Source organism: Rutidosis leptorrhynchoides, chromosome 5 (assembly GCF_046630445.1).
Source record: "Rutidosis leptorrhynchoides isolate AG116_Rl617_1_P2 chromosome 5, CSIRO_AGI_Rlap_v1, whole genome shotgun sequence".
In the NCBI taxonomy this organism is placed as follows: Eukaryota; Viridiplantae; Streptophyta; class Magnoliopsida; order Asterales; family Asteraceae; genus Rutidosis; species Rutidosis leptorrhynchoides.
Window position 1 is genome coordinate 403340233 of NC_092337.1, and position 72089 is coordinate 403412321.

General features: G+C 32.0%; 2 protein-coding genes across 4 annotated transcripts; one reads left to right on the top strand and one right to left on the bottom strand.

The window, feature by feature from the left end:
* The first annotated feature begins 12655 nt into the window (after positions 1–12655).
* LOC139847726 (uncharacterized) lies at positions 12656–17468 on the top strand. Of its 3 annotated transcripts, none has more exons than XM_071837450.1 (7): positions 12656–13256; positions 14200–14299; positions 15305–15361; positions 15812–16015; positions 16092–16157; positions 16656–16737; positions 17211–17468. In XM_071837450.1, exons 1-6 carry the CDS (start codon positions 12937–12939, stop codon positions 16695–16697), a joined length of 789 nt encoding a protein of 262 aa, XP_071693551.1. In that variant the 5' UTR covers positions 12656–12936; the 3' UTR covers positions 16698–16737; positions 17211–17468. The 3 variants fall into 3 exon arrangements, with proteins under 3 accessions (XP_071693551.1, XP_071693549.1, XP_071693550.1); XM_071837448.1 differs by having other exon boundaries at positions 16092–16153; XM_071837449.1 differs by lacking the exon at positions 15305–15361 and having other exon boundaries at positions 16092–16153.
* A 133-nt stretch (positions 17469–17601) lies between these two features.
* Positions 17602–20559, bottom strand: LOC139847853 (inactive leucine-rich repeat receptor-like serine/threonine-protein kinase At1g60630). Its single transcript, XM_071837582.1, has 2 exons — positions 19245–20559; positions 17602–18430 (listed from the first exon to the last, which is right to left on the bottom strand). The coding sequence occupies exons 1-2, from the start codon at positions 20557–20559 to the stop codon at positions 17766–17768; spliced, it is 1980 nt and encodes a 659-aa protein (XP_071693683.1). The 3' UTR covers positions 17602–17765.
* Positions 20560–72089: the final 51530 nt, after the last annotated feature.

Here is a 72089-nt window from a genome sequence, read left to right on the forward strand (position 1 = left end):
TGAAGTAGACCTGATGGTTTCTGATGCTCAGCTTTGACCTTAGAACACGGCAAACATTCTCCTACGTATTTAGCAACATCGGCTTTCATACCCGGCCACCAAAAATGTTTCTTGAGATCCTTGTACATCTTCCCCGTTCCAGGATGTATTGAGTATCTGGTTTTATGAGCTTCTCTAAGTACCATTTCTCTCATATCTCCAAATTTTGGTACCCAAATCCTTTCAGCCCTATACCGGGTTCCGTCTTCCCGAATATTAAGATGCTTCTCCGATCCTTTGGGTATTTCATCCTTTAAATTTCCCTCTTTTAAAACTCCTTGTTGCGCCTCCTTTATTTGAGTAGTAAGGTTATTATGAATCATTATATTCATAGATTTTACTCGAATGGGTTCTCTGTCCTTCCTGCTCAAGGCATCGGCTACCACATTTGCCTTCCCCGGGTGGTAACGAATCTCAAAGTCGTAATCATTCAACAATTCAATCCACCTACGCTGCCTCATATTCAGTTGTTTCTGATTAAATATGTGCTGAAGACTTTTGTGGTCGGTATATATAATACTTTTGACCCCATATAAGTAGTGCCTCCAAGTCTTTAATGCAAAAACAACTGCGCCTAATTCCAAATCATGCGTCGTATAATTTTGTTCGTGAATCTTCAATTGTCTAGACGCATAAGCAATCACCTTCGTTCATTGCATTATTACACAACCGAGACCTTGCTTTGATGCGTCACAATAAATCACAAAATCATCATTCCCTTCAGGCAATGACAATATAGGTGCCGTAGTTAGCTTTTTCTTCAATAACTGAAATGCTTTCTCTTGTTCATCCTTCCATTCAAATTTCTTCCCTTTATGCGTTAATGCAGTCAAGGGTTTTGCTATTCTGGAAAAGTCTTGGATGAACCTTCTGTAGTAACCAGCTAGTCCTAAAAACTGACGTATGTGTTTCGGAGTTTTCGGGGTTTCCCACTTTTCAACGGTTTCGATCTTTGCCGGGTCCACCTGGATACCTTCTTTGTTCACTATGTGACCGAGGAATTGAACTTCTTCCAACCAAAATGCACACTTTGAAAACTTAGCGTACAGTTTTTTTTTCCTCAATACTTCTAGCACTTTTCTCAAATGTTCTTCGTGCTCTTGATCATTCTTTGAGTAAATAAGTATGTCATCGATGAAAACAATTACAAACTTGTCAAGATATGGCCCACACACTCGGTTCATAAGGTCCATGAACACAGCTGGTGCGTTAGTCAATCCAAACGGCATAACCATAAACTCGTAATGACCATAACGCGTCCTAAAAGCAGTTTTTGGAATATCATCCTCCTTTACTCGCATTTGATGATATCCAGAACGTAAATCGATCTTCGAATAAACCGACGAGCCTTGTAGTTGATCAAATAAGTCGTCAATTCTCGGCAGTGGATAACGGTTTTTGATGGTAAGTTTGTTCAACTCTCTGTAGTCAATACACAACCTAAATGTACCATCCTTCTTCTTGACAAACAAAACAGGAGCTCCCCATGGTGATGTGCTTGGTTGAATGAAACCACGTTCTAATAGTTCTTGCAGTTGGCTTTGCAGTTCTTTCATCTCACTGGGTGCGAGTCTATAAGGAGCACGAGCTATTGGTGCAGCTCCTGGTACAAGATCTATTTGAAATTCAACAGATCGATGTGGAGGTAGTCCCGGTAATTCTTTCGGAAATACATCGGGAAATTCTTTTGCGACGAGAACATCATTGATGCTCTTTTCTTCAGTTTGTACTTTCTCGACGTGTGCTAGAACAGCATAGCAACCTTTTCTTATTAGTTTTTGTGCCTTCAAATTACTAATAATGTGTAGCTTCATGTTGCCCTTTTCTCCGTACACCATTAAGGGTTCTCCTTCTTCTCGTACAATGCGAATTGCATTTTTATAACATACGATCTCTGCTTTCACCTTCTTCAGCCAGTCCATGCCAACTATTACATCAAAACTCCTAACTCTACTGGTATCAAATCAATCTTAAATATTTCGCTACCCAGTTTAATTTCTCGATTCCGGCATATATAATCTGCTGAAATTAATTTACCGTTTGCTAATTCGAGTAAAAATTTACTATCCAACGGCATCAATGGACAACTTAATTTAGCACAAAAATCTCTACTCATATAGCTTCTATCCGCACCCGAATCAAATAAAACGTAAGCAGATTTATTTTCAATAAGAAACGTACCCGTAACAAGCTCCGGGTCTTCCTGTGCCTCTGCCGCATTAATATTGAAAACTCTTTCGCGGCCTTGTCCATTCGTGTTCTCCTGGTTCAGGAAATTTCTAATAATGTGGCCCGGTTTTCCACATTTATAACAAACTACATTAGCATAACTTGCTCCGACACTACTTGCTCCACCATTACTCGTTCCGACACCATTTGTTCCTTTCGTTCTGTTAACCCCTGGTCTGTAGACCTCACACTTCGCCGCGCTATGACCATTTCTTTTACACTTGATGCAAAATTTGGTGCAGAACCCCGAGTGATACTTTTCACACCTTTGGCATAGCTGCTTCTGATTGTTGTTGTTGTTGTTGCGGTTATTATTGTTGTTGGGATGATTGTTGTAGTTGCTGTTGTTGTTGTTGTTGTTGGGTCGTTTGTTGTAGTTGCGATTGATGTTGCGATTGTTGGGATAGTTGTTGCGATTATTGTTGTAATTGCTGTTGTTGTTGTATTGGTGATTCTTATCACCATTTTCCTCCCACTTTCTTTTGACTTGATTCACATTGGTCTCTTCAGAAGTCTGTTCTTTAATTCTTTCTTCAATCTGGTTCACTAGTTTGTGAGCCATTCTACATGCCTATTGTATGGAGGTGGGCTCGTGTGAACTTATATCTTCTTGGATTCTTTCCGGTAATCCTTTCACAAACGCCTCGATCTTCTCTTCGTCATCTTCGAACGCTCCCGGACACAATAGGCATAATTCTGTGAATCGTCTTTCGTATGTGGTAATATCAAATCCTTGGGTTCGTAACCCTCTAAGTTCTGTCTTGAGCTTATTGACCTCGGTTCTGGGACGGTACTTCTCGTTCATCAAGTGCTTGAATGCTGACCACGGTAGTGCGTAAGCATCATCGTGTCCCACTTGCTCTAGATAGGTATTCCACCATGTTAACGCAGAACCTATGAAGGTATGCGTAGCGTACTTCACATTGTCCTCTTCAGTACACTTACTTATGGCAAACACCGATTCGACCTTCTCGGTCCACCGTTTTAATCCGATCGGTCCTTCGGTTCCATCAAATTCCAAAGGTTTGCAGGCAGTGAATTCTTTGTAGGTGCATCCTACACGATTTCCTGTACTGCTAGATCCAAGGTTATTGTTGGTATGTAGCGCAGCCTGTACTGCGGCTATGTTTGCAGCAAGAAAGGTACGAAATTCCTCTTCGCTCATATTCATGGTTTGTTGAGTAGTCGGTGCCATTTCCTTCAAATAGTCAAATGAAACAAATTAATCATACAGAATATTAAGAGTAGTCAATAGTATCTCGTAGCATAATATGAACTCATTTATAAAAGCTTTTTCTTCATATTAGCGTTTTATAAGTTTAAATTCGGGTAGTACCTACCCGTTAAGTTCATACTTAGTAGCTAATATACAATTCAACTACTACAATTCTATATGAAAAATTGATTATAATAATATTTCACGTTCAAACTTTTATACAATATTTTACAAACTTACAATACCGCTTATTTTACATAAAGCATGAAATATAGCACACAATAACTTTGATACAAGATAGCTGTGAAGATAATTCTAGCTAGTACACAAGTCATTCAGCAAAGGCAATAAAGACACGTAATTCATACGTCCAGAAATAAGTCATGCATTCTGGTTTTACTAGGACTACTTCCCATCCTTGGTCTTGTGGAACATAACCGTTATGGCCGTTGATAAGACAGCGTGTTGTAACGTCGTCAAAGGGACGAGGGTTACGTAATGACCAACAGTCTCGTAATAACCTAAAAACCTCATTTCTTACCCCAATTACCGACTCCGTCACTTGTGGGAACGTTTTGTTTAATAGTTGTAGCCCGATGTTCTTTTTCTCACTTTGGTGAGAAGCGAACATTACTAACCCGTAAGCATAACATGCTTCTTTATGTTGCATGTTAGCCGCTTTTTCTAAATCATGAAGTCCTATGTTCGGATACATTGAGTCAAAATAATTTCTTAACCCGTTGCGTAAAATAGCATTTGGGTTCCCCGCAATATATGCGTCAAAGTAAACACATCGTAACTTATGGGTTTCCCAATGTGATATCTCCCATCTTTCAAACGAAAGTCTCTTATAAACCAAGGCATTCTTGGAACGTTCTTCGAATGTCTTACAAACTGATTTCGTCGTAAATAGTTGTGCCGAAGAATTCTGACCGACTCTAGACAAGATTTCATCAATCATGTCTCCGGGTAGGTCTCTTAAAATATTGGGTTGTCTATCCATTTTGTGTTTTTATACTGTAAAATAGACAAGAGTTAGATTCATAAAAAAAAATATTTATTAATACAAGCAATTTTTACATATATCATAAATCATAAGCACACTATATTACATATATTACACCACACGAATACAACTATCTTATTCCTACTCGTTCGTTTCTTCTTCTTCGGTTTTGATTCGTTTTGCCAAGTTTCTAGGGATATATGATGTTCCCCTAATACGAGCTGTCGTTTTCCACAACGGTTTAGAAAAACCTGGTGGTTTAGAGGTTCCCGGGTCATTGTTACAACTTAAGGGCTTCGGGGGTTGACGATACATATAAAGTTCATCGGGGTTGGAATTAGATTTCTCTATTTTTATGCCCTTTCCCTTATTATTTTCTTTTGCCTTTTTAAATTCAGTTGGGGTAATTTCTATAACATCATCGGAATTCTCTTCGGAATCCGATTCATCGGAGAATTGGTAATCCTTCCAATATTTGGCTTCCTTGGCGGAAACACCATTGACCATAATTAACCTTAGTCGGTTGGTTGAGGATTTTTTTTTACTTAACCGTTTTATTATTTCCCCCACCGGTTCTATTTCCTCCTCCGGTTCCTCCTCTTCCGGTTCTGATTCTTCTTCCGGTTCTGATTCTTCTTCCGGTTCTTCTTCGTTAACTTGTGAATCAGTCCAATATATATTCGACTCTTCGTTATTATTAGGTGAGTCAATGGGATTTGTGCTAGAGGTAGACATCTATCACACAATATCAAACATGTTAAGAGATTAATATATCACATAATATATACATGTTAATAATATATAGTTTCCAACAAAAATGTTAAGCAATCATTTTTAAAGAAAACACGGTCGAAGTCCAGACTCACTAATGCATCCTAACAAACTCGATAAGACACACTAATGCAAATTTTCTGGTTCTCTAAGACCAACGCTCTGATACCAACTGAAATGTCCCGTTCATATTGATTATAAACATTCCATATTAATTGATTTCGTTGCGAGGTTTTGACCTCTACATGAGACGTTTTTCAAAGACTGCATTCATTTTTAAAACAACCATAACCTTTATTTTATCAACAAAGGTTTCAAAAGCATTACGTAGATTATCAAATAATGATAATCTAAAATATACTGTTTACACACGACCATTACATAATGGTTTACAATAGAAATATATTACATCGACATATGTTTCTTGAATGCAGTTTTTACATAATATCATACAAACATGGACTCCAAATCTTGTCCTTATTTTAGTATGCAACAGCGGAAGCTCTTAATATTCACCTGAGAATAAACATGCTTTAAACGTCAACAAAAATGTTGGTGAGTTATAGGTTTAACCTATATATATCAAATCGTAACAATAGACCACAAGATTTCATATTTCAATATACATCCCATACATAGAGATAAAAATCATTCATATGGTGAACACCTGGTAACCGACATTAACAAGATGCATATATAAGAATATCCCCATCATTCCGGGACACCCTTCGGATATGATATAAATTTCGAAGTACTAAAGCATCCGGTACTCTGGATGGGGTTTGTTAGGCCCAATAGATCTATCTTTAGGATTCGCGTCAATTAGGGTGTCTGTTCCCTAATTCTTAGATTACCAGACTTAATAAAAAGGGGCATATTCGATTTCGATAATTCAACCATAGAATGTAGTTTCACGTACTTGTGTCTATTTTGTAAATCATTTATAAAACCTGCATGTATTCTCATCCCAAAAATATTAGATTTTAAAAGTGGGACTATAACTCACTTTCACAGATTTTTACTTCGTCGAGAAGTAAGACTTGGCCACTGGTTGATTCACGAACCTATAACAATATATACATATATATCAAAGTATGTTCAAAATATATTTACAATATTTTTAATACATTTTGATGTTTTAAGTTTATTAAGTCAGCTGTCCTCGTTAGTAACCTACAACTAGTTGTCCACAGTTAGATGTACAGAAATAAATCGATAAATATTATCTTGAATCAATCCACGACCCAGTGTATACGTATCTCAGTATTGATCACAACTCAAACTATATATATTTTGGAATCAACCTCAACCCTGTATAGCTAACTCCAACATTCACATATAGAGTGTCTATAGTTGTTCCGAAATATATATAGATGTGTCGACATGATAGGTCAAAACATTGTATACGTGTCTATGGTATCTCAAGATTACATAATATACAATACAAGTTGATTAAGTTATGGTTGGAATAGATTTGTTACCAATTTTCACGTAGCTAAAATGAGAAAAATTATCCAATCTTGTTTTACCCATAACTTCTTCATTTTAAATCCGTTTTGAGTGAATCAAATTGCTATGGTTTCATATTGAACTCTATTTTATGAATCTAAACAGAAAAAATATAGGTTTATAGTCAGAAAAATAAGTTACAAGTCATTTTTGAAAGAGATAGTCATTTCCGTCGAAAGAACGACATTTTGATAACTGTTTTGAAAAACATACTTTCACTTTGAGTTTAACCATGATTTTTGGATATGGTTTCATGTTCATAATAAAAATCATTTTCCCAGAAGTATAGCTTTTAAATCAAAGTTTTTCATAGTTTTTAATTATCCAAACCAAAACAGCCCCCGGTTGTAACTACGACGGCGTAAATCCGGTTTTATGGTGTTTATCGTGTTTCCGGGTTTTAAATCATTAAGTTAGCATATCATATAGATATAGATCATGTGTATAGTTGATTTTAAAAGTGTAGTTAGAAGGATTAATTTTATTTGCGAACAAGTTTAGAATTAACTAAACTATGTTCTAGTGATTACTAGTTTACCACTTCGAATATGATAGCTTTTTATGTATGAATCGAATGATGTTATGAACATCATTACTACCTTAAGTTCCTTGGATAAACCTACTGTAAAAGAGAAAAATGGATCTAGCTTCAACGGATCCTTGGATGGATCAAAGTTCTTGAAGCAGAATCATGACACGAAAACAAGTTCAAGTAAAATCATCACTTGAAATAAGATTGTTATAGTTATAGAAATTGAACCAAAGTTTGAATATGATTATTACCTTGTATTAGAATGATAACCTACTGTAAGAAACAAAGATTTCTTGAGGTTGGATGATCACCTTACAAGATTGGAAGTGAGCTAGCAAACTTGAAAGTATTCTTGATTTTATGTAACTAGAACTTGTAGAATTTATGAAGAACACTTAGAACTTGAAGATAGAACTTGAGAGAGATCAATTAGATGAAGAAAATTGAAGAATGAAAGTGTTTGTAGGTGTTTTTGGTCGTTGGTGTATGGATTAGATATAAAGGATATGTAATTTTGTTTTCATGTAAATAAGTCATGAATGATTACTCATATTTTTGTAATTTTATGAGATATTTCATGCTAGTTGCCAAATGATGGTTCCCACATGTGTTAGGTGACTCACATAGGCTGCTAAGAGCTGATCATTGGAGTGTATATACCAATAGTACATACATCTAAAAGCTGTGTATTGTACGAGTACGAATACAGGTGCATACGAGTAGAATTGTTGATGAAACTGAATGAGGATGTAATTGTAAGCATTTTTGTTAAGTAGAAGTATTTTGATAAGTGTCTTGAAGTCTTTCAAAAGTGTATGAATACATATTAAAACACTACATGTATATACATTTTAACTGAGTCGTTAAGTCATCGTTAGTCGTTACATGTAAGTGTTGTTTTGAAACCTTTAGGTTAACGATCTTGTTAAATGTTGTTAACCCAAAGTTTATAATATCAAATGAGATTTTAAATTATTATATTATCATGATATTATGATATATTAATATATCTTAATATGATATATACATTTAAATGTCGTTACAACGATAATCGTTACATATATGTCTCGTTTCGAAATCCTTAAGTTAGTAGTCTTGTTTTTACTTATGTAGTTCATTGTTAATACACTTAATGATATATTTAATTATTATATTATCATGTTATATATAATATAACAATGTATTAATATGCTTCATATATATTTAGTAAGACGTGGTTATAACGATAATCGTTATATGTATCGTTTCGAGTTTCATACGTCAATAGTCTCCTTTTTAAGTATATAACTTATTGTTACTATTTTTAATGAGATACTTGATGATCATTATATCATGTTAAACATATATATTTATTCATTTATGTATCATCATGTCATATACAACTTATAGTGTTCGTGAATCATTGGTCAAACTGGGTAATCAGACGTTTACAAAATTTCCGTTTCAATTAACCAAGTCTTAACAAGTTTGATTGCTTAACATGTTGGAAACATTTAATCATGTAAATATAGTTTTCATTAAACATATAATCATAGAAAGGTTCGGAAAAGTTCGGGTCACTACAATAATCTCGTTCGAATGATATCTATATAGCTATCTTATTATGAGGTTATAACTTACAACAACTAGAACATAGTTTTGTTAATTCTAGACTTATTCGCAAACAAACTTAATACTTCTAACTTGACTTTTAAAATACTTCAACACATGTATTATGACAGTATGTCAAGATAACATAAGGATATAAAACTTGTAAACACGAAGAACACCTTAAAATCGAATATGCGACGTCTTAGTCGAACGGGGTATGTTTTGTGTTTAATTTTAAAAACCTATCTTAAACTTTGAATTAAAAGATTTCCTTTGGTGAAAAATCTTATTTTATATGGATATGAAATATATCCAAAATCCATGGTTAAACTCTAAGTGGAAGTATGTTTTTCAAAAGGGTCATCAAGATGTCGTTCTTACGACGGATATGACTATCTTCTCTTATTTGACACCTAAGCTGTATTTTCGACTATAAACCTATACTTTTTCTGTTAATATTAATAATGTTGAGTTTGATACGAAACCATGGCAACTCGAATCATTCAAAATGGATTTGTAACGAAGAAATTATGGGTAAAACAAAATTGGATATTTTTCTTAATTTTTAGCTACGGACATGATTTATAAAAATGGATGCTAACCTTATCCTAGCTAACTTACCTTGTATCCTACATGTATTTATACATGTCTTGTTCCCGAACTTATGGAAATACAATTTATAATAGTCGTGATTAAGTTCTACGACAATATATTATAGTCTTAATAAAGATCGTAAGGCATCATATATATATATATATATATATATATATATATATATATATATATATATATATATATATATATGACTTGATCACCGTGGATTCGTATACAAAGTTTTGACATATCATTATGACTTCTTCTATATATATTATTGGAACGAACTATTAGACACCATTGGCAGTAATCTCGAGTTAGCTGTGGGTCGAAGTGGATTCCAAAATATTATATACATTGAGTTGTGATCGAGCCTGAGACATGTATACAATGGGTCGCAGATTGCTTCAGACAATATACATATTATGTGTCTTATTATATTAAGACAATATATTATAGTGTTAGTGAATTCTAACACAATATACGCATTTATATTTATATATATATATATTTATACTGTTGGACTATTGGACTACGAACGTTGGACTACTAACAATGGACAATTAAAATTATCACAAGTATCATAAGTATGGAATATTAATTATATATATATATATATATATATATATATATATATATATATATATATATATATATATATATATATATATATATATATATATATCTTGACACAAGAATATTATTATTAGGTTCGTGAATTTGTCAAAAGGCCAAGTCTTATCACCATCTATTCGGAAATCATCACAAGTGAGTTATAGTCCCATTTTTACTATCTAAATTATTTTGGGATGAGAATACATGCAAAATTTATAAATGTTTTACAAAATAAGCACAAGTTCATGGAACTACATTCTACGATTGTTTTGTTATACCGGATATCTGTACTTATTATTATTATGCTTGGTAACCTAAGAATTAGTGAAAAACACTAATTGACGCGAATCCTAAAGGTAGATCTACGGGCACCAACCACCCCCATTTTCGAATAGTGGAAATGCTTTAGTACTTCGAAGGGTTCTTGTCATACATTTGAATAGTGGAATGTATGATGCCAGATATCTTAAGCGCTCTATGTTAAGGTCGGTTACCAGGTGACTCATCGTATGAATGATTTTTGCAGTTGTAATGATCCTGCACATTTAATTAAATGAAATCTTGTGGCTTATTAAATATTATGATTATGATTATTATATAGAAATTAAACCTATGACTCACCAACATTTTTGTTGACGTTTTAAGCATGTTTATTCTCAGGTGAATATTAAAAACGCTTCCGCTGTCGTATGTCAACCCAAGGTCAAGATTTGGAGTCGGCATAATTGTTTATATTGTTTAAACTTGCATTCGGAGTATTTGTTGTAATATATTTGATCATATTGTAATGAGTTGTGTAAAAACTTATTTATTTGAGGAGATTGTCTTTGATAGACAATCTAAATTATGTCATTAAGACCTTTATTCAATAATAAAGGTTATGGTTGTTTTTAAAAACGAATGCAAGATTTGAAAAACGTCTCATATAGAGGTCAAAACCTCGCAAAGAAACCAATTAATATGAAACGTTTATAATTAATATGAACGGGGCATTTCAATTTAGCTCCAGCTACAAGCTACAGAGTAACTTGTAGTTTAGAGCTAACAACAAACGTCGATTCATTGACGACTTGACTGTCGCTTAGAGCCTAAATTGAACTTCAGACAGATTCAAAACCCATGGAAATTTGATTATACCATTTTCATGGGGTATAACACTTTTTTTTTCTTTTTAAACCTACTTTGGTCGAATGTCCATTCGAAAACAATCTCTCTACCCATAGAACATTGAAAGAGAAGACTTTCTCTACTCTCGGAGTGTTTCATTTTGAGTTGAGAAATGACTTTTCTTTATTCTAAGTTAAGATAATGGAATGATTATCTACATATTACCTCCCTCATACTCCACTTATATAGAATTATGTTTTGTTGTTGTTGTACAAGTTACAAAGTAATTTTATCAAACACACTTCGTTGCTATACTTCATAAATGAGAAATCATATTTCATATTAACCCTTTATTTAAAAGACAACGAGATATGAATAGTACCCACTTCGTGTTTAAGACGTTCGTACATGAAACATCAATTGTAATATACACAAGGACTCCACACTAAAAAATTATAACCATTGAAAAATTCAGGAGGTGAAACGTAAATTACTTTGGGGGAAAATTGAAACTTCATAAGAGTGCAAAGGTAAACTTTAGGGGTCAAACGGTAACTTCTCTAATTTTCATAAAACCCCATTAAACCCACCTAGATTTTTGACGGACTTTATCTCTTTGTTGGACTCGAGCTATGTTTAACCGACATAATCGTTAAACACAAAATAATTTTATAAACTAAATGCAATAAGTTACATTTGAAACGGAGCCCGACGCGAAGCAGGTAGTCTTCTAAGTCTATCTACGTTTGATCTTCTCTAAAACTAACACGTGTATATTTGTTGTTGTTTTTGTAATTCATAAAAATAAAAGATTCTATATCTCTCCCAAACTATGAAAAAATTTCGTTGACAACAAATTAAGTTTGATAGAAACAATTGATTCACTCATTGACATCCATAGCAAACGAGAGTACATCATTTTAGGCTTTTGGCCCATGGGTGGAATTGTGACAAGTGTGGCATCAAATGCTTATTGGGATTCACACTTTTGCTATCACTCAATTCCAACATCTGTGCGACCAAAAAATCTTTAAAAGCTTCATAACCTCTTACTTTAGTCCTCTGTTTTTTCATTGGCCAAACCCCAGTAGTACTATTTTATTACACCCTCCACCACTTAACAGATAACACGCAATTACATGCTATTCCTATATCACCCCAAAAGCACATGAAATGTACATCAGTATACTTGGTGATAGAACCATGACTGAAAGATTAACAAAAGTAACATAAATAACCAATTAAAACCCCCAATCTTGAAAAGTTGAAACCTTTAACAACCCCTTATATCCATCTCTCGAAAAGCATACATTTTTATCAATCTTTTGTGTAAATTATGGGATTTTGATGGTGATGATGAATCATTGATGTGATTTCAAGATTTGGGCTACGAAGGTTACTCGCAGATGGATATGAAAAAAGGTATTATTAGTATTCATATTTGATATTTGATCATTTTTGGATATATTGAAGATGGGTGGTTGTGATTTTGCATAAAGTTTTGATTTTTATCTTGTGTGTGAAGAATCTTGGGTTTTAACTTTTCTGGGTAGTAAAAGTTTCAAGATTCTTTTAATTTGGATGACCAACGCTACTTAATTGCAACTCTTTTTCAAATTTGGAATTGATGCTTTTTATCATTGGATTCATCTATATATGCTTTGTATCTGCACTTACAGACTCAAGAATAGTATAAAGGCTTAAATAATTGGTTACTGGTGTACAATTATGGATTCTGGTTTTCACCATGATCAAACTTTGAGTTATGGTCCAAATCGACATGCTATATCGTTTCAATCGAGTGCTACAGATAGCACAAGTGAGATGATCATGATGGGGGATTATTATAGCATTAATAATAATAATAACAATAATACATCATGGATGATGTTTTCTGGTATGGGAAACAGTAGTTCAGGATATGCACAATTTGGGAACTCATGTGCTTCCGTACTTTCGGATGCGGGTCCGCGGTTGAAGCACGATGCAGGCTTGGCGGTCGAATGGTCTTCTGAAGAGCAGTATAAGCTGGAAGAAGGACTTTCAATGTAGGTATCTTATTACAAGTTTATAAATTATGTTTGGCTAGTGTACTTATTTACTTAAATTTTTCGGCATTAGTTCTTATTATTTGAAGGTCTCTTGCCTAAAACACATGCCCCTGACTATACGATAGGGACACATGTCAAAAATTAAAAGTTGTGTGGATAAAGATGGAGAAAGAGTGTAAGACGCGTGTCGAATGATGTATGGATTAGGCATGTTTAGGCATCGATACAAGTTGTTATTACATTACATGATACATATAATAACAATAACTGAAAGTTGTTATGTGATTAGTGTAACTTGAAATCACAGTAATGAGCTTTTAGTGTCTCTATAAACTGCTTCTGCATATTATGTACACTTACATGGTTATTTAGTTTTAAATTGTTAGCTTTGGATTATAAGTTTATCCAAAGTTAAACAACATTAGCCTTTTGCTTATTACTAAAACAACTCTGCATCTTATAATTTGATTATTACTACATCATCAAGCAGGAAAACACATTACAACTAATAGTCTGAACCTAATAACTAAAAAGGTGTGTTTGGATTGAGGGTGTTGATACATGATAATAGGTATGGGAATGAAAGGAATGATATAAGGGGTTTGTTTAAAGAATTTGGGTTTTGAATTGGACAATGAAACCCTTATATTTGGGTTTTTTTAACCCAAATAACTAGATGGATTTAATCATGATACTCATTTTCGATTCCACCCTACTATCAATCTCATACCCACAGTGATTACCTCAAACAAACCAAACACACCCTATATCACACAGTCACTTTTTTCAAACACATACAAACACCCTTTAAAGTGTAATATGAGACAATTGGTTGACTCTTGGTGTAGCACACTTTTTTTAATGGTTGCTTCAAATTTTGACCCAAATGAATAATAGCATACCAAATTTTCTTGATTTATTGCCTTGTGTTCATATATAGATATGCTGATCAACCCAGCATCATGAGGTATATCAAGATTGCTTCTACATTGCGTGATAAAACTGTACGCGATGTTGCTCTGAGATGTAGGTGGATGACGGTGAGTTTGCTGCTACCCATTTTTTATTTTTAAAAATCTTGGGGCCCTTTTTTTGTTAAGTTAATAAGGTGGTGTGCAAATTAACTAGAATGAGAAACATCTTTTTACTTTATTTTGCTATAAATATAATATATATATATATATATATATATATATATATATATATATATATATATATATATATATATATATATATATATACACACACTTTATATATTCAATCTCAACATAAGTGCAGCAAATTCAATTATGTGTTGTTCCGATGCTGTATTTACCTTTCTAGTTTATAATGAAGTTCAGAGATCTACTTCCTTGGCACATTAGTAATCATCACAAAATATTCATGCAGTATTTAGCATCACCTTTCTCAAAATTAAAAAAGGGTACATTTAATATATAGCTTATATTCTCTTAGTCTTAACAGGTTAACTAACTTATGGTTTAGTCAAAGTTAGGGTCGTCCTATTGATTTTATGGCCGTGTTTAATAAGTAATTTAGGCCTTTTGTATACAAAAGTTTTCCATATAAAAAACAAAAGTTGCAACTTATGAGTGCGTCTATTCTTTTTCTTTTTGATAAATAGTCCAGACATATATTGTTGGGCTATAGTTTTTTGGGCCCTTTTGGATATTGGGCCCTTTATAAATGCACATCTTGCACTCCCCAATATCTGGTCGTCCTGGTCAAATCTATCTGTTGCTCTGTGCATTTGGTCACCTCTTACTTTTATGGTTGTGGCAAACATAGATGTTGAAATCATAATATATTTTCAACAGAATTGTTTCTACTTTTTTTTTTCTGGGAAAATACCACTTACACCCTTTTTTTTTTTTTTTTTTTTTTTTTTTTTTTTTTTTTTTTTTTACGTGAGGTACAATGACGATATAGATAGATATTTTTCTCCAAAATGGGTGGAAATTTGGGTAATTTGAAAAATGGAAAGGAGCAATAGGCAATCATTGCGGTTCGTTCTTTAGATGCTTACAAAATTAAATATTTTACAGAGTAAACGAAGGAAATTGGATGAGCTGAAATTAGGGAGGAAGTTAAGAGATAACAAGGTATTTTGTAACCTCATGGCTATTACAGAAGTTTGCATAAGCCAGTTTATATAAAGTTGTAAACTTTATGCATTTTGCTTTTTAAACCAGGCAGTTTCAACGCACTATTGTTTATTCTATTTGTATGTTTGAAAAGCATATAAATAGAAGTTTGTATAACCAGTTTCTGTTAAGTTGTAAACTTTACACATTTTTCTTATTAAACCAGATTATAAAATGATGTTGCAGTTGCACTATTGTTTATTCTATTTGTATGCTTGACATTATCCTTTATAACAATTTTTTGTATGTTTGGTCACTTGGTTGATTACTTGAATGCGCATAGTGTGAAATGATTCTTAGCTGCTGTAAATGTTATAAAGCTGATTACATATTATATGTAAATACACTTAGCTCAAATTCATTTTGAAGTCTGTATAAATCAGCATTCTAATTGTCATGTTTCAACAGGATAAACTGTTGGAAACGTTGTCAAAGCCAAGTTTATCATCAATTTCAACTTCGAACGTAGCTCCGTTTTCAGTAACTATGAACAATAATCGGATTCATAGTGGTGTTAGTCCTTTTGATGCGTTAAGCGTCTCCACAAGGCGTCTTTTAGAACAAAACAACCGAGTTTTCGGTCAGATATCGGCTAATATTTCTGCACTCAAAGTAAGTGTTTGAAGTCACTATGTTTACATAAACTGTTCTTAAGCTAACATTTTGCTTTGTAAACTTCTCATGACAGCTACAGGACAACGTTGACCTTTTTAACCACGCCAGGAACAATATAACTTCCATCTTAAATGAGTACGTAAGAAATTTATAAATAGAATACTTTATCCATCCAAATAAAAGGCCCATTTTTGGCTTATCAAACTTGAAAATTACACTCTCGTTTTAGTTTCTCGATCACCAAAAGTTTCCATTATAGTATTCAAATTTAGGATTTTACTAACGACATCTTTAAGGGTTGTCGTTAACGTGTATAAATGGGTAGTACATGGCGGTTATTATTGACTTTTGTTTGATGATTATATTATTCTTTTGTACCAACATATTATGCACCATAACGACATCCCTTAAGACAGTTGTTAGCAAAACACATTAACGACAACTTTAAGGGTTGTCGTTAAGGTGCATATATGTTCGTTAGAAAAATCCATTAAATTTATATACTCAAAATGTTCTGATAAGAATTTCTATGCAATGATAATAAGTCAAACACAAGTTCAAAAGTAAAACATGGACTATGTTAGTTCCTGAACATTTCATCTGTTATTCTGCTTGAAGTTTTTTAAAATTTTCGCAGTATGAGATACATGCCAGGACCGCCACTGCCTGTATCACTTAACGAAAGTCTTGCGAATACCATTTTCCCAGCTACAAGTCAGGTAACAAGCTTTACTACCAAAAGTCAACTGCCTGACAGTTGACTCTTGTTTTTCAGTTGTCTTTTGGTTACTCTGATGAGTGAATGTATGTTGCATCAGTACCAAGCTTCAGTCTTAGTCAATATTGTATCACATTTAGATCTTTTCGATCTATTTTTAAATAGTTTCTGTTGTTTGCCAAAAAAAAGTACAACAAGCTTCAATACTGGAAGTCAACTGTCTGCCACAGTTGACTTTTGTTTTTTATTTGTCATTTGGTTATTCTGATGAGTGAATGTTTGTTGCATCAGTAACAAGCTTCGGTTTGAGTCAAGTACACATTTAGATTTTTCCGATCTATTTTAATTTAATTTCTAAATAAAAGTAACAAGCTTCACTACTAGAAGTCAACTGTCTGACAGTTGACTTTGGTTTTTCAACTATCTTTTGGTTATTCTGATGATTGAATGTTTGTTGCTTCTTGCCGATGACAGAACATGACATTCGGCTCATCAAGTAGAATGCATTTGAAGCAGGAACCAGATTATTGAATGTAGAACCTTATGATTGTAAGTATAGTTAATTAAACCTGTTGTAAATTATTGATTGACCCATATGGATGTATTTGAGTATATAAAATACACCTGTATCAGTTGACAATTTATGTCAAAGTCAACTGTACAAAAACTTGTAGAATGATGCCATTTTTGGTTGCTAAAATGATTGATTGGCATACTGCTTGCCTTCACTGTTGCACCATTTTAAGTTCAAAACTAAAAAAATAGTGAATTTGTATATAAAATAAAAGCAACAGGTTTAGAAACAAGATTATACTATAATTGTACTACAATTACACTTAAATTTAAGATATTTTTTTCCATCGACTTCGACACTTATTTATCGAGTTATATCCAACACTACTTAATCATGATTAAATTACCACACCCCTGTAACAGCAAACGATTTCAATTAACAATAAAAATGAAAAAAAAAAACATCCTACACAAATAGATGAATCAAATTCACTAAAAAAATCCACAACCCATGAATCATATGCTCAAATGTTCATCTCTCGGTAAGCTTTGAACAGTATCCGACCATCGTCCCGGTGAATGATCACTACTATTCGACGAAACGTGAGCTGCTTCAGCTCGCGTTTCCCGAATCATCCTCAACACATCTTTCATCACGGGCCGATTCGTGGGGCTCAGTGAAATACAAGCCATGGCAATGTTAAGAAGCGCCGTAAGCTTCTCTTCCGACGCTTCGTTCCCCGAAGACGTCGGCTCGTCCCCGGACTCGGTTTCTTCTTCCCGTACCGACTTGACCCATTTAGGAATATCTGACCCGTGTTCCAAAACGAGATCCTGAAACGGAGTTTTTCCTGTGAGAAGCTCTAATAGAAGGACACCGAAGCTGTAGACATCTGCTTGTTGAGTTAACGGTTTTCTTGGGTCACGACATTCTGGGGCCCGGTAGAAAAGGGACGAAGCACTTGATTCTTCGGGATAATCGGGGTTTCGAAATGACATTAAACCGTAATCAGTTAGGCAAGATTCGAAATCGGAGCCTAACAGAACGTTGGAGGATTTTAAGTTTCCATGGGTCAGGCCCGGGTTTTGGTGAATGTATAGAAGCCCGGTAGCCAAATCCTCAGCGATTTTTAGGCACGACGTCCAATGAAGAGGCTTCCCGCCAGCTGATGTTCTCGATCCTACAAAACCGTTACAACTATATTTTAGACTCATATTAGAACATAAAAGAGCATAACTTAGAAATCATATTATTATCTTCTATTAGAAGTTTAGAACAAAGGCATTGGATGATCCATATCTTTTCTCCTATCATACTTTCAAATTTTGATAGACAATGAAAAATTGTACCACATGTTTCTAGTAACAAACATGGTACATTATTTTTGTTTATATTTGAACAAGTGCACAACCTTTTTTGTAAAATAAAAGGACACGAGATAAAATAATACCAATTATATAAACATTTGGTAGACATGACAATTGAAGGTATATAAAAAAGGAATGTTGTCGGTTGTCTAAAATTATACAATTGACCCAGATCTATTTTTCCTACCAAAATTTCAAAATTTTAGGCTAAATTTATTTTTTTAATCAATTTCAAACTATATTTATACATTTAATCATTTCTTGAACAAACCAAATTAGTCCATTACTCTAGTAGTTACATATAATAATTCGGTTACATATCCCCATTGAAACCAATTAGAATTTTATACATCTCTTTGAACTACATACCTAATACCTAATTCAATATTTACGTACATATTTATAATTCAATATTTATATCTCTTTTAAACATATACGGAGTAGTAACTTACAAAAACTTAAAAGCCTTTTTCATATTCCACATGACACAAGTTATGTTATCACTCTTGATAACTCTCAATACGTAGTATTATATTACATATTAATTAAAATTAAATAAATTATTTTAAAGTGTAAAAAATATTAATAAGCACATTTAGATTTTTTAGATGTAAAATAAAAACGTACCGTGAATGAGAGAAAATAGGCTGCCATTAGGGAAATAATCGTATACTAGCAACCGTTCTTCTTTAGCTTGAAAATAAGCTCTTAGAGGTACTAAATTTTGATGTCTCAACCGTCCGATGACGTCCACGTGTCTTCGAAATTCCTCAACCCTTGGATACCTCGCATCTTTTAATCGTTTCACCGTAACAATAAACCCTGATTCCATCACCGCTTTATACGTACTCCCCACCGTACCTCTGCCCAATGTCTCCGCCGAAGCTTTTAATAAATCTTCCAAACTATAACTCATTTCCGGCGTATCTCCGCCGCCGGAGAAAAATACCAACTTTCCTATCCCACTACCGCCGTCATCACCTTCTGTACCAGACCCATTTTTCCCACTACCACTTGCTCCGGCGGTGGCGGCGGCTGCGCCACCACCTGCCGCAGTTTCTGACTTTTTAGCAACTGTTTCTGGTGACTTCTTTTTCTTGTTTTTAATAAAGATTGCTAATAATGTGATTAAAATAAGTAATAAGATAAACCCACCAACGGAACAAGCTATTATGACTATTTTCTTGATTTTCCGGTGACGGTGGGATTTTCCGGTGGTGGGTGGGTTTGGGGTTTGGTTCGCCGGAGAAATCGACGTGGAAGGGGAAATACTACACGGGATGTTGAATGCATCACCGCATAAACCCACATTGTTGGAAAATGAAGTGATGTTGAATTTGACTAAAACTGGGGTTGCCGGAATCTCGCCGGAGAGTTGGTTTCTTGACAAGTTTAGAAATTTCAGCCCTGTTTGGTTTAAAGGTGGGATTTTTCCGGTGAATCTGTTGTCATCTAAGTAAAGAACATATAATCTTTGTACACTGAGTATTGAATCAGGAATGTGACCGGAAAGATGGTTGCCGGAGAGAACAATGGTTTTGAGGCGGTGAAGGGTGGTTAAAGACGCCGGAAATTCACCGGAAAAGTTGTTGTAAGAAAGATAAAGCGATTTAAGATTTGATAGACCGGAAAAATTTGGGATGTTGCCAGAGATTAAGTTTTGTTTAAGACTCAGAACACGGATTTGATCTAATTGATTAAGGTTTCTTGAATCTATTTCACCTTTTAAATTTAGATTTTCAAGAACAAGTTTTGACACTCTACCATTTAAGCATTCTTTAACCCCATCCCATTTACAAAAATCATTTCCATTCCAATTAAGAGAATTTGTTGGATCAATATCAGATTTTAACCCCAAAAGTGCTTCTTTATCACCACTAATTACACATTGAAAAAATATGGTAACAAAATAAAAAAAGAAAACAAGCCCATTTTGCCTCATTTAAAAGACCTTGAAATCAAATATAACAAAAATGGGGTTCCTTTTTATTTTTGTTAATCAAAGATCCATAGAAAGAAGATACTTACCTTTTAGTTGAATAGGTGATTCGGATAGTAAAGGAGAAAAATGATCACTCAAAATCTAGCTACTTTCTTTTGAGGGTAATGACTATATGAATGATTGGGTAAGAAAGAGAAATACAAAAAAAAAAAAAAAAAAAAAAAAAAAAAAAAAAAAAAAAAGTCATTTAATATAAATAAATTTCCCCTTAATTTAATCTCGTGTAGTCAATGGGTTTTTGATTTTGACTTATAAAGTCAACATCTTTTCATCAAAAACCACCATTGAAACTGGTTCTTGAGTTGCAGAGAGATTGATATGAAATGGATCTGTATTTTTGAATGTGTTTTGTTTTGTGTGTGTATTCTTCAAGTTTTTTTTTTTGTTGCAAAGACTCACGGACACATGGATGAGTGTACGTACACGTGAAGTTAATAAGAGCTTTGCAACTTCAAGAAATACTATTTTCTCTCACACACATTTTGATTAACAAAATGGAATACAAATCTTGGCTATAACTCAGAATGCTAAACATTAATTTAAACTTACGTTTAAATTTATTAAATTTAAGTTTATAAATTATACGGAGGATTGACTAATTATTCAATATAAATAATAAATAATTCTTTTTATTTCAGAATTTTTTTTAATAGTTAAGGTTATATTTGGATTAAACTAGTTGGAGCTGGAACTAGAGCTGGAGGAGTTGAAGTTTATTTTTAAAGCTGGTAGCTGAAGCTTATTATTTTTTATAAGTGTTTGGTAAACTACCTAGAGCTTATTTTCTAGTTCATAAGTTCTATTTTTTTTTCATAAGCTACTAGAAGTAGCTTATTTTTTAAGAGCTTATAATTTTCATAAGCTCCGCTTTTTATGTCTACTAAACAAAGGTTATGACTTAGAGCTTATTAAAATTATAAGCTCAAGCTCCAATAAGTTCTTATAAGCTTCAAGAAGTTGTGTGCCAAACACACCCTAAAGCTAAAAATTAATTATATACTTTTAATTTTATTTCAATGTAATTAGTTACTGTTAAACTACTTATGTGATAATTTTTAAATTTTATGTATTAGTAGTAGTTTTCAAATAAGCATGAAGAATATAAATAAAGAGAAACTAGAAAAGAATAATTTGTTAAAAATAAATCTAACTATTCAATGTTAGAAATTTACCGAGTTGCCCAATGAAGCATACCATCCGGGTTCAATTCTTAGTTATGCCAAATTGTTCAAAAATGATTGTGACTAGAGGGTGCGCATAATGCGCAATTCACCTGGTACCAGGTCTCACGCTCGGGGAGCTTGATTACCAGAGGTTTTACCTTCTATGGGGAAGACAATGTGCTCGTTCATAGGAGTGTTTCCTCCCTTATCAAAAAAAGAAAAAAAATTATAATTTTACTAAAAAAAAAAGTGTTAAATTTTAACTGTAATTCGTTTTTTAACTTTATAAAAAAAATTACTCAATCCGCACATTACAAGTATTCAGTAAAATTACACATAACATAAAGTTATTACGAAATAATATTAACTTCATTCTCAATTAATAAAATTTTACTAAGATGCCACATATGTGTCAAGTTATTGTCATGTAACCTTACTAAAAATTTATCAAGTTGAAGCTTTACACGGAGTATATATTTAATATGACACGTAAATAATAAGTTTGTAGCCTACACTAGTGTATTTTATGAATATATAATATATATTGGACAAAAATGAAAGTATATAGCCGATTTGTAGCTTTTACCATTAAAAATTTAAAAAAATGACAAGTTTTACCACTCCAGCAGGTAACTAATCGCTTTTTGTTTAAATTATCATACGTTTTGAAAGTTTATGACGTACAATGGTAATTTTTAGGTATATAGCTTTTATTGCAACAAAATTGAAAGTATATAACTGATTTGTAGCTTTAACTATTTTTTATTTTATTTTTTTGAAAGGCAAAATAAATATATATATTACTCGAAACTCGAAAATCGTCACAATTACACGAAGAAAACTCAAACAAGCATAAAGATACCGAGATAGAATCATATGCTATATGTTGATTTGAAAATTACATAGGTTACAATATCAAAGATTTTGGACTATGCAACCACTCATTCCATTCGATCTTTTTTTCCTTACATCTCTTCGCGATCTAATCATAGCTTAGCACTTGAATCTCATTCAATGCAACCGGTGGAGCCCAACTTGAGTTCTTGAAGACCTTATTGTTCCTATTCTTCCATATGAGATAGCAACAAGTCCATTCGAACGCTTGTCAAATTTTCTTGCCTAAATCGGAACATTGGACCGGACAAATACCACAAAGAAGACTTCCAAAGGAAGGAATACTCGATTCAAAACCCCCACCATGATCGGACTTTTTCCCAAATGATACTAGCATGCTTGCATTCAAGTAAGGAATGTTTGACCATTTCAACATGATCATCGCAAAGTGGACAAAGAACCGAGTGAAGATCGACCCCTCTCTTGTCAAGTTCCACCAAGGTTGGTAGTCTTTCCCGCTTAGCTCGCCATACGAAAACCCCCACCTTTTTTGGTACTAGGTTGTTCTTCATCGTAGCGAAGGTATGCGCATTTGTTGATGTGTCACTTGTAGAATATGAATTTTTCATAATAACCGATGTTAACTTTTTTGTAGAAAATTTCCCGCACCCGCTTAGCTTCCAATACCAAAAATCTTCTTTACCCGGATCCATTACCAACGAAGAAAGTAATGTCTCCAAGTCATCTAATTCACCTTTAGTTCGACCCTTGATATCCCGTACCCAATCCCATTTGCAATCGGCTTTTTGATTTACCCATGAAACTCGATCCGCAACTACCACATAAGGGTTTGATTCAAGTCTTGCCAACCTTTTGAAAGTCTCCTTGAGTGGTTTATCACTAATCCATGTATCTTCCCAAAATCTAGTGTTGCACCCGTTCCCGATCTTTTTCACGAAGGACTTGGTGAATTCCACTCCTGAATTGTCAATCTCTAAACCTGCTTTTATAATAGAGCTCCAAGTTGAGTTAGAACATAAACGCGAATCATCCCCACCCGAATTTAAGAGTCCCGAATCCCCATAAATACTTTTGATTACATTAACCCACAAGGAAGTGGTTTCGGTGTAAAACCTCCACCACCACTTGCCAATTAATGCGAGGTTTTTAAAATTGAGAGATCCCACATTAAGGCCACCATCCACCCTAGGTCGAATGACCTCACCCCATTTTACCCATGAGATTTTCCCTTTGTTTCCCGCCCCACCCCAAAAGAACTTACGCCTTATACACTCAAGTTTTTTAAGCACGCTAGGCGAGGCACGAAAGATTGAGAAATAGTACAATGGTAAACTATTGAGAACCGAATTCACGAGTGTTAACCGTCCGCCGAAAGACATCGCACATGCTTTCCAATTCGAGAGTCTTTTTTCAAACTTTTCAATTACCGGTTTCCAAGAAGAAGATTTTTTCATCTTTGCACCAATCGGAAGCCCAAGATAGATGAACGGAAAGGTACCAACTTTACACCCAAAAGAACACGCCATCTCATTCACTTCATTCGCACTAACATTCACCCCGAATAAATTACTCTTGGAATAGTTGACTTTTAACCCGGAACAAAGCTCAAAGCATTTAAGTAGTTTCATTAGGTTTTGAAAGTTATCCAAACTCCACGACCCAAAGAAGATAGTGTCATCCGCATATTGTAAGTGAGAAATACGTACTTTGTTTGAACCAATTTCCACTCCTCTAAGCAAATTCTTTGACACCGCCGCCTTCGCAAGCCAATTGAGCCCTTCCGTCGCAATAATAAAAAGAAAAGGTGATAAGGGATCACCTTGCCTTACCCCAAACTCATTGGTCGGAGATCTGTTAACTAGTACGGAGATTGAAGCCGATTTTAGGCACGAAGATATCCAACTTCTCCACTTAAGTCCAAACCCCATGAACCCCATCATATCATCAAGAAACCTCCAGTTGAGACTATCAAAAGCCTTTTCAAAATCTACCTTGAACACCATGCTTTTAACCCGATTAGCTTCTAAAAATTCAAGAGATTCATTCGCAATAAGAACGCCGTCAATGATAATCCTTCCATGTATAAAGGTGCTTTGCTCACAACCAACAAGACGGGGAATTACCTTTTTAAGTCTATTTGAAAGTAGCTTTGCAACGATCTTGTAAAAACTTCCAATTAGACTAATGGGACGATATTCATTAAGATCAATCGGATTCGACTTCTTCGGGACAAGAGTGATGAAAGAAGAGTTACACCCCTTAGATATGACCCCTGTTTCCCAAAAATTGTTGATCGCCATAACCAAACCATCAAGCACAATGGACCAAAACTTTTTGAAAAAACGCATATTAAAACCATCCGGGCCCGGTACTTTGTTGCTCGCACAATCGTTTAAAGCTTCCCAAATCTCATCAACCTCAAATCTTTTTTCCAGCTCCTGAGATTCGCTATTTGATAAACTAAAGAAGTCAACAGGTGAATTACTGACCTGCTGTTCGGTAAAAGAATCAGCAAGAAAGACAGGCCCAGCAGGCCCACCTGAACCGTGAAAACACCCTCCACTTTGTTGGGCTAGAGAATAGGAATGGGCTTCAGCGTGCGGCCTGTTAGCGAAAGGTGACCACATCAGACGAGGAGAGGAAATACCTGGTGCCGAAAAATGTTTCTGAAATAATCAAAGATAGCAGCTTTCACCACCGTCGGGTCCTCATGCCAAACCCCATTAATGTTCAAACCCCGAAGATTGCATTTGTTATATTTCCGGCGAATCGATGCATGAAAAAATTTGGAGTTTTCATCCCCCTCTAACGTCCATTTAATCCTAGCCTTTTGTCTCAACATACTAGCCTTAATATTTTCCTTCTCACACCATCGACGTCTACAATCTAACCACAAAATACGATCTGACTCACTAAGAACATCATTTTCCGCTTTTAACTCCCAATCTAACGCTTCCTTTTGCAACAACTTAATTTCTTCATCAAGCCCCCCAAAATTTTTTTACTCCAACCTTTTAAAGCCAACTTCACGTTTTTGAGTCTATCTCTAAAGTTGCAATCTAATCTATTCCCCCGAATTGGTTGACCCCAAGCCTCCGAGATGACTTCATCGATGTCTTCGCAATTAAACCATTCATCGAACACCTTGAAGGGTTTCGGACCATAATCAATCACTTTGTCTCTAAGAATTAATGGGTAATGGTCCGAGAGATGACGATCAATAGCAATAATGGATAGGTCCTCCCATAAGCAAAGAAACTTATTCGTACACAAAAACCTATCAAGCTTGCTAAATTTTAACTCATCATCACTAATCCTAGTGAACTTTCGCCCACTAATGGAAATATCAATCAAATTGTTTCGTATAATGAATTCATTAAATTTATCGGCTCGACTTTGATGGAATTGGGAGTTGAGACGTTCCGAGGATTCTCTAACTTCGTTAAAGTCTCCACATAACAACCATGCCGAATCAATGCTACTTACAAGACTATTCAATGAATCCCACAGCACTTTCTTACGCTTATCACTATGCGGCCCATACACATTAACAATGACCGACTCTTCACACGACGCCTTCCATTTACCTTTAATTGCTAAAAGGTAATCCCCCCCCCCTAACATCACTTATTTCAAACTGCGAGGTATCCCAAATGACTAATAATCCCCCAGACTTACCCATGACCTCCTTTTGAACGAAACCAAAATTCGAATCACCCCACAATCTATAAACCCAACTTTCAGACAAGGTTTTACACTTAGTTTCCTGAAATACCGCAATGCATGGTCTTTCGGAAGCACATATTTTTCGCACCCACCCAAATTTACCCTTAACCGCAAATCCCCGTACATTTAAGGATAAGATCTTCATAATCAACAAAAGACATACGACAAGATAGAAAGAGAAGACTTACAATGGATTAGAGGTGGGCCACCTCAATCCAATTTGTTCACCATACTCTTTCAACTCTTCATTATTGATCGATCTATACATATCACTGAATTTTACCTTCGAACATGCCTCATCTTTCCTTGCTTGCTTGATTTTTAATTTGGACTTTCTACCACAGGTTTTACAACAATACTTCCTCAATTTTCCACATTTGGGAATGGATCTTGCCATGTATTTAAACCTCATAATCCTTGATGCCGCCATACATTTATCCATTGCTATCCAGTAACACGAGGAGCAATTTGAGAATACCTTGGTTTTGGAACTACACCTGCTGGAATTAAGAGATTCGTTATCACGGCTATTGTTATTCCCATTTTTCCCCCATGATTGGCACTAACAGAAGCATTGTGAGATTTATCACCAACTGAGTTCACATGGTCAGTAGTATCGTGTCTCGAATCAGAACCCACCGCAGATTTATTTTGTGTATCTGGCTGCCCACCAGAAGGATTAATAGGCCCAAGATCATTTTTATCAAATCTACTAATCTGTTCTGAGTCCATATGAGAGTCAAGCCCATTAACATCAAGATTCTTAAGCCCACTACTGTTATACTTCGGCCCAACATTATCCATTCGGTTTTTACCCTTCCCAAAACTCGCCCTATCATATTTCTCACGTGACCTTTCATCTGAGCACAATTTATTAGTTGACTTTATGGGAGTTGAGTGGCCCACCTTGGAACTAGGGAAACCATACCCACGTTTCCCTATCTCTAGGCAGCAATCCGCCGTTTCTGCAACCACCTCATCATTACACTTCTCGTCAGTACCCATGCACGCAGACCCTTCATCTTCTACTTCTTGACATCCTGGAAAAATTGTTGAACATCACCGGTGTATCGTTATCAGTATCCAATTTCTGGCGATTCTTCACATCATCTTCATCTTCGGCTGAATTAGAAACCCTACTTTTTTGCTTGGGATCACACTCATTTACATAGTCACCATCATCATCTTCGCTGGACTTGGAGCAGTTACTCGTTCCCTTCTTATCCGAAACAGACCTATTTCTGGATACAGACATAAATTGACCTGGATCGTGACTATTATGACATGCACAAGTGATGTCGAACGAGGTGTATATAAAATAGCTTATATTTTACTAGGAAAAACTATTAAATACGATACAATTTTACACAAGATATTTATTTATTTATAGAATGGATATACTTAAACCTTGCTACAACACTTATAGGCAGTGTACCTAATCGTACAGTAGTGTAGTTTTTAGTAAGTCCGGTTCGTTCCACAGGGAAATCTTTAAACAAAGCTCAACGCTATATTAGTTTATTTTTATAAAAATACAAATATATATATAGGTAATATTATTATTATAAAGGGGGGTTTTTACCGTTTAATGACCGGTTTGTCGATTTTAAAACTTTAGTCGCAGTTAAAACCTAATGTAAAATATAAAATAAATACAAGACTTAAATTAAAGCGTAAAGTAAATAACGATAATGAAATTGCGAATAATAAAAATGCGATAAAATAAAATTGCGATAATTAAAAAGTACGATAATTAAAAGTGCGATAAAATAAAATAACAATAAATAAAAGTGCGATAATTAGAAGTGCAATTAAATATAAAATAAAGGAAATTAAATATGAAATAAAAGAATTATGCTTATTTAAACTTCCGTAATCATGATGTTTGACGTGTTGATTTTAGTTTTATGCCCTTGGGTTAATTGTCCTTTGTCCTGGATTATTCAATATGTCCGTCTGGTTTTTGTCCATAACAGTCCATCAGTCATAAATATAAATTGCAAGTGTCCTTGTCAAATTATTATTATACCCGAAGTTAAATATTCTAACTAATTGGGGATTCGAATTGTAACAAGGTTTTAATACTTTGTTTAATGAATACACCAGGTTATCGACTGCGTGTAAACCAAGGTTTTACTACTTTGTTAACAATTACACCAATTACCCTTGAATGTAATTTCACCCCTGTTTTAATTATTCTAGTGGCTATTAATCCATTCCCGTGTCCGGTTAAATGAACGATTATTCGTACATATAAATACCCCGCCCATCGTGTCCGATCGAGTGTATATGGTAATTTATAGGGACGCCCAATTGTAAATCTTTATATTAACATTAACAAACTTTCATTTAGTTAAACAAATATAAAGCCCATTAATAGCCCATAGTCTAGTTTCCACAAGTGTCGTTCTTTTGTCCAAACCCCAATTATGGTACAAAGCCCAATTACCCAATTTTAGTAATTAGCCCAACATCATGATTACTTCGTTTTAAATAAGCATAATAATAACTTAGCTACGAGACATTAATATAAAAAGGTTGAACATAACTTACAATGATTAAAAATAGCGTAGCGTTACACGGACAGAATTTCGACTTACACCCTTACAACATTCGCTAACATACCCTTATTATTAGAATTATAATTAAAATTAAAATATAAATTATAAATATAAATATATTTACGTATGAAGAGGAAGAGAAAAAAAGATGATCAATTTTGATCAGAATTCGGTTGGCTTTATAGCCAGACTTGATTTTTGGGGCTCCGCGACTCGCGGCAAAATGCCCTTAAAACTCCGCGAGTCGCGGAGAGGTATTTACAGCTCACACCCTTGGAGTTTCTTGCTGCCGACGGTTTTTATTATATATATATAAAATATATATAATTAATATAATTAATTATATATTATATTATATTTATATACATAGTTAACTTGTAATTTTTAGTCCGTTGCGTCGAGCGTTAAGAGTTGACTCTAGTCCCGGTTCCGGATTTTCGAACGTCCTCGCGTACAATTTAATATCTTGTACTTTGCGTTTTGAATCTTGTACTCTTGTGATTTCGAGACGTTTCTTATCAATAATTGGAACCTTTTTGATTGTCTTTTGTACTTTTGAGCTTTTTGGTCGTTTGCGTCTTCAATTCGTCGAATCTGTCTTTTGTCTTCACCTTTTATTATTTAAACGAATATCTCTTGTAAATAGAACAATTGCAACTAAAAGCTTGTCTTTCTTGAGGAATAATGCTATGAAATATATGTTCGTTTTTAGCATTATCAAATATTCCCACACTTGAGCGTTGCTTGTCCTCAAGCAATATTGTCTTGAAATACTAGAATCACTTTTTTATTCTTCACACTTTGTACATCAGTGATTTCTATACGGCGGTATAAACAATGGTAGTAACGATATGGTTTACAGTCCCACATGACTATAAAAATTTAGATCCATTAAGGAAATTGGATCTTTATGAAAACATTTGATCTTTTGAAAATTAAATCTAGTTTTTACCCTAGATAAGTTTTTCGGAATAACCCTTTACCGGTGTTTGCAAAATATTTTTGTGGGTTTGGTGGGTTTCAGATTTGAAAATTTTAGCTCAAAACTTGCGGTTTTGTGTCACCCACTTGCTAACCTTGTATTTGGAAAGCAACACGTCCAGTTTACTTGTTCCGTATATTACCTTTCGGCAAACTACCGTCCGGTTGTAAAGGAAAGTGTTGAACAAGCAACTGTTAAGGCAATGTCCCGTGACATGCTTTTGATTATGGTCTATAACGCGTCGGACGCAATTACTATCCTTGGTAGGAGCAATAGTAAAGCTCACCCTTATAATTTTTCCGGTCTGGCACAAGGTCATGTCTTTGACCACTATGCAACCACCGTTCTTACGGTTGACACCCGATTTAGTTCAGGTGACCTAATGAATTCCAGGTGAATTCCTAGGATTTTACGTTCAATGGTAATGAACGCATTGAAATTAGGGTTTTCAGAAAACAAATCGGTTTGTAATTTTGATCAAAATATTTTCTCGTTTAAGCTCGAGTTTAGATATCATTGAATTCCATGAGTTTGTAATTCTCAATCTTTAAGGTCAATCTCAAGGATTGAGTAATATCAGGCTTAAAAGCTGATTTTTGATCTTTAAGGAGATTATCCTTTCTGGGGATCTGATTCATTAGTCTTATCAAGCTAATTTGCACGGTGCCCCCCCATTGTACGAGATAAATCCTTCTCATGGTTAGGATAAATCTGACCACTTGGCGACCCTGTTTGATGCTGAGGTCCGTGGATTTCCTGCTGATTTTAGTGATGACTTTTCTAGATTTTTCGTCAACCTACAGCTGGTCTGGACGACAACTTCATGACCTAAATCAAGAAGCGCGTTTCTTTTTCGGAAGACTTTACTTCCTTTTAATGATGGAATTGATTCATCGTGTAGATCCATCTCTTCTTTTCTTTCATCGGGTAAAACAGTTTAGTTTAGTTCAAAGCAAAAGTATTTTCAGTTATTTGTTACAAATATATGTGACATATGTTTAAAATAACTTGGTAAATTTTCCCACACTTGGCTTTTTATTTTTCTTTTTATCGTCCTCTATTCCATTTTAAATGAATTTTAACATTTTAGTTTGTTTCTCAATTTATGTCCTTTCCGAGGTAACAATAATTTCGGTGTTAAAACCTAGTTTTATCGTTCATAAATATGTATAAACATGATTTTGAATTCATTTAATTGAAAAATTTTTTTGAAAATTTTTACTAGAATTGGGTAGTTAGTATATAAGACTAGGGCTGTTCTTTTTTATCAGAGAGCACTAGATTCTAATACAACTACTGCTTTACTAGTATTTTTAATGGTAACCAAGTGTATAAAGTAAAAATTTTTAAAATCCGAAAGAATTTAACCCCTTCCCACACTTAAGATCTTGCAATGCCCTCATTTGCAAGAAATCAGTAACAATTTAAATTATTGAGGGTTATTTGTGTGAAAATGATTAAATTTTTACCAAAGTTTCCAAATATATTGGCGTTTGTTTGCTGAATGATAAATGGTGCACATCATTTGTTCATTCCGTCTTGTTGTTATTTCACATGTATTTTGCATCTTGTCGTCAAAATTAGTTGCTTTTGCTGAACTTAATGCCAGTCTTTGAAAATGCGTTGTTTTACCCTGTTTTGTACATAAGATAAACTGCAAACATATATACATATTTTTGAAGTTTGGTTTATTACCCCACATTCAAAAATTATTAAAATCTAAGAATAAAAGTTAGATAATTATAAAATGATTACAATATTAACAAAAATATTAAATGTATCAATAATTACAAATTACAAAATAATAATAAAAAAAAATAATAAGTAAACTAAGGATGATATTGGTACCAATAGGGGTTCCACGCATAACCATAAGTGCTATAGAATGCTTCGGCAGGGTCATACGTAGGATATGGTGGCTGCATCTCTATCGACCAAGGAGGGAAGACGGGTTTCGGTGTAGGAATATAGTTTCTACCTATATGTTGGCAATGCGCTATGATCTGGTTCTGATGAACTTGCCAATCTTCAAATGCTCTCTGTCTAGCATTTTCGTATTCCTGAGAAGCTATAAACCTATGCATTTCTTGCATCTCATTCCCCCCTCCTACATTACCTTGTTCCTGGTTTCTCTCTACCTGTGGATGTCTACCATTGTATCGTACTGCGGCGTTATTTCGCCGCTTCAAAACTTTCGCACCATGGTATACATTTAAACCTATAGTGTCGCGGGGTTCCGGCTCTTCTACTAATAATCCCCCCCGACTTATATCCACACCGAGATATTCACCAATCAAAGTAATAAAAATACCACCTCCTATTATGCTATGTGGACGCATCCCCCGAACCATAGCTGATAAATAATAACCCACACAATATGGTATACTTACAGCGCTGTGTGGGTCTCGAATACACATATGGTAAAACAAATCTTGTTCATTTACCTTTTCTTTGTTTTTACCCCTTTGTGTAATCGAATTAGCTAAAAACCTATGTATTACTCTTAATTCGGCTCTATCTATATCCAAATAAGAGTAGTTTCCCCCTTTGAAACGGTGATGGCTTGTCATTTAACTCCACACACCGTGTGTATCAAAATTCTCATCTATCTTTCTACCGTTTAGTATCAATCCTCTACAATCGGCAGACGCTAATTCCTCAGGCGTATATATACGTAAAGCCTGAGCCATGTCCAGTAAAGACATGTAGCGCATCGAACCGCCTAACAAAAATCTAATAAAAGAACGATCGGTTAAACTAGCTACCCGATCATTCAACTCTATACTACATAACAACTCTTCACACCATACTTTATATACAGGTCTGCGTATGGTGAATAAACATATCCAGTCATTAAAAGAAGAATTACCATACCTCTGTACCAGTAATTCCCTAATTGGCCCGGCCAATTATACAGCTTCCAAGGGTCCCCATTCTATGACCCTTGGTACCTCAACAACCTTGGAATGAAGAGTATGCAAACCCCGTTGATATTTTGGATAATCTATCCAAAGTCTGTCAAATCTCAGGTTTGGGTGCAACTGTTCCAAGTGCATATCTGAAAAGGTCATGACTGGATGAGGTACATCCTGCTTGTAGTAGTTATCTACCTCCTGTTGTTCCAAGTTCTCAGCAGGAGCATGGCGGGCTTGGGATGAAGATTCACCCCTTTCATTCTGCAAAACACATCAAACACAAATTTTGTGCATCCAAATATGCATTAGTGTCAGCAAAATCATCAATCAAAATAATTACAATGACATTATCAATTTATATCAAACTTAAGGTCATTTTCACATTTTTATCAAATCTACACTTTTTCAAATAAGCATATACGAAAATTTTCGCCAAGTTCATAAGCATTCAACTCAAATAACATGTCAAAATAATCATTACTAGCAAATAAACAAGTCTCAAATGGCATTATCTTTCAAAAATCAAGTTCATGAATTTTGGACTTGAAAAAGTCCACTTTAATTCTCAAAATCATGTTTAGGCTCAAAGTTTGGATCATTTAACTACCTAGACATGTTACACTACTCAATTTAGCAACAATTCATGACAAAAATCGGCCATAACCTATTTATATCAAAAAGCCCCAAATTTGCTCAAGAACACAAACCCTAGATTATTCAAAATTTGAAGTTTAAGGCTTCTAATCATGTTAAACAGCATCAATCTAGGTTATACAAGCATAATACATAAACAATTTAAGCTTAATTACACTAAAAAGCATCAAAATCAAATTGGGGAAAAAATAGCTCAAGAACACAAAATTTCGAATTAAATGGTGTTTAGGTGTAGAAATTGTGATGACCCGGGAATTTCCGACCAAATTTAAACATAATCTTATATGATTCGACTCGATAAGCAAAGTCTATTAAACCGAGTCTCATTATGTTTGAACTATTTCATGATAACATTTGACCTTTAACTATTTCCGACGATTCACGAACCTTTAATTGTAACTAAGAATGTAAATATAAATAATTATATATAAAACTAATTATATTAGTATTAATGAACTATTAAGTAATTTTGTTATTATAAAAGATAACATTTAATAACTAAAGATTTTCATTTTGAATATATATAGTATATTGTATATAAATGATTCAAACATATATTACCAACGTTATCAAAATATTAAATGTACAATGTTATACTTTGTAGTTAATTGGTTAATATACATAATTAATCATCTACTCAACATTTAAAACATGATTTTATATATATGGTAGTATACATATATACATAAATATAACTATATATATATGATTTTATACATAATTATTATATTATGTATATGTAGAAATTTATATTTATAATATATCTATGATGAAATAATGTACTATTTTAATAAATATATATAATACTTACATATATAAAACATTTATATTTTTCATAATTACATACATAAGTATAATATAATTAGTATGTAAATAAATATTATAATATATTTATATTAAAATGCATAAATATATAATATTCAGTATATGTTACAATACATATTACATAATTATTAAATATTACATAATAATAGATGATATTAATAAATTAAATTTAAATACAAATATAGTTGTTGTAGTAATGTTATTTGTATCGTCAAATATCAATATTTGTATTCATAATATCACTTTATATCATATAAAGATGAAATTGGATGTATAAATTAGATTATTATTACTAATATTATTATTATCGATAAAATATTAATATTATCATAATTAGTATGGTATTATTATTATTATTATTATTATTATTATTATTATTATTATTATTATTATTATTATTATTATTATTATTATTATTATTATTATCATTTTTACAATTATTATTATCATTAATATTATATTTATCATTATTATTAATTTTATTAATATTATTAGATATTAATAGTATTGTTATTATATATTATTATTATTAATTAAAAAAAAAACAGTAGGGATCTATATTATACGCTTGACCTCTGTATCCTTTATCTCTATTATTATTATTATTATTTTTTTTGTTTCTTTCCTGCTCCAAACTCGTGAACCTGTGTTGACATTTTCTCCATTTTTTATCAACCGATCTCTATTATTACAAAATGATTATGTATAATTGCAAATCAAATAAAAAGGAAATCCAATGGGATTAAAGAGCACAGCGATATATTTTTTTTTCTTCTTCTCTGCACGCTCCAATTTTTTTTTCTCTTAATTCAATTTCGAATAAAGTTTCAAAATCTAAAAATGCAGAAAGGTTAGAAATCTTTCTTTGAATCTATCTGCAAAATCTCAACTCTCAAATCTTTATATCGATCTTGAATTTTGAAGTCAAAGTTTAGTTTAAAAAAAGTCAACAATTGTTCTTGAGACAAATTCGCGTTCGTGTATATGTTTCTGATCAAATTGACGATTCCAGTAGTTTTTATACATGTTTAGAAAACTATTTCGTGTTATAAACATTATCTATAATGTTATCTATTACGAAATCAATTTTTTTTGTTTTGTTCCAAGAACCGACGCTGCAGTAGGCCTTTAGTGTTTTTTTTTTATTTTAGAACCCAAATTATTTTTTTTCTGTAATGTTTTGAAGCTTTAAAAGGAACCCTGATTTTTTTTTTTTTTTTTTTTTTGGTTATTGATGTTTTGTTGAATCCGTGAGACTTGTGGAGAAGAAGAGGAATAGAAGAAAAACAGTTTATATATAAAATTTAAATTCGATATTAGTACAGAGAATCAGAATTGGTGGGATGGTCGAGAGTGTTTGCGTGTGAGCATGTGGTCACGAGATCGAGTCCAGAGGACGGTAGTTTCTTTTTTTTTTTTTTTGAAACTCTTTTCATGTGAGGTAGTTTTCTTTTCTAATTTTATTATTGTTATTATATATTAATTATTATTAGTATTATTATTATTATTATTGTGATTGTTTTGATTGTTATTATTATTGTTATTATTAGTATCATACTTGTTATCATATTTGAAAGTATTATAGACATTACTATTATTATTATGATAGGTATTAATAATATTATTATTAGTAATAAACTTATCATTTTAGTATTTTATCATCATTAGGATTATGATTATCATTATTATTATTATGAAGGAAATAAAAATATATTATTATCATCAATATTAGAATTTGTACCGGTTTATAAATAATAGTATCATCAGTACATTTACAATTAATAATATCATATTTATCAGTATCATCATTAATATTTACTAGTATTATTATGATTATCATTTATCATTTTATAAATATTAGAACCCTTATTATTAACATAAGTATGGTATTAGTATTAATATTATTTTAGAGTTATTATTATTAGTATCATTAACAGTTATCATTTTCATTTTTTTTGCTATTAGTATTATCATTATTAATAAAATTATTATTATTATTAGTAAATCATTATTATCTAAATTATTATTTTAACAAATAAATCTTTTGTACACTATATATATACTTATGGTATATACTAGGATTGTATTAATAATTCACATAACAAACTAATAAAATTTCATAAATACAATACTAACCACAAATATATGTATATAAATATATTAATGTCACTATTTATATAAACGTAAATCATTATAGATATATATACATAAAATCGATATATATATATAAAATATAACTTAAAATATAATATAAGTATACGTTTTAAAATAAAGGTTAGAATAAATTCTACAAAACTATAATATATAAATAATACATATTAATAAATGAAATTTTGTAACTTACATTATACGTATTAATATATACACAATTGATATAGGTTCGTGAATCCGAGGCCAACCCTGCATTGTTCAATGACGTCATATGTATTTTTACTACAAAATACAGTATCGTGAGTTTCATTTGCCTTTTTACCCTTTATATTTTTGGGCTGAGAATACATGCGCAACTTTTATAACTGTTTTACGAAATTGACACAAGTACGTGAAACTACATTCTATGGTTGGATTATCGAAGTCGAATATGCCCCTTTTTATTAAGTCTGGTAATCTAAGAATTAGGGAACAGACACCCTAATTGACGCGAATCCTAAAGATAGATCTATCGGGCCCAACAAGCCCCATCCAAAGTACCGGATGTTTTAGTACTTCGAAATTTATATCATGTCCGAAGGAGGATCCCGGAATGATGGGGATATTCTTATATATGAATATTGTTAATGTCGGTTACCAGGTGTTCAATCCATATGAATGATATTTTTGTCTCTATGCATGGGACGTATGTTTATGAGAAATGGAAATCTGAAATCTTGTGGTCTATTAAAATGATGGAAACGATTGTTTAAGTTAAACTAATGAACTCACCAACCTTTTGGTTGACACTTTAAAGCATGTTTATTCTCAGGTACGAAAGAAATCTTCCGCTGTGTATTTGCTCATTTTATAGATATTACTTGGAGTCATTCATGGCATATTTCAAAAGACGTTGCATTCGAGTCGTCGAGTTCATCAAGATTATTATCAAGTCAATTATAGTTGGATATATTATGAAATGGTATGCATGCCTGTCAACTTTCGATGTAATGAAAGTTTGTCTTTTCAAAAAACGAATGCAATGTTTGTAAAATGTATCATATAGAGGTCAAGTACCTCGCGATGTAATCAACTGTTGTGAATCGTTTATAATCGATATGGACTTCGTCCGGATGGATTAGGACGGGTCTTCACAGAAATTTACCGTTTTTCTTGAGTAGTTCTTAGATATCATCCTTCTCAACATGATTTTAGCAAAAAATTTGGTGATTAACGGTTAAAAATTGAGATTTTTGGGGGTGATTTTCGTGGGTTTTCGCAGTATTTTTCGGGTGTTTATGCAGTGTGTTTGTGTGTGGGAGCTGATCAGTTCGTGTGCAGCTCTTATTTTTTTTTTCTGTAATCCGGTCTCTCCGCGACTCGCGGAGATTTACCCTCCAAACTCCGCGACTCGCGGAGTTTGGTATTTTTTTTTTTTTATTTTTTTTTTTTAAATAATCTTTAACTTATAAATCAATTAAGTATTTAATTTTAAAATTTTGTTTCCCTTGTTATTTAGGACGAGGTCGTTTCGGATCGATGTCCTAGTCCGTCCTTCGACAAAATTTTAAAATTTGTCTTTTTGTAGCGATTGTTTTAAAAGCTAAGATTTTTGGGTTTTTTCAATGTTTTTGGCATACTTTAAATCAATAAGATTAAAAATAATGATAATAAAAGTTCTCGTCCCTTCCTCGGGTAAAGCAATTTCGGTTCAAAGACCTAGTCTTCAACTTACGACGAATTTTAAAAATCATATTTTTAACTTAATGAGATAAAGTAAATTTTTGTTTTTAAATTCACACAACTTAAATATAAAATTCAAAATTAATATTAAAAATTCAAAATTCACACCAAACTTAAAATTTGAAATGCATAAAATTAAAATTTCATATTTTAAAAATTAAAAATTCACACCAAACTTAATTTAAAAATTCATAAATTCATACCAAACTTATATTAATTTTTCAAATATTTACAATTTTAAATATATTGTTTTTACAAAATTTACAATATTAATTTAAGATTTAAATATTAAGATTAAAAACATGGTAAAAATAAAATTAAAAATCTTTTTGTCTTTTTATCCCACTTTAATCAATCAAATATTATCAAAAATATGCGCCCCTCTTTTCGGTAAAGTAATTTCGGTTCCAAGACCTAATTTAACTCATGACGAATTTTTGAAATATTTTGGTTTGATTGATTAAAGATATTTATACCTTAAGAATAAACGTTAAATTTCGCAGTGATGTAATAAATTTTTGAACGATATCAATAATTTCGGTCGCCAAACCTAATTTTATTCAATACCAATTTAATACTTTTTAGCGAACAAATTAGCGTTTATTATCAAAAGGTTAAAAATAAAAATAAAAATAAAAACTGTACAGACATACCTGTGAAATAGATTTCTTAGTTATATGATCTATTATATTCATAAGATAGTCGGTTTAATTGGTTTTCCATGGCTGCATAGGCGTAACCTCGAGCATTCATTGTCTTTTCTTCTAAACATATGAACGGTCCGTCTCTGCATAAAGTAACAAATTCGGTATTTGAATAGGTTTGATTATTTGAACATTTACCTCCATGTGACCATTTTCCGCATTTGTGACATCGTTCTAGGTGTCGTGCTCTTCTTTTCGCTGCGGATTTTGATTTTCCTTTACCAAATTGTAACTTATTATCTTCGCATCTGGATCCTTTTCTAACTCCGTCCATTCTTTCTCTGATTACTGATACTATTTCACTCGGTAGTATGTCATTATTTCTTTTAGTGATCAAGGCGTGTAGCATTAGACCATGGTTTAGTTCACAGGCAGTCTTCATTTCGTAAAAACCTAAAAAAAATAAAAATTCAGAATGGGGGGAGAAGACTAGTTCTTTAGGGTCTGCTAGGGAAAGACCATACGTGTTCCATTTTCGAGAACTACACGAAAACAGACAATCTAACTCTAATAGAAATACATATTATCCTTTAAAGACTTGATTCTCCCCACACTTAGTTAGCTGTGGTGTCGAAATTGTGAGTAACTTCGTTTTCGACTTCCATCGGACCATGTATGTAATGTTTAACTCTGTGACCATTAACTTTAAATTCAATCCCATTTGAATTTATTAATTCTATCGTTCCGTATGGGAAAACTCTTTTGACTATGAATGGTCCAGACCATCTTGATTTCAATTTTCCAGGAAATAGTTTGAATCGTGAATTGAAAAGAAGAACTCTGTCTCCTTCTTTAAATTCTTTTGAACTTCTGATTCTTTTATCATGCCATTTCTTCGTTCTTTCCTTATAGATTAACGAATTTTCGTATGCTTCATGTCTTAATTCTTCTAATTCGTTTAGTTGACTTAATCGTAGACGTCCGGCTTCATGTAAATCAAGATTACATGTCTTCAAAGCCCAAAATGCTTTGTGTTCAATTTCTACTGGAAGATGACATGCTTTTCCATACACAAGTCTAAAAGGTGTGGTTCCAATTGGAGTTTTGTAGGCTGTTCTAAAAGCCCAGAGTGCATCCTCCAATTTAATGGACCATTCCTTCGGATTTGATCCTACGGTTTTCTCTAGAATACGTTTTAATGCTCGGTTGGTATTTTCAACTTGTCCACTTGTTTGTGGATGATATGCGGTGGAGATTTTATGAGTTACTCCATATCTTTTAAGAACTTTCTCAAGTTGATTATTACAGAAATGAGTACCCCGATCACTTATTAAAGCTTTCGGTGTTCCAAACCTTGCAAAAAGACGTTTTAAAAAGTTGACTACAACTCGTGCATCGTTAGTTGGGAGAGCTTGTGCTTCCGCCCATTTAGATACATAATCAATGGCTACGAGTATATATAGATTATTATGAGATTTTGGAAATGGACCCATAAAGTCAATACCCCAAATGTCAAATACTTCACATACTTGGATGACATTTTGTGGCATTTCATCACGTTGACTTATTTTTTAGGTCCTTTGACATGCATCACAGGATTTGCAAAGAAGGTGTGCGTCTTTGTAAATTGTAGGCCAATAGAATCCAGCTTCATAAACTTTTCTTGCTGTTAGTTGAGGCCCATAATGCCCTCCTGTTGGTCCTGTGTGACAATGGTTTAAAATTTTACTAGCTTCATCTCCAAATACACATCGGCGTATTATTCCATCGGGACAACTTTTAAACAGATGTGGATCTTCCCAGAAATAGTGTTTTATATCACTGAAGAATTTCTTTCGTCTTTGGTACGATAATCCTTTTTCAAGGAATCCACAAACTAAGTAGTTTGCATAGTCTGCAAACCATGGGATTTCTTTATAATCTATCTTCAATAGATATTCATCAGGAAAGTTGTCTTGTATGGCCGATTCATTCAGAACTTCTAATTCGGGATTTTCAAGACGAGAAAGATGATCAGCGGCGAGATTTTCTGCTCCTTTTTTATCTCGGATTTCAATATCAAACTCTTGTAAGAGTAAGATCCAACGGATTAATCTTGGTTTAGCATCTTGTTTTGAAAATAGGTATCTAAGAGCAGAATGGTCGGTATAGACCACCGTTTTTGCTAGAACGAGATATGATCGAAATTTGTCAAAAGCAAAGACAATAGCAAGGAGTTCTTTTTCAGTAGTTGTATAGTTCGTTTGTGCTCCTTGTAACGTCTTACTAGCATAATATATAGGTTGAAATCGTTTTTCAATCCTTTGTCCTAAAACGGCTCCCATTGCAAAATCACTTGCATCGCACATTAGTTCAAATGGTAGATTCCAATTTGGTGTTATCATGATCGGTGCATTAGTGAGTTTTTCTTTAAGAATATTAAAAGATTTGATACACTCATCTGAAAAGGTGAATGGAGCATCCTTTTCTAGGAGTTTATTCATAGGAGTGGCAATTTTAGAAAAATCTTTTATGAAACGTCGGTAAAAACCGGCATGCCCTAGAAAACTCCTAACTCCTCTAACATTTGTGGGATGTAGAAGTTTAGCAATTACATCTACTTTAGCTCTATCCACTTCAATTCCTTCTTTTGAAATTTTATGTCCAAGAACGATGCCTTCTTTAACCATGAAATGGCATTTCTCCCAATTAAGTACTAGATTTGATTTTTCGCATCTAATTAGCATTCGTTCCAGATTAACTAGACATGATTTAAATGTATCACCGAAGACTGAAAAGTCATCCATGAATACTTCCATGCATTCTTCTATCATGTCATGAAAAATCGCCATCATACACCTTTGAAAGGTTGCAGGGGCGTTACAAAGTCCAAATGGCATGCGTTTGTAAGCAAAAGTACCATAAGGGCACGTGAATGTGGTTTTCTCTTGATCTTCGGGTGCTATTGGAATTTGAAAATATCCGGAAAATCCATCTAGAAAACAATAGTAACTATTTCCGGCTAATCTTTCCAACATTTGATCTATGAAAGGTAAGGGAAAGTGATCTTTTCTGGTGGCGTCATTTAATTTTCTATAATCAATACATACACGCCATCCTGTTACAGTCCTAGTAGGAATAAGCTCATTTTTCTCATTTGTGATGACAGTCATGCCACCCTTCTTAGGCACGCATTGAACTGGGCTTACCCATGGACTATCAGAGATTGGATAAATCAAACCTGCATCTAGCAGTTTAATAATCTCTTTCTTAACTACATCTTGCATATTAGGATTTAGTCTTCGTTGACGTTGCACATACGTTTTATGACCTTCTTCCATAAGGATTTTATGTGTGCAATACGAAGGACTTATTCCTTTAATATCATGAATCTTCCATGCAATGGCTGGTTTATGAGCTTTCAACACAGAAATGAGTTGTGATTTCTCATTTTCAGTAAGAGAAGACGATATTATTACAGGTAATTCAGATTCACCATGTAAATAAGCGTATTCCAAATGGTTTGGAAGTGGCTTTAACTCTAATTTCGGAGGTTCTTCTATCGATGATTTATATCGGTATCTGTCTTCTTCTTTTAGCATTTGAATTTCTTCTGTTGTTGGTTCATATCCATTAGCTATAAGTGTAGCTAACATTTCAGCTTCATCAATTGGTTCATTACCTTCTCCTAAAGAATATTCTCCTGTTCCTTGTAATTCTGGAAATTCTTCTAATAATTCTGCATGTGCATCTATAGTTTGAATATAATAACATGTATCATCTGCAGATTGTGGTTGTTGCATGGCTCTATCAACTGAAAAGGTAACACTCTCATCCTCTATACTTAGGGTTAGTTTCTTACCGAACACGTCTATCATTGCTTTAGCCGTGTTTAAGAATGGTCTTCCTAATATGAGAGGAACTTGAGAATCTTCTTCCATGTCCAAAACAACAAAATCTACTGGAAATACTAAAGTACCAACTTTAACTAGCATGTTCTCCATTATCCCTCTAGGATATTTTATTGATCTATCGGCTAGTTGTATGCTTATTCTGGTTGGTTTCAATTCTCCAAGGTCTAGTTTAGCGTATAGTGAATACGGCATTAGATTTATACTAGCACCTAAGTCTGCCAATGCTTCTATTGAACTAAGACTACCCAGAAAACATGGAATTGTGAAACTTCCTGGATCAGATAATTTTTCTGGTATCTTATTCAACAGCACTGCTGAACAATTAGCATTCATAGTAACAGCCGAGAGTTCTTCCATTTTCTTTCTATTCGTGATTAGATCTTTCAAGAATTTAGCATATCTTGGCATTCCTGAAATCACATCAATGAAAGGAAGATTTACATTTATCTGTTTAAACATATCCAGGAATTTGGATTGCTCGGCTTCAAGTTTCTCTTTCTTCATTTTACTCGGGTAAGGAAGTGGTGGTTGGTATGGTTTAACATAAGGTTTATCCTTAACTGTGTTATCTTCATTAACCTTTTCAACTACCGGTTCTTTTTCCTTATCTTGATCGGGTTGTGGTTCTTGTGGAGTAGGAATAGTTTCATCAGAAGTTACAGGTATTTCAGGTGGTTTAAGTGTTGTACCACTTCTTGTGGTAATAGCTTTAGCTGTTTCATTCCGGGGGTTAGCATTTGTATCACTAGGTAAACTTCCCGGTTTTCTTTCCCCTATTAACCTTGCTAGGTTACTTACTTCTTGTTCCAGATTTTGAATAGAAGCTTGTTGATTTCTAAATGCTTGAGCATTTTGTTCATTGGTTTGTTTTTGAGATGTGAAAAACTGCGTTTGAGTTTCAACTAGCTTCGTCATCATATCTTCTAAATTTGGCTTTTTATCATCGGTTTGTTGTGGTGGTTTGTTTTGAAAATTCGGTCTTTGCTGATTATAAGTATTATTGGATACTTGTTGATTGCTAGGACCTTGTTGGTTGTTGTATGGAATATTTCGGTTATAATTCTGGTTTTGATTGTAAATCGGTCTTGGCGGTTGATAATTATTCTGATAATTATTTCCAGGCCTTTGGTTTATGTATGAAATATTCTCTCTTTGTTCCATTGTTAATTCAATACTTAGACAATCTTTTGTCAAATGTGGTCCTCCACACTGCTCACAACTAATTCGTATTGCATGAATATCTTTAGTCATCTTTTCCATTCGTCTTTCGAAAGCATCTATCTTTGCTGAAATGGAATCTAAGTCATGGCTAGAATCGGCTCTAGCTGCTTTAGATGATCTAATGATATCTTTTTCTTGGTGCCACTCATGTGAGTGGGAAGCAGTATTATCAATAATTTTGTAAGCATCAGTTTCGGTTTTCTTCATAATAGAACCACCAGCTGCTATATCTATGTCTTTCCTTGTAGTGATGTCGCATCCTTGGTAGAATATTTGTACTATTTGACAGGTGTCTAAACCATGTTGCGGACATCCTCTTAATAACTTTCCATATCTTGTCCACGCCTCATATAGAGTTTCATTTGGCTTCTGTGTGAACGTAACAATTTCTGCTTGAAGTCTTACGGCTTTAGATGCAGGAAAGAATTGTTTAAGAAATTTGTCAACTAAAACATCCCATGTATCGATCGCCCCTTCAGGTAACGATTCCAACCAATCTTTGGCTTCTCCCTTTAAAGTCCAGGGAAATAACATGAGATATATCTGTTCATCCTCCACTTCTCGTATTTTAAATAGTGTGCAGATCCTATTAAAGGTACGTAGATGTTCATTTGGATCTTCCTTCGGCGCACCACTAAATTGGCATTGATTAGTCACCATGTGTAGAATTTGTCCTTTGATTTCATAATCTGGCGCATTAATGTCTGGATGAGTAATTGCGTGACCTTGGCCAGTGCGTTTAGCTCTCATTCGGTCTTCCATACTTAAAGGTTCCAGATTCTCCATAATTGAATTTGTTGAATCGGTATCACTAGATGATTCTGTTTTAATGGTTCGTTCCTCAACAATCTCTGTTTGAATGATTGGTGGTTCCGGAGGAAAGTTTAATGGTTCAGGATCTATGAACCGTTCCTGAATATTTTCTGGATTCTCAATTGTGAGGTTTGTTTCAAAAACTGGATTATCGGAAATTTGAACTGAAGTACTTGGTCAACTGGATGACGATTCTAAAGAAAAATCAACGGCGGTTATATTTGTTAAACGATGTCTTGATCGAGTTACAGGTGGTGAACGTACAAAAGGTGATGAACGTCTTGCTCGGTGCATTCACAGAATATCCTATTAGTTTTTAAAAGGAAAGAAAAATTATAATAAGTTATCCAATCAATAGACTTTTCTGATTTTGCCCACGTTTCGAATAGCCAAAAGATGCAGCAGAGGGGCAGGATTCGTTTGGTCTCAATATAATTGAGGACTGTTTGGCTCCAATAACCCGGTCCACGTACAAATCCAACTATTACTACGAACCAGAAAATTTTGATGTCTATTAATTTAACCACTTAAAATAAATTTTCGTAATTTTAAGAAAATTTAGATAAGAAGTAGAAAAAAAATTCTAAGTCCTAAAAACTAGAATGTCGAGAAATAAGAGAGAAAAAGAATTTGTCGCAAAAGGTCGAAAAAGAAAAATGGTTGAAAAATAAAAGGTGACGGAAAAATAAAAGAAACTTATAAAAACTTAAAAATACTTAACTAATTTAACCTTATTACTACAACTAACTTAAAATTATAATTGCAAATTGAAATTACTAATTGGAATGATAATTGGTACATAGTAAAAGGTCTAAAAATATTAAAGCTTACAAGGAAAAACTAAATCCCAAATGGAAATAACTTAAAAAGAAACTAAAACTTAAAAAGGCGTCGCAAAATTCTAAAGCACCTAAATCTTAGTCTAAAGAAAAAGCACTTAAGGAATTCTACGGCAAAGCCTAAAAATATAGGAGTAAAAATAACTATAGCAAAAACTAAGTTTAAAATTAAATATGAGCTAAAAAATACAAATATTACACTACAACGATTAAAAAGGTACAAAATATAAAAATATACAAAAAGTTGTAAAAAGTACAATTTTTATAAAAATATTATTTTTATATTATTTATTTTATAAAACTATTAATTTTACAATTTTATAAAACTAATTTAACTAAAATATATAAATAAAAAGTAAAAGTAAAATTAAAACTAATAATAATAATAATAATAATAATTAGGTTTTAATAATAATAATTAAAAATACCCGTAATCAATGCTTGATTAGGGTTTTTTTTCCGTGTGTCAGAAGGTCTCCGCGAGTCGCGGCAAATAAAGAAGAAATCCCCGCGAGTCGCGGGGTTCCAGAATTCAGTTGACAGCTTTGTGTTTTTACGCGTTTTTCTTTATTTTTTTTTTGTTTTCTGTTTTTAATTTAAATAAACGATTTTAAAATAAAACTTATATTTTTATAAACTAAAATAGAAATAAAGAAACTTATAAAACTTAAATATTTACAAAATCTTAAAAATACATATATTTTTGTTTTTCTTTTTATATTTTTGAATATTTAAAACGTATTTTTACAAAAACGACTTTTAATAAAAGTAACTAAAAATCTTTTTTTTTTTTTTTATATATTAGCGTTGCGCTTCCGGTTTTTAAGATAGTTCCCCGGCAGCGGCGCCAAAAATACTTGATGTCGAACGAGGTGTATATAAAATAGCTTATATTTTACTAGGAAAAACTATTAAATACGATACAATTTTACACAAGATATTTATTTATTTATAGAATGGATATACTTAAACCTTGCTACAACACTTATAGGCAGTGTACCTAATCGTACAGTAGTGTAGTTTTTAGTAAGTCCGGTTCGTTCCACAGGGAAATCTTTAAACAAAGCTCAACGCTATATTAGTTTATTTTTATAAAAATACAAATATATATATAGGTAATATTATTATTATAAAGGGGGGTTTTTACCGTTTAATGACCGGTTTGTCGATTTTAAAACTTTAGTCGCAGTTAAAACCTAATGTAAAATATAAAATAAATACAAGACTTAAATTAAAGCGTAAAGTAAATAACGATAATGAAATTGCGAATAATAAAAATGCGATAAAATAAAATTGCGATAATTAAAAAGTACGATAATTAAAAGTGCGATAAAATAAAATAACAATAAATAAAAGTGCGATAATTAGAAGTGCAATTAAATATAAAATAAAGGAAATTAAATATGAAATAAAAGAATTATGCTTATTTAAACTTCCGTAATCATGATGTTTGACGTGTTGATTTTAGTTTTATGCCCTTGGGTTAATTGTCCTTTGTCCTGGATTATTCAATATGTCCGTCTGGTTTTTGTCCATAACAGTCCATCAGTCATAAATATAAATTGCAAGTGTCCTTGTCAAATTATTATTATACCCGAAGTTAAATATTCCAACTAATTGGGGATTCGAATTGTAACAAGGTTTTAATACTTTGTTTAATGAATACACCAGGTTATCGACTGCGTGTAAACCAAGGTTTTACTACTTTGTTAACAATTACACCAATTACTCTTGAATGTAATTTCACCCCTGTTTTAATTATTCTAGTGGCTATTAATCCATTCCCGTGTCCGGTTAAATGAACGATTATTCGTACATATAAATACCCCGCCCATCGTGTCCGATCGAGTGTATATGGTAATTTATAGGGACGCCCAATTGTAAATCTTTATATTAACATTAACAAACTTTCATTTAGTTAAACAAATATAAAGCCCATTAATAGCCCATAGTCTAGTTTCCACAAGTGTCGTTCTTTTGTCCAAACCCCAATTATGGTACAAAGCCCAATTACCCAATTTTAGTAATTAGCCCAACATCATGATTACTTCGTTTTAAATAAGCATAATAATAACTTAGCTACGAGACATTAATATAAAAAGGTTGAACATAACTTACAATGATTAAAAATAGCGTAGCGTTACACGGACAGAATTTCGACTTACACCCTTACAACATTCGCTAACATACCCTTATTATTAGAATTATAATTAAAATTAAAATATAAATTATAAATATAAATATATTTACGTATGAAGAGGAAGAGAAAAAAAGATGATCAATTTTGATCAGAATTCGGTTGGCTTTATAGCCAGACTTGATTTTTGAGGCTCCGCGACTCGCGGCAAAATGCCCTTAAAACTCCGCGAGTCACGGAGAGGTATTTACAGCTCACACCCTTGGAGTTTCTTGCTGCCGACGGTTTTTATTATATATATATAAAATATATATAATTAATATAATTAATTATATATTATATTATATTTATATACATAGTTAACTTGTAATTTTTAGTCCGTTGCGTCGAGCGTTAAGAGTTGACTCTAGTCCCGGTTCCGGATTTTCGAACATCCTCGCATACAATTTAATATCTTGTACTTTGCGTTTTGAATCTTGTACTCTTGTGATTTCGAGACGTTTCTTATCAATAATTGGAACCTTTTTGATTGTCTTTTGTACTTTTGAGCTTTTTGGTCGTTTGCGTCTTCAATTCGTCGAATCTGTCTTTTGTCTTCACCTTTTATTATTTAAACGAATATCTCTTGTAAATAGAACAATTGCAACTAAAAGCTTGTCTTTCTTGAGGAATAATGCTATGAAATATATGTTCGTTTTTAGCATTATCAACAAGCATCTTTATCCCGAATTGTGTTAAACGCAACCTTTTTTTCCTGGACGTTTACAAAATAGTTTTTAGATTTAAAAACCAGTTTGATAGAATCGTTCACAACTTGGGGCTCATTAAGCTTAATAAGGACTCTTCCACTCAACAATTTCTGATTCCCGATAAGTTTACAATTATCAAGAATATAAACTACCCCCACCACTCTGCAATGGATGCAAAAGTGGATTCGTTCCAGCATGGTGGCGGTACACCTGAGATAGATAACCACGCCATGCGTCCCTCTGGCCAGGAAGAAAAATCCCAATACAGGATTTGTGAATCCAATTCTGTAAAGGGTGTGTTTTTTTGCAAAACCTTATTTGCAGCCTCAAAGGATGGAAAAATGAGCAATATGCTCAGCCCTCCTAGCCGTTTGATCTCAACCTGGTGGAAACCTGCATCTTCCATGATTTTCTCCATATTAGCAAGAAATTCCAAACTCTTTGCTTTGCAAATAATGGCTCTTTTTAGGTGCTCAATATTCTCCTCACATCTACCCTCATCAATCACCAAAGTTTTTCCTCTTTTACCCTTAGCCTCATCGCCATCCGAAAACTTAAATTGTCCCCCATGTGACTGCTTTCTATCATTAATCACCTCCCTAAGATCTACCTTTCTTCGGCCTAAAACGTCTGTATAACTTCTACCATCATGAACTCGGTTAAAATCTACCCCAGCAGGTTTTTTTGGGGGGGATTGTGTCACACCCCTAAATAGAGCCTGGGTATTTGTGACTAATTATATCAAATCACAGTTGTATAAACGAGAACGACTCTAAATAAGGCGTTTTATTGAGTTTTGCAGCGAAAGATAAATAGATTACATTGTATTTAAAGCATTAAATGTTCTTTAATTGATATGATATGTAATGAAGACTCCAAGCATAGCAAGCAATCATCATCAAAGCATCAGATATACAGCGGAAGCAATATTTAAGTACCTAAGAATAAACATGCTTTAAAAAGTCAACACGAGGTTGAGTGAGTTCATAGGTTTATCATAAATCAATAGTTTAGTATAGCATTAGACCACAAGATTTCAGTTTAAAGTTGATTAATACCAAATATATTAATCGAAAGAGTTGATGTTTGTAATATCGCGACTAAACAAAAGTTACCCCGTGACACCTTGCACTGTCAGTGTCGTTGAATCATTATTATGTATCCAAAGACCAACGGTCAAATGGACAGAGACGTCACTCTCAGTAGCGCTACTCACAATAACTAAGTTGCATCTTATACCTCAGAAATTAATGATATTACGGAAGGGATTTAGCATGCCAAAGCACGTATATAGCATAAAAGTTTGAGTACTTGTGTCTAACATGTTAAACAGTTATAAAAGTTGCGCATGTATTCTCAGCCCAAAAATATATATAAAAAGGGAGCAGATGAACTCACGATACGATACGATAGTTTGTAGTAATTACGCATATGATGGCACTGAACAAGTGTAGGGTTGACCTCCGATTCACGAACCTATATCAATTATTTATATATTAACACGTATATTGAACATATAATGTTAATCAACCCAGTTTGTGTATAATATATTACTTATAGTAATATATTTGTTATTTAAATTATATATGTTTTTATATATGTATGTTATTTGAAAATAGTACATTAAATATATTTATTATAATTAATTAAGCAGTGTTCATTATAAAAATATAAATATAGTTCTGTTGTAGGTTTTAAATATATTTTTATACAACGAGTATTTATTTAGTAAAATAATATTAATAAGTATAAATATAAAGTTGTATCTTTTTACGAGAATAATAATAATAACCTAAATGAAATTTTAATTATAACTGTAATAACAATGTTAATTTTTAATAAAATGATAGTTTTATTAGAAATGATAATTTTGATAACTTTAATTAAAGTGATACTTTTTTAATTATAATTATGTTTTAAATATTAATGTTTATGATAACTTTAACATTAGTAATAATAATAATATCGATAATAATATATAGAAAGGTATATTTGATTACGATAATACTTTTAATAATAATACTAATAATAATAATAATAATAATAATAATAATAATAATAATAATAATAATAACAACAAATGATCCTTAATTCTTATTTTAGTAATAATAATAATAATAATAATAATAATAATAATAATAATAATAATAATAATAATAATAATAATAATAATAATAATAATAATAATAATAATAATAATAATAATTTTAAAGAGAAAACTACCTCAAAAAGCTTTTCATAAAAAAATTGCCATAGACGGGACTCGAACCGGTGATCTCACGCTCACCCGACAACAACCCTAACCACCTGAACCGATCTGTCTTTCTGTTTATATCTCTATCTGATATATATATATATATATATATATATATATATATATATATATATATATATATATATATATATATATATATATATATATATATATATATATATATATATATATATATATATATATATATATATATATATAACCCGTATAAATTTATTTCCATCTTGTTCATAATTTGATTCGATCACAGACCCAATTTTAAGCGACCCGTCCTAATCCATCCGGACGAAGTCTGTATCGATTATAAACAATTCACAATAGTTGATTACATCGCGAGGTACTTGACCTCTATATGATACATTTTACAAACATTGCATTCGTTTTTGAAAAGACAATATTTCATTACATCGAAAGTTGACAGCATGCATACCATTTTATAATATATCTAACTATAATTGACTTAATAATAATCTTGTTAAACTCAACGACTCGAATGCAACGTCTTTTGAAATATGTCATGAATGACTCCAAGTAATATCTCTAAAATGAGCAAATGCACAGCGAAAGATTTCTTTCGTACCTGAGAATAAACATGCTTTAAAGTGTCAACCAAAAGGTTGGTGAGTTCATTAGTTTAACATAAATAATCATTTTCATCATTTTAATAGACCACAAGATTTTCATTTTCAATTCTCATAAATATACGTCCCATGCATAGAGACAAAAAATATCATTCATATGGATTGAACACCTGGTAACCGACGTTAACTTAATGCATAGAATATCCCCAAAACAGAACCTCTCGTCTGTATAATAATCTTGAAGTACTAAAGCATTCGTACCCCGAATGGGACTTGTGAAGGTCCATAGATCTATCTTTAGGATTCGCGTCAATCAGGGGCCATTTCCCTAAATTCTTAGGTTACCAGACTTGAAGGGCGATATTCGGTTTAATAATCTAACCATAGAATGTAGTTTCGATTACTTGTGTCTATTTCGTAAAACATTTATAAAAGCAACGCATGTATTCTCAGTCCCAAAAATATATATTGCAAAAGCATTTAAAAAGGGAGTAATGAAACTCACAATACTGTATTTTGTAGTAAAAATACATATGACGACATGGAACAACTGAACAATGCAGGGTTGGCCTCGGATTCACGAACCTATATCATTTGTATATTTATCAATACTCATAATCGTAATCGAATAAGTTTATATATATATATATATATATATATATATATATATATATATATATATATATATATATATATATATATAACTTATTAATTATATCATTTTTATATTAATAATATAATAACACTAATTACAATAATGTTAATATTATTAATGATAATAATAGTATGAATACTAATAATACTACAAGAATTTATATATCTCAAAATCATATCTATAGATTATATATCTAAAATAATAATGTTAATAACACTAGTTTTGATATTACTAATAATATTATTTTAACAACTATATTTATAATTAAATTTATTATATTGGTATTACATCTTATTGATTAAGTTATATAACTGTATAGTATCTATTATGTAATAACTTATATTGAGTATTAAGTTCTTATACATTTTAATACATATATATTGTACATATAATAATTATGTATAAAAATCTTATATATTTATATGTGGATTCATTTTAATAACATCATAGTTATTTTATATATTATTTTATAGTTTTAATTCGAATGGTTAAATTGTATTTCATTAATTCAAATTATATATACTTATATTGATATTTATATATATGTAAATATATGTCTATATATATACATCGTTTATTAACAACAATAGTTCGTGAATCGTCGGGAACAGTCGAAGGGTAAATTGCATATATGAAAACAGTTCAAAAATTTTGAGACTCAACATTACATACATTGCTTATCGCATCAAAACCATATAAAGATTAAGTTTAAATTTGGTCAAAAATTCCCGGGTCATCACAGTACCTACCCGTTAAAGAAATTTCGTCCCGAAATTTGAGTGAGGTCATCATGGCTAACAATAAAAATATTTTCATGACGAATACGAGTTGATAAATAGAGTTTTATCATTATTGAGTAATATGGATAAAATAATTCGATTATTTTTAGAGTACGAGTGAAGCTATCACAAAAAATTGAAATGAGATACTAAAGATTCGTCTTATCTTTTGACGTAGTCATGGTTGAATTTAGAAAATAAGGTGCGTCTTAACTTTTGACAGAGTCAGGGTTGAATTTAGGAAATAAGGTGTGTCTTAACTTTTGACGTTATCTTGGTTGAATTCCGGAATTCAAGGGATTTAAAGAAAATTTTCGAAATCTATAAGATCCGATTCTTCGGGATTTAAGGGAACTAAGATCTCTATAATTAAATATGGTGATCAGCCCTGATTGCCCTGTCGGATATTTTTACTATAAATTAACCTCATCCGTTCCATTACTTTCACCATTCCTATACTTTCGTTCTTAGTTCATACATCCAAAAGATTGTGAAAATGCTTAATCCAGTTCTAATCCTTGATATTTTCCTAATTATCATTTCTGTCATTCTTCTTTTCAATCTTCCACCAGAAGAATCTGTTTACTTCTACTATTACCTTGGGGTGATATTATTCTTAATTCTACCATGTCTTTATATTGCTATTTGTATTAATATCCACAGTTTGTAACCTCCGTGTTGTTATTGGGCTTTATATTTTCTCTTATATTTTGGAGCTCTTTACCTATCTATTATCTTCTCGACCTCAGGTAAAGCGAGTAATGGTCCAGGATTTGTAAGTATGGAGTTTCGAATGAACATCATGTTCTAAACAAAAAAGAACGTATTAGCACAATTTGGTTTGTCAAATTACCAGAATTACTGAGAATAGAACTATCAAGAATATACTTTCTTGATATGTTTAGAAGTTAAGCAGAATAAAAGAGTTATGTAACATGGCACATGATGACGTTATAATCTGTGAATCATCACGTTCCATTAGAAACTCAGCATGACTTACTGTAATATAATCACGTTGATCAAGTGTCATTATATTATACTAACTCATGCTTCAGTCCCTAACACTACTTCAAAATCATTCATATTTTTAAACTCGAAGGTTTCAGAATTTAGAAACTAAAATAGTTTCTTTTATGATGTAACACCGATAGCAGGAAGAGATAACTAAGTTCGGATAAGAAAAGTTATGAAAATATCCTCAGGAATATTGAAGATATTTATGATGATATTTTCAGAATTTCTAAGATCTAAGGTTGATGAAGAAAGATTTTCCAAAAGATTTAACATGACTTCGGAGCAAGATATTCTCTAAAGATTTCAACGAATCCAGAATTATCTGGATTCTTTGAATATAGGGTATGGTCCTTGTATTTGTCCTTGGTCTCCTTCGTGGTTAGCTCAATCTGTTTTCCAGTTCCAACTTTTTTGAGCTTTTCCAACATACTATTCTTTTTCATCAAACTTCCGACGATTAAGGTCGTTTACGGTTGTCTACAGTTTCTGCTGCTTCATTCAGCTTTTTCAAAATTCAATGTATTGATTCGTAGGTTGGGTGCTTTTCAAAATTTCAGAATGGAAGGTCGTAATTCTAAGAGATAAGGCTATACATATAACTCTTGATGTAGATATGCTGTAAGTTTTCAAGTACGAATTGTTGATTCCCGGTAATTGGTATGGCAGTTCTTGTTACAAGATGCAGTTGAGTATATGTTAGGGTTTTAATGAACAATTATAATGGTTCTTCGGTGCGACTTAAGCCAATGAGTAATAAAGTTGCTGGTAAGTTTACTGCTAATGTGGTGGAATATAAACGGTTCTCCGATAACGATGATAAAATAACAACGTATATATTGAGGTTATAATAAGGCTAATCTGAATGAAAGTCGAAGTTGATTTGCTGGAGCTGTGACAAAATTTGCTACTTTGAAAGGGATTACCAAGTTATTTTGGATAATAACAATGCCAAAGGAGCCAGCACAGATACGTGTTAAACGTTTACTCAGGTTCCAAGTATTTTCAGGTGCATAACTATATGCATCAATCTTCTCTTCCGTAGATGAAGTGCGGTTGGTTCATCTTCTCGATTGAGGTGTTTTCAAGAATCGTGAAAGGTTTGAACACAGATTGTAATCGTCAAGATACAATGAGGTTTAGGATGAAATCAAGTGGCAAACTTGAAGAATTATTTAGTTTCATATGTTATAATCAATATTTTAATTCATTTTAATTGTCCAATGTTATTAGTCCATAGTCGATAGTCCACAGTTACAGTCCAATAATTCATATATAGTTTAATATATAATATTCGAATTAATTAATACGTATCGTGACCAGTGTACATGTCTCAGACTCGATCACAACTCAAACTATATATATTATTGTAGAATCAACCTCAACCCTGTATAGTTAACTCCAGCATTACTGCATATAGAGTGTCTATGGTTATTCCAAATAATATATATAGATGCGTCGATATGATATGTCAAAACCTTGTATACGTGTCCCGATATTTAAAGTGCATAAAATAAATAACAGAAATTAAATGACGATAAATAAAATTGCGAGAATTAAAATTGCGATAAATAAAATGCGATAAATAAATTGCGATAAATAAATTGCAATAAATAAAAGGTAATACGGAATTAACAGTTAGCTAGGAACAGTTAGCGTGGATTCTTAACAAAATTTCTCATAGTTAATTTGTTTGTTTCTAACAAATTTTATTTTGTCCAATGTTTTCTTCATTATGCCACTTGTTGTATTCTGATAGATTAAATTCCAAATATGAAATTGAATGAAAATAGTTATTTTGTAGTGAACGGATTCGTATATCTGTGGTTGTAAGTAGGATAGTAAATGAATGTTGAATCAGATTCGAAGAATGTACAGTGTAACTTATTAATGTGAAATCTAAATATTCTTCGGGTATTACCTACCCGTTAAAATATTTTCATCATTAACAGTTTGTACAAAAGAATTTTCAATTTCGATCTTTATGAAAATATATATATACATATATATTTTCTTCAGATGCAATCATGGATTTAATGAGTCAATATAATATTAAACTCATTTGATTTACCGTTAGAACAAGAATATATAATCTCTAAAATATTAGAGATTACATAATCGTCATATCGAACGAAGATAAATGATGTAGAACGTCATATAGAACGATGATTATGCTCGAGGTATAGATTGCGATGTTGAGGCGTGGATTGTTGATGGTACTGTTGGTGCCGGTGATGTTGTTGAAGCTGGTAAATTTTGCACCCTATTCTCCAGATTGATTACTCGAGCGCGAAGTTTGTTGACTTCTTCTATTATTCCGGGGGAATTGTCGGTTGGAACGGGTGAATGAATAAGGTTTAGAATTTTAGATAGAATATAATCTTGGCGAGATATTCGGGAAATGAGAGAGAAAATAGTATTACAAACAGGTTCGCCGGTAAGTGTTTCAGGTTCATCGCCAAGAGGTAACTTCGGTTGGTGAAAAGGATCGCCTTCTTCGAGTCTCCATTGATTAAGTCGACTACGAACTCATCAGATGAATTGGGGATGGATGATTGGTTAATTCATTCAGGTGACACTACTTTTGGAGCTTAGGTGAACATCCATGTCGAAATAGCTGTCAGAATAACTATCGGAATAGCTATCGGAATCTGAGGGACTCGAACTGGTTGAGAGATTCATCTCGTACGATCAGATGAAGGATTTTCGATAAGAATTAGATTATAAGATGTAGATTAATACCATGCAATACATAATTTTACATATGCATATATAATACTAAAATCCCATAAGTTACGGAGGAATCTACGGAATCTGTCAGGCAAAAGGAACGATAACAGATATGCAAAGATATGAATTAGTGGATACGCTAAGATATGAATATTGTCTATACACTATTAATGCAATCAATGCAATAAGATGTGTCTAGACTAAGAATGATAAGCAGGTAATTTCCTAAGGATGATAAACAGATGATTTCCGACAAAAATGATAAGCAAAACTTTTGACATGCAGAAACGGTCGAAGTCCAGACTTACTAATACATCCTAACGACTATCAGTTAGAGACACTAATGCAAGACCTAGTTCACTAAGACCACTGATCTGATACCAACTAAAGCGACCCGTCCTAATCCATCCGGACGAAGTCTGTATCGATTATAAACGATTCACAATAGTTGATTACATCGCGAGGTACTTGACCTCTATATGATACATTTTACAAACATTGCATTCGTTTTTGAAAAGACAATCTTTCATTACATCGAAAGTTGACAGTATGCATACCATTTTATAATATATCTAACTATAATTGACTTAATAATAATCTTGATAAACTCAACGACTCGAATGCAACGTCTTTTGAAATATGTCATGAATGACTCCAAGTAATATCTCTAAAATGACCAAATGCACAGCGGAAGATTTCTTTCGTACCTGAGAATAAACATGCTTTAAAGTGTCAACCAAAAGGTTGGTGAGTTCATTAGTTTAACATAAATAATCATTTTCATCATTTTAATAGACCACAAGATTTTTATTTTCAGTTCTCATAAATATACGTCCCATGCATAGAGACAAAAAATATCATTCATATGGATTGAACACCTGGTAATCGATGTTAACTTAATGCATAGAATATCCCCAAAACAGAACCTCTCGTCTGTATAATAATCTCGAAGTACTAAAGCATTCGTACCCCGAATGGGACTTGTGAAGGTCCATAGATCTATCTTTAGGATTCGCGCCAATCAGGGGCCATTTCCCTAAATTCTTAGGTTACCAGACTTGAAGGGCGATATTCGGTTTAATAATCCAACCATAGAATGTAGTTTCGATTACTTGTGTCGATTTCGTAAAACATTTATAAAAGCAACGCATGTATTCTCAGTCCCAAAAATATATATTGCAAAAGCATTTAAAAAGGGAGTAATGAAACTCACAATACTGTATTTTGTAGTAAAAATATATATGATGACATGGAACAACTGAACAATGCAGGGTTGGCCTCGGATTCACGAACCTATATCATTTGTATATTTATCAATACTCATAATCGTAATCGAATAAGTTATATATATATATATATATATATATATATATATATATATATATATATATATATATATATATATATATATATATATATATATATATATATAACTTATTAATTATATCATTTTTATATTGATAATATAATAACACTAATTACAATAATGTTAATATTATTAATGATAATAATAGTATGAATACTAATAATACTACAAGAATTTATATATCTCAAAATCATATCTATAGATTATATATCTAAAATAATAATGTTAATAACACTAGTTTTGATATTACTAATAATATTATTTTAACAACTATATTTATAATTAAATTTATTATATTGGTATTACATCTTATTGATTAAGTTATATAACTGTATAGTATCTATTATGTAATAACTTATATTGAGTATTAAGTTCTTATACATTTTAATACATATACATTGTACATATAATAATTATGTATAAAAATCTTATATATTTATATGTGGATTCATTTTAATAACATCATAGTTATTTTATATATTATTTTACAGTTTTAATTCGAATGGTTAAATTGTATTTCATTAATTCAAATTATATATACTTATATTTATATTTATATATATGTAAATATATGTCTATATATATACATCGTTTATTAACAACAATAATTCATGAATCGTCGGGAACAGTCGAAGGGTAAATTGCATATATGAAAACAGTTCAAAATTTTTGAGACTCAACATTACATACATTGCTTATCGCATCAAAACCATATAAAGATTAAGTTTAAATTTGGTCGAAAATTCCCGGGTCATCACACAATTAACAACCATAACGACCAGTGATTTAATTCCCCATTAGAAACAGAAAGAATCATCATCAAGTGTTTGTATTAACCGAAAAATAAAAAAAATATATATATAAAAAAATAAAAAAAATGGTTGCTGCTTGTTCGCGACTAAATAAAAAAAAATTGATTTTTGAATTCTAGGTGGTTTTGGCTTATGATTATAACATGAAATATATTCTAAATCGTTCATAGAAAGTTTATGAATCATCAATTTAACTTAAAACTCAAAAAACGACCTCGAATTTTACCAAGAACAATCGTTTGACTTTTTAAATTTGAAACTTTGACTTCAAAATTTGTGATCGATAAAGAGAATTGGAATTTGAAACTTTCCAGATAGTTTTAGTATGAGATTCCTAACAAGACTGCATTAGTGGATTTTGAAATGGATTTTGAATTCGAATTTTGGCAAAAAAAATTGAAGAACAGAGGATAAATGATGGGTTTCTTATTTTAATTTGATTTTTCTGTTTGATTTCCCATTTACAGCAGCTCATATCAGTATATAAATGAATATGATGATGTTAATCTAACGTGTAAAGCAGAATTCTTAATTGCTGTTTAGTGTTAATGGTTGATCACAAGCAGAGAAAAAAAAAAAAAAGCAGATAATAAAAAAAAATCACGATGGCTATAAAAATTTAAAAAGCAGATTTGCAGATCGATCATGATCTGTTGTAAAGATTAAAAGTAGATCACAATTTTTTTAATATAAAATTTAAAAGTTGATACCTAATTTAGGTATTAGTCTTTATCATTTTATTTAATTAAGATTTATAATTAATAATTATATTAATAATAATAATACTAATATTAATAATAATAATTATATTAATAATGATTTTAATAATAATAATGATAATAATAATGATAATAAAAATGATAATAATAGTATTGTTAATGATAATGATAAAAGATTGTATTATTTTATTTTTTTATAATGATAATGATATTGATATTAATGATAATGATATTTTATTATATTAATGTTCATGTTAAGTGTTAACAATAATACTAATAATAATGTTAATGATATATTATGTTAATGATATTACTAACCATCATAATAGATGATAAATAATGATAATAATAATTTTGATAATAATAATAACAATAATAATAATAGTATTGTCTTTGACAATACTGATAATGATAATGATAGTGATAATATTGTTAAATATAATAATAAAATATAACAACAATATTATCTTGTATAAAGTTTTACATTTTTAATTATAACAATTAAGTCGTATTATATTTCAAGTTTATATATTCATTTAAAATTATTTGTTCATGAATCGTCGGAATTGGTCAAAGATAATTGAAACAGCTCAAAAATTTGTTTAAATTTTATCGGAAATTTCTGGGTTGTTATAGTACCTACCCGTTAAAAGAAATTTCGTCCCGAAATTTTAGTTGTTGCCACCTGTGACGATCGCTCCAAATCCATATGGACGAACACGTCATTCATTGATTTCATTGCGAGGTATTTGACCTCTTTGTGATACGTTTTGTAACATTGCATTCGTTTGAAAAGGTATTTCATAAATGAATATATAAATTCCAGGTTTTTAACATCTGATGATTCCTAGGTATAGACAATCACCATTTAAATGGTTTACAATAATACATCTGTTGACAATACAGTCAAAATAAGATACATGGTAATGGTTTGGTGAATGCAAGTTTCTTGTATATAGCATGTATGACTCCAAGCACATAACTTGTATCACGTATGAGCAAACAGCGGAAGACTTCTAGAAACCTGAGAATAAACATGCTTCAAGTGTCAACACAAAGGTTGGTGAGTTCATAGTTTTAATATTACACATAATCCGTATATCAATGTGGATTACAAAAGTTCAGTTGTTTCATTCAAAATGTTTATCATTATGTTTTAAATAAAAGGTGGACCACAAGATTTCAGTTGTTTCATCCGAAACGTTTATCAATCGGTTCTACATAAAAGGTGGATCACAAGATTTCAGTTGTTTCATCCGAAACGTTTATCAATCGGTTCTACAAAATTGAGCACCCTGGTAACTAAACTTTAATGCTTATATTATTTGTGCCCTTTGTATAATCATCTTAATAATACACGCAAACCAACGTGTACGCTTCTCAAATAGCATACGTCCGTTAAAAGGCTAGCACTCTAGCTCGGACGGGGATATCAAGCCCTATGGATCCATATAATACTACTCGCGCCCACCAGTTCTTATAACCGGCAGTTACTAGTTACCAAAGCTAAGGGATTTTCGGTTCAAACTCGGTGTAGAATTTAGTATGTACTTGTATCCATTGCGTTTAAAATAAAGTGCATGTATTCTCAGCCCAAAAATATAGATTGCAAAAGCAATTAAAAAGGAAGCATATGAAACTCACACATATAAATATTGTATATCGGTTAATAAAACATTTGCATGTATTCTCAGCCCAAAAATGTAGAGAGTAAAAGGGATCTTATGAAACTCACGAAAAATCAGTTTTAGTTTTTGTATTCATTTTATAAAACAGCGCATGTATTCTCAGCCCAAAAATATGTATAAAAGGGGTCAATGAACTCACTGTTTAATATTGATATACAATATTGCAGGAAAGCACGTAGACGCATTGGAGATAATAAGCACGAGGTTTGATTCATAAAAATACCCCCGAATATTACCCATAACCTCCTTGGCAATAACCCATATTTTCCTTAGCTCTAGCTTTCTCAGAAACTCGTTTTGAAAAAATTACTTGGACAGCACTCCGTCGTAATATTTTATGTACATTATTATTTTTGTATCGCAAAAATAATAACACTAATAATAAAAATAATAAGATTAATAATAATCTTATTAATAATAATAATAATAATAATAATAATAATAATAATAATAATAATAATAATAAAATAAATAAATACGGAGTAAAAATAATATTTATGTGTGTGTGATTTATCTGGCCAAAACTCGAGAATTTATAGCACTTGGCCTGAAATCTGGAGTCATGCGACTCGCATGGAAATGGCCTTCTGGCCATGCTACTCGCATGAGGACCAGGGACAGCTCACATTGTTTTGGCTCCTAGCTTGTCGACATAATATAAAATAAATATAAATATATAAATAATTAATATAATTATTTATATATTATATTTTATTCTTGTGCATAGTAGACTAGATATTTTTGGTCCGTTGCGTCGGGCGTTTCTTCTTGACTCGGGTCCCGGTTCCGGATTTTCAGACGTCCTTGCGTACTATTTTATATCGTGTACTTTGCGTTCCGCAACTTGTACTCTTGTCATTTTTAGACGTTCTTCATCAATAATTTGAACCTTTTTAATTGTATCTTGTACATTTGAGCATTTTGGACCTTTCCGTCTTCAATTCTTCGTTTTCGCCTTTTGTCTTCGCACTTATTAAATATAAACGAATATTACTTGAATATGGAACAATTACAACTAAAATCCTGTCTTTCTTGGGGGATAATGCTATGAAATATATGTTCCTTTTTAGCCTTATCAATAGCCTTAAATTATCCCTTAATTATATCACTCAAAGTGTATCTTAAACTTTCGAGTGTTTTGGTCATTTACTTCTATAAATCATCGTCTCGCTATTTGTTAAAATACATTTTTATAATAGCGTTTACTGTAGCAAAGTCAATTTTTACTGTAGCAATTCACTGTAGCAAATAGTGATTTTCAAAAACACTGTAGCATTTTGGGTACTGTAGCAATTTGAAAATGTTACTATCGTTTACTAAATAACTTGAAATTATATATATGTATATATCTTTTTTTAATATACATAAATCAGTTTTTAAATACACATTGGAAGTTATTTATAAATAAATTTTAATAATAAATATTTCAACTTATCATATATATTCAAATAGATATTTAAACCAATAAGTTTAATGTACGGTATCAAATAATTAATACATTGTTACCTTTTCAAGTTATAGTATATATGTATCTATTTACATATAATTGTTCGCGAATCGTCGAAAACAACCGAAGGGTATTTAAATATATAAAAGTAATTCAAAAATTTTGAGATTCAGTTTTACAGACTTTGCTTATCGTGTCGGAAATATTAATCATACAAAGATTAAGTTTAAATTTAGTCGAAATTTCTGGGTCATCACACCACCAGTCGGCGTTGTTTGTAAACAGGTGAGGATATTTTCGTTTTATTTGGTTTTCACGTTCCCAGGTATACTCGGGGCCTTGCGTGTGATGCCCCGTACAAAACCATCGTGTACGAATCATCAACAACAAGATCATTACAAGGTCAATTACTATATGCGGTTTCAAAATAAGTTTGCATTCATATTAAAAGGTGACGTCATAACCAACGTCATATGTTTAACATCCGAAAGTATGCTTCTACGAATAGCAAGCAAAAAATAATAGTATGTGACCCATAGGTCGTTGCAAATACATTGTTTCAAAAGGTAACATAGTTTGAATGCAAATAAAATGTTTCATGCGGTGACAACTCTAACAAGCGCAGCGGGTGTCTACAAAGTATGACCAGTACAGCGGAAGCAAGCAAACCTTAAGCACCTGAGAAAAACATGCTTAAAAACGTCAACACAAAGGTTGGTGAGCTATAGTTTAAGTATAACAGTAATGTAAGGTAGGCCACGAGATTCCAGTGCTTCAGCAGCGTTTCAAAACAGTATGAAAAGTATATGTATAACCCTGGGCACTTGGTAACTAACTTAACGTTTATCACCCCCTAAAAGTACACTTGGAGAGTGCGTATGTTTACGAAGTATTAAACACCCGTTAAATGCTAGCGCTACTAGCCCGAGTGGGGATATCAAACCCTATGGATCCATATCTAAGATTCGCATTCACTGGTTCAAAGACCAATGACTAAACGTTACCGAGCTAAGGGGAAAGTTTATGCCGTTGTATAACCCACACATATATAAAGTTTAAGTACTCGTGCCTAGTATGTAAAATGTAAAATGCGCATGTATTCTCAGTTCCCAAAATAGTTAAAGTAAAAAGGGATGCTATAACTCACAGTGTAAAGTAGTAGTAAAGTTGATTCGGGAAAAGTAAGCAAGTAGGTTGTCCAAACGGGTCCTCAACCTAAGTCAAAAGTTAATAAGTTAGTAAATCGTTCCCAAAGGTTTAAAAGTATGTAAATTAGGTCTTAAGTACCATCATCATTCATCATTAAACAAAAAGTGTAAAGTAAGTTTCAAGTCAAGACTAGGGTTTGAAATAAAGGCTGACTTCGTTCAGTCGCCACGACCTCTATACAAACTGAAATAAGGTGAGACCAGTGGCCATGGCTCCGTATATGAGTCCCCTAGGAGCTGACCAATTTACAGAACCAAACTCGTCTTTCTTTGACCGTGGTGATGGTTTAAGTGCAAGTAGGTCAGAAATTTCAGCACAACGTTAATAGGGTGTAGTGGCTTTCGGAGAGCCATAAATCCTAACCCGTAACTCGGATTAAGATGAGGCCTAAACGGAAGATCATCTACTCGAACCAAAATATCTGAAAATCAACTTTACAGTAGCCCAGGTAGTCTGATCAGTTCCAGAAACAGTAAGAAAGGTGTTCCGGTGGGTTCTTGGTGCTTGATGCTCATCACGGTTCTCATCCTTGATGCATATAGCTTCAAGTGTACAACTCGTTGATGGGTTTGCATCATCTTTACCAAGTTTTGACCGTCATAATACTAGTGTAAGTTTTGACCATCATAACACTAGTGTAAGTCTAAGATATGTAGCACAACTCACTTAAGAGTTGTATGTAGTTTGATGAACCAAAGTTACATCAAGATCTTAGATCCGACACATACATGAGTTCTACTAGTAATATTAAGCTATAAATTTGAAAGTAAACTAAATAATCAAGATCATAAGTTGTAGAACATAGTTCTTAGTTCGATCTTGAAGATCCTAGACCCAAAAGTCTAGATCTAAAGTTCTTAAGTTAGATCCTAAGTTATAATACTTGGATCTTTACTTTAAAGAAACCATAAGTTATGAAACTTAGATTTTCATCTTGAAAAGTGTATGTAAGCTCATAAGCTCTTGTTTACAAAAAAATTAAAAGACCATAAGCTATAGAAACTTAGATCCAACACAAGTATATGAAGTTATAACTAGAAAGTTATACTTCCATGTTCTTGAACTTACAAAGTTAACTTTTGGTACAAGAAAAATGAGATCAAGATTAACTAGTAACACTTGACCAAAGTAACAACATCACAAACTTTTAAGTACTAATAAAAGAAGGAAATAAACTAAAGTACAAGTATTATGTTCATGTTTTGTTTCATACTTAGGAAGTTTCAAATCAAAGTTTGAATCTTAGGATTTAAGTCTACAAACATGAACACAAGTATGATAATGAAACTTATGAACTTTAAATCTTGAAAACATTTAAATGTAGAACCATAAACTAACAAGTTTAGGTTCTTGTTCTTGGTTCTTCATCAAACAAAAGATGGAAGAAAACAATATTTATGAAGATACAAACTAACAAGTTTGATCTTTAATCAACACAACAACAAGTAACTAGTAAATGATGATGATGGAACTTGAATTTAAAAGAAAGAAAAGAAAGAAAATAAGTTTATTACTTACAAAGTTTTAAGAGAAAAAAGAGAGAAAAAGAGTGCAAGTAAGTAAGTGTGTGTAAAAGTGAAATGGAGACTAGTGTTGATGTGTTTTATGGGGTGTACGAAACAGTTATCAGTTTTATATTATTTACTACAGGAAATCACCTAAATTAAACTAAAACACAATAGGCAAGTATACCTATCGTATAGTAATATAGATAAGGTAAAGTCCGGGAGGTCGATTCGTGAACACTTTTATTGGGTGCTCTACTAGGGTTAACTAGGTAATTAAGTAACTAAATTAGATTTAGTAATATATAGTAATTATAGGTAACTTTGGGGGGATTTACCGTTTAACGACCGGTTTGTCTTTTTGGCTTTTCTTTTTAATTCAAACAACAATATAGCAAATTTAAACTAGAATAAAGCGATAAAGTAAATAAAAATTACTGCTGTAAAAATAAAGTACTTTAACTAAACGAGATAAAAATACAATAAAAGAGTATTATGCTTATTTAACTTCCGTAGTTACGATGTTTGACTTTTACTACTTTTTTTTTTACTTTTTTACCCTGGGTTAATTTTCCTTGCACCCGTAGAATATTTAATGCGTCCACCTGGAGTTGTCCAGCGCAGTCCTATAATTACAAGCATCAAATGCGAGTGTCCTCGTCATTCTATCTTGTAACTACAGTTAAATATTCTATCTAATTACTATTTAGATGGTTTGACGCGGTTGTCACGTATGTCAATAATTACACCAGTTGTCACTGAATGTAACCCACCTTAATTTTAACTAGCCTTTTAACTGTTAATCCATTCACGTGTCCGTTTCAATGAATAATTTACCATATATATAAATAACCCGTCTTCCGTGTCCGGTCAACGTATGTGGTTATTTATGCATATAGTAAATTATAAGTAGTGGTAATTTAACAAGTTGTCACTTAATTATTTTACCATACCCATTAATAGTTAAAACCCCAATCTTCCTTAAGGGCGTTCTTTATCTAAATATTAACCGTTGTACAAATTAAATTAACTCATTTCCTATTTTTAGTCAAACATCATAACTACTTGGGTTAAATAAGCATAATAACAAATTAGCTACTAAACATGGTATAAAAATAAATAACACTTACACAAAAGTTCTTGGCTTCCATTAATTCAACGCGGTAGAAAACTTCAAATTACAACACCCGTACAAATTTATATTACAGTACACAATCTGAAACTTGGGAAAATGGAATGTAAATCGGATGTGTGTGAGAATGTTAGTCAACTTCTTTTACTCTTGGAACTTGTTGAGCTCCCTTGTCCCCTCTGTGTGTGTTCTCTTTATAACCCAAATGCTCCATCATGTTGTCCCATAATTTTGTTAATTTATTCAAAGTGTAAAATAGTATGGAAACCACTTTCACTTGTCCCACTCTTTAAATTTAATACTGAAAGTAACCACCTTCACCTAATATTTTTATTATATTTCTTGGTGCTATATCTTTAAAAAGCAACAACTCAATTTGGGTTTCCATCTTTGTGAATTATTACTCCGTATATCATGATAGCACTTGACCAACTATCTCCATTATAAATTCTTTTGTAATTTCATAAAGGGAAGTTGGCATGATCTGGCCAAACTATTATCACTCAAGTCTTGTTTTGATTTTATTAGAGCTCCTTAAAATAGCCACCAATGATGATTTGTAATTGTTTATTTACTCATGGATACTGTGTTAGATCCCATCAAACTGATCCAGACATTTTGTACATCTTGGAGTATAATTTGTACATTGAGCATTTTGACTGTTCTCTTCTTTAAATCTTCATTTTCGCACTCCGTCTTCACTTTTAGAATATTTATACATTTACAACCGAAAAGTGATACAAATACAAATACAAACTTATTATTTTGGACTGATATTGCGCCTAAATATATGTTCATTTTGAGCAATATCAAAATCCCCACACTTGAACATTGCTTGTCCACAAGCAATACAGAACTCAAAATACTTCGAAATAATATAAATCACACTTCACACGATTTATTCTTTTATTTTTCACACTCTATTTTACACTATATACAATGATGATGGTTTCTTTTTCACGTCACGATACAAATTCCGTCAATTCAATTCATAAAACGAACAAGTTTCAAATTAATGAAACTTAAGGGTCGTAGTTAAAGTCCTACGTGACTTAGAAAAATTTGGATCCTTAGGGAAAATAGGAACCTGATGAAAAAGTTTTGTGTTTTGAAAATGCATGCTAGTTGTTACACTAGATACGTTTTCCGGATTAACCCATCACCGGTGTAAGTTTTCATAAACATTTTTGTGGGTTGTGGGTTTCATATTTTCTTTTGATTTTAAGCTAAAAACTTTCGGTTTTGTGTACCCACTTGCTATCCCTGTGTTTGGAAAGCACACATTCAGTTTACTTGTTCCGTATATTACCTTATGGCAAACTACCGTCCGGTTGTAAAGGAGAGTGATGAACAAGAAACTGTTAAGGAGATGTCTTTTAAGACATTGCATAAAATCATGGTCAATATCGTGTCGGATCCTTGGTAGGAGAAATAGTAAAGATCACCCTAGAAGTTTTCGGTCTGGCACAAGGTCATGTCTCTGACCATGCTATGCAACCACCGTTCGTACGGTTGACACCCGATTTGGTTCAGGTGACCTAGTGAATTTCGGTAATTTCCTAGGATTTTATGTTCAACAGTAATAAATGTACTGAAAATAAGTTCTTTGAAAACAAATCGGTTTTATATTTTTTCAAAACATTTTATCGGTCAAGTTCGAGTATAGATATCATCGAATTCCATGAGTTTGTAATTCTCAATCTTTAAGGTCAATCTCTAGGATTGAGTAATATCAGTCTTAAATGCTGATTTTTAATCTTTAAGGAGATTATCCTTTCTGGGGATCTGGTTCATCAGTCTTATCCAGCTGATTTGCAAGGCGTCCTCCCCATTTTACAAGATAGATCCTCTCATGGATAGGATAAGTTTGACCACTTGGCGACCCTGTTTGATGCTGAGGTCCGTGGATTTCCAGCTGATTTTCGAGAAAACTTTACAAGGTTTTTCGTAGACTCTACAGCCGGTATGGACGACAACTTCTTGACCTAAATCAAGAAGCGCGTTTCTTTTTCGGAAGACTTTACTTCCTCTAAGGATGGAATTGATTCATCCTGAAGACCTCGAGTATTAAAAGATTAATGTTTTTCTTAAGGAAAATAAGATTTTGTGAACACATTTTGATCTTTTAAAAACATTTTGTACGAAGGGTCAGTTGGGTGCAACACTATCCCTTATAGTGTAGATCGCCCTTTTAGTTCTCCAATTGGCCCATGTCAAGGTTTCAATCACTGTTCTTTATGGATTACAACAAAAGTACCTGCAAAACTTCGCATAAACATGTGATATGCAGTTTTAAACAAATAGATTGGTTAATCTCTCCACACTTGGCTTTTTCTTTGCCTTTTTATTCTCCTCTATTCTATTAAATAAATTCAACATTTGTGTTGTTTCTCAATTTATGTCCATTTTAGGTGACGATAGTTTCAGTAAATTTTACTTAATTTTACCGTTCATAAATATTTTAAACAAGATTTGAATTTATTTAGCTAGAAATTTTTAAATTTTTCACAAAATTTAAAGAATAAGCCAAGTGTATAAACCGAGAGAATTATAACCCCTCCTGTGACGACCCGGAAATTTCCGACTAAATTTAAACTTTATCTTTATATTATTCTGACACGATAAGCAATGTTTGTTAAGTTAAATCTCAAGGATTTTAAACTATGTTTATACATTCATTTAAACCTCGACCAAATTCCAATGATTCACGAACCAATAAATGAACATGTATGTATATGTATGTATATGTGTATATATTATAAATTGAAAATGTCAACAAAGTATTTAAACGTATAATGCTTTATATGAACGTATTTGTTTCAATATGATTATCGACGAAATTAAAAAAATATATATATTAAATGATTGAATTATCAGAAACATTGAATTATGATTACAAGTCTCTGTTGAGAGGTCCACTATGATTTGAGAAAATCTATTCCTCTTAACGATATTCAGAATAATTTGTAAAGCTATTTATAAATAAAAACAAAAAGTGTCATCTAACTTTAGCTATTTATAAATAAAAACAAAAAGTGTCATTTACGAAAGTTAGACAAAAGTTAGTGGAGAATTGGTTTCCATAATATTCTATTAATCTATTTTCAAACGTACAAAGACGTTTTCAGTTTAAAAAGAACTTTATTATTAAAACGTATATAACTTTTATAAATATCTAGAATCACTTTTGACAACTCATTACTTAACAAGTATAATAAATATAACGATATTTATATTTTATTTCATTAAATATATATAACGATTTAAATTAATATTATATATATTTATACGCGTATTATACATACATAGTTTTTATACTTTTACTATACTTTAACTTTACCTTTACTTTACTTTTACTTTACTTTAACTTTAATAATTCATACTTTAATAATTCACTTTAATAATTCATACTTTAATAATTCACTTTAATAATTTATACTTTAATAATTCACTTTAATAATTCATACTTTAATAATTCACTTTAATAATTCAAAAATCTATTATAAATAGAATTCAATAGGTTTCATTATTTCATAGAAACTTGAAAATATATTTCTCTAAACTCTCTCAATCGATTTACATATATATATATATATATATATATATATATATATATATATATATTTGCTCTGTATTATTTCAAGATATTATTAGTATACATAAAATATTACGATGGAGTGCTGTCTGAGTGATTTCAAAATAGTTTTTTTTAATGAGTCGAAGCTAAGGAAATTATGGGTTATAGCTATGGAGGTGATGGGTATGGTTCATGGGTATGCTCGTGAGGTCAATCTAGTGTTTATCATCTCCGTTGCGTCTACGTACTTTCCTGCAATATTGAATCTCAATATTGATACGTTCGTGAATCCGAGGCCAACCTTGCACTTATAAAATGACGTTATATGTATTTTTACTACGAAATACAGTATGGTGAGTTTCATTTGCTCCCTTTTATATATATTTTTGGGACTGAGAATACATGCGCTGTTTTTATAAATGTTTTACGAAATAGGCACAAGTACTAAAACTAATTCTACGTGGGTTTAAACCAGAAATATACCCTTAGCTTGGTAACATTAAAATACTTGTCTATGTACGGTAGGCACGAATGCTAAAGATAGATCTATTGTGTAGTGACCCGAACTTTTCCATGTTTATATATATTAAATGAAATTGATTTTTACATGATTAAGTGTTTCCAACATGTTAAGCAATCAAACTTATTAAGACTTGATTAATTGGAATAGGTTCCATATAGACAAATGACCACCCAAGTTGACCGGTGATTCACGAACGATAAAACTTGTAAAAACTATACGATGACATATATATGGTTATATATATAGTTAACATGATTTTATTATAAGTATGTATCTCATTAGGTATTTTAACAATGAGTTATATACATAAAAATGAGACTATTAAATTAAGAAACTCGAAAACGATATATATAACGATTATCGTTATAACGTCTTACTAAGTACATATGAATCATATTAAGATATTGATACACTTGGTTAATTATGTTAAATGATAAGTAAATATATCATTAAGTGTATTAACAATGAACTACATATGTAAAAATAAGACTACTTACTTAATGATTTCGAAACGAGACATATATGTAACGATTATCGTTGTAACGACATTTAACTGTATATATATCATACTAAGATATATTATATATCATAATATCATGATAATATAACAATTTAACATCTCATTTGATATAATAAACAATGGGTTAACAACATTTAACAAGATCGTTAACCTAAAGGTTTCAAAACAACATTTACATGTAACGACTAACGATGACTTAACGACTCAGTTAAAATGTATATACATGTAGTGTTTTAATATGTATTCATACACTTTTGAAAGACTTCAAGACACTTATCAAAATACTTCTACTTAACAAAAATGCTTACAATTACATCCTCGTTCAGTTTCATCAACAAATCTACTCGTATGCACCCGTATTCGTACTCGTACAATACACAGCTTTTAGATGTATGTACTATTGGTATATACACTCCAATGATCAGCTCTTAGAAACCCATGTGAGTCACCTAACACATGTGGGAACCATCATTTGGCAACTAGCATGAAATATCTCATAAAATTACAAAAATATGAGTAATCATTCATGACTTATTTACATGAAAACAAAATTACATATCCTTTATATCTAATCCATACACCAACGACCAAAAACACCTACAAACACTTTCATTCTTCAATTTTCTTCATCTAATTGATCTCTCTCAAGTTCTATCTTCAAGTTCTAAGTGTTCTTCATAAATTCTACAAGTTCTAGTTACATAAAATCAAGAATACTTTCAAGTTTGCTAGCTCACTTCCAATCTTGTAAGGTGATCATCCAACCTCAAGAAATCTTTGTTTCTTACAGTAGGTTATCATTTTAATACAAGGTAATAATCATATTCAAACTTTGGTTCAATTTCTATAACTATAACAATCTTATTTCAAGTGATGATCTTACTTGAACTTGTTTTCGTGTCATGATTCTGCTTCAAGAACTTCGAGCCATCCAAGGATCCGTTGAAGCTAGATCCATTTTTCTCTTTTCCAGTAGGTTTATCCAAGGAACTTAAGGTAGTAATGATGTTCATAACATCATTCGATTCATACATATAAAGCTATCTTATTCGAAGGTTTAAACTTGTAATCACTAGAACATAGTTTAGTTAATT

Excerpts from the sequence above, each read along its gene's own strand:
- LOC139847726 (XM_071837448.1), top strand. The coding sequence starts at position 12,937 with ATGGATTCTGGTTTTCACCATGATCAAACTTTGAGTTATGGTCCAAAT. Across the intron at positions 14,300-15,304 it reads TGAGATGTAGGTGGATGACG|AGTAAACGAAGGAAATTGGA; the intron begins GTGAGTTTGCTG and ends AATATTTTACAG. Across the intron at positions 15,362-15,811 it reads GGAAGTTAAGAGATAACAAG|GATAAACTGTTGGAAACGTT; the intron begins GTATTTTGTAAC and ends ATGTTTCAACAG.
- LOC139847853 (XM_071837582.1), bottom strand. The coding sequence starts at position 20,559 with ATGAGGCAAAATGGGCTTGTTTTCTTTTTTTATTTTGTTACCATATTT. Across the intron at positions 18,431-19,244 it reads CCTATTTTCTCTCATTCACG|GATCGAGAACATCAGCTGGC; the intron begins GTACGTTTTTAT and ends ACGGTTTTGTAG.